Genomic DNA, 72,089 nt, shown 5'->3' with positions numbered 1-72,089 from the left:
AGCGCTTCTATTAGCCTGGAGTGTTTGGGGAGATACGTAAGCATTGCGCGGAATAACCAAAGTGCCAAATCTTTAACCCCTCTGCACACTGACTAGCCCATCTCCAACCCCTCCCTATCATAGACACCCCGTTCTCCAGAGTAGGGATGGATAATATCGTACCCCTCACACCATCAATAAGAGGACGACAATATGTTTTGGTATTGGTCGACTATGCCACCCGTTATCCGGAAGCAATCCCCATTCCCAGCATGCACACAAAAGCCATTGCACAAGCAATGATAGAATTCTTTTCCAGGGTGGGATTCCCTAAAGAAATCCTCACCGACCAAGGGACCCCATTTATGTCTAGACTAATGACAGAGGTGAGCCGAACACTTGATGTAAAACAAATCAGGACATCTGTTTATCATCCACAAACAGATAGATTAGTGGAGAGGTACAATAGGACGATTAAGTCCCTACTCCGAAAGAGCATTTCTGATGCGGGAAAAGATTGGGAAAAGAAATTACCTCTAATATTGTACGCCATACGCACCCACGTTCAGACCTCCACCGGGCGCAGCCCTTTCGAGTTGTTGTTCGGCAGACAACCCCGTACGCTGCTAGAAATGTTGGCTGAACAATGGGAAGAAACAGAGGAAGAAGTAAAAGACCTTATGACACATACACAGGAATTAAGAGAAAATCTCCATACAGTATGGGAAGAGGCCCACACCACCCTACGTGATGCCCAGATGAAACAAAAACAACTATATGACGCTAAAAGTGTTAATCGTAGTTTAAAGGTAGGAGACAAGGCGTTAGTCTTGCTTCCTAGTTCTGAAAACAAACTATTGGCCCGGTGGCAGGGACCTTATGAGGTTATTGAACAACTCAACCCCACCACCTATAAACTGGCCATACCACAAGGGTCAGGGAGAGAGCAAATATACCATATAAATCTACTTAAGAAGTGGCAGGAACCCTCGTGTGAGCAGCCGGTCAGGTATATCACCAGGACACATCAGAGGAGATCCCCTACCCCTCCTTTCCCTCAAAGCCCTTAAATGGGAATCATCCCCCTCAGATAAACCCCACACTCACAGAACCCTATCGTAGGCAACTCACAAAATTGATAGAAGAGAACCTAGACGTCTTCTCCAAGATTCCAGGTCGAACAAACTTGGTGCGGCATCCCATTCGGTTAAAACAGGACAAAGTATCCCGGCAGAGACCATATCGTATCCCAGAAGCCAAAAAGAAAATAATAGAACAGGAAGTCCAGTCCATGTTAGAGGCGGGCATAATTGAACCATCAGCAAGTCCCTGGTGTTCCCCTGTTGTACTTGTTCCCAAACCCGACGGAAGTACCCGTTTTTGTGTGGATTACCGACGGGTCAATGACCTGACACAGTTCGATGCGTACCTCATGCCCCGTATTGATGAACTCCTAGATAGACTAGGCCAAGCCCAGTACATGTCCACATTAGATCTGACAAAAGGATACTGGCAAATACCCTTGAGAATTGAGGACAAAGAAAAGACTGCCTTCGCAACCCCATCTGGACTCTATCAATTCACGGTCCTCCCGTTTGGGCTGCATGGGGCACCCTCCACTTTTCAGAGACTCATAGACAGGATCCTACGTCCCTATCATCAATATGCCGCAGCACACCTTGATGATATTGTGATATACAGCATGACCTGGGAGGACCACATGAAACATTTAGGTGATATTTTTCAAGCCTTGAGACTGGCTAATCTAACTGCAAATCCTGAGAAATGCAGGCTGGGACATACCAGAATCAAATATTTGGGCTATGTCTTAGAGGAAGGTCAGGCCAGACCACAAGTAGAGAAAATTGAGGACATCATGAAAATATCCTCTCCCCGTACAAAAAAAGACATAAGAGCCTTCCTAGAACTGGTGGGATATTATAGACGTTTCATTCCACAATTCTCCACATTAGCAGAACCACTTACCAACCTTCTAAAGAAATCATGTCCCAAAACCCTTCCACCTCCCTCTAAGTCCGAACGTCAGAGCTTTGAACAACTGAAGGCAACACTGACATCGGGTCTGGTGCTGTGTTGTCCAGACTTTCAGAAGCCCTTTATACTGCAAACTGACGCCTCCGATGTGGGTCTTGGGGCAGTACTTTCCCAGACACAAAACGATGGGACCCAGCACCCCATTGTCCACATCAGTCGGAAGCTCCTCCTGCGGGAAAGACACTATCACACAATAGAGAAGGACGGCTTGGCAATTAAATGGGCAGTGGAGTCTCTCAGATACTATCTAGCAGGCAGGACTTTTACCCTGGACACCGATCATGCTCCCCTCACCTGGCTCACTCACAACAAGGATAATAATTCCCGTATTCTGCGGTGGTTCCTCTCACTTCAGCCTTTCTCCTTTCAGATCCAACACTCCCCGGGTACCCAAATGGCGAATGCTGATTTTCTTTCCCGATATCCATCAGCCGAGCGTCTCTATCAGCCGCTCCCTAGGGGGAGTGTATGTGACGGGCCGGCCGGAACCAGCCCGCACACAAGGCTTACTTGTACTGACGCTGCCTATAGTGCCCAGGAACACCATGGGATGAGCACCAATGAGGAACGAGGATGGACAAAAGGGTCAAGATTGGCAGAGCAAGGAGAGGAGGATGACAACGAGGAGACGGACGGTGTTGAGGAACGAGGAGAAGGAGACTCAGAGGAACGCGAGGACGACGAGGAGGAGAACGGAGGCCGGGGAAAAGAGGAAGGCGACATGGCAGACGGACGTCGGAAGTCCGCGGTGTCCCTGGGAGGCCGAATGCAGGATCCCGCCACGCTTCTGGAGAAGCGTGGCATAACCAGGTGCGTGGACCCACCATACTGAGGGAAGGGAGGAGGGGAGGCGTGATACGGGGAAACAAGAGGGTTGCGGGCGGAGGGTGGTAAAGAGAAGGGACACAAGAGGCGAGCACTGGATTGGGTGTGGGTTGCTTTGAGATATCGCTGGAAGGGAAAGGGGCATTTGTAGTGAAAAGTACCTAGAAGGAGGCTCAGCGTGATAGAGACCAAGATAACAAAGAAAGGAAAATAGGAAGTACGGTCTATTGAAGGGCCACAAAATACGATAGAAGGAGAAAAGAGAGAGGCCAGAGGAAGAGAAGGGAATCAACGGACAGGAAGGGAAAGAAAAGAGGAAACCAACAGAGAACAGGAAAGAACAGAGTGTCAGAAAGATCAGAGACCAAAAGAGACAAAAGAAAAGCAGGGAGAAGAGTGGCACTAAGGGACAGATAGATAAGGAAGAAAAGGAAACCCCAGCAAGTGAACCTAAGCACTTACTGGTATGTTTCTTCTTCTGTCCACATGCACTTCCCGGGAGACCTAAGAGAAGGAAAGAACCACGAAGAAGCATAAGAGAAAGGGAACTGAGCATCAGCCCATCAGAGAAAGAGACAAGAATAGTAAAGGAGCATCAGCCCATCAGAGAGAGAGAGACAAGAAGAGCAAAGAGAAAATGCAAAGACAATTGAAAGATACATTTCAATAAACATCATTTATCTGTTGGACACCAGACCTCCGTGTGGTTATTGTCCCTTAGCCTACTACAGTGGGTGAAATCATTCCATGGAATAGCATTGTAAGTCAAAAATCCAGTGTACTCCTCCCATTCAAAATGGGAGGTGGTTAAAGGACAGTCAACAGAGTGAGTATGTGGCACACAAAAGAGTTCCTTCATGAAGAGGTCACTTGCTGGCAGTGGTTGGTGTCTGGCCATATACATCTCCTGAATTCTTAGCTGGACGCCCCCGCTTGCATGGCTGGGGAGCTGCTGATACAAAGGCAGGGGTGTCTGTGGCGGGATCTTCCCCTGACAGCTCCTCCCTTTCAGTGGCTGGTACCAATAAAGAAGGACCTAGTATTGCTGCGCCAAAAGAAGGGTAGGATGTCGCTGATGATCCCTGATCAGGGTGCTGCTAATGTCCCTCAACACCCCTGTTAGGGAGGCCAGGTTTGTACTGGTGGCCTCTCACTGTTGAAGCATATGCCTGTGGGTGTCACTCTGCAGCTGCTTGATCTCCTGGAATTCGATTACTACCTGGCCCGTCACACCTGGGACTTCTGTTAAACCCCTAAGATTTGGCCAGGAGCATCCCCAGTGGCCTCACCCCTGTGGCCCACAGCATCCCTCCAACGCACCCTACCCCCACAGGACCGTGCCCTTGCCACAGGGTGCCTCCTACTACTGGTTCCAAGACCATCATTGTCCAAGGTGTTATGCTGCGACTCAGGATCCTCGACTGGAGGGCAAGAGAAGGTTGCCACTGTCCTAGAAACACAGGTTGGGATGGGAATGGCTGCCTGTGAGATCAAGGCGACCAGGCTGGAAGGTCTTGATGTGGGCACACTGAGACTCACTGTAGGGGTCTGACCAAGTTGTCCAGATAGGCCAGAACTGTCCTCCACCTCCAGACATCCAGGAGTGTTGTCATCACCGAGGGCTTCATCCATGATGATAGTGACAGTCTCTTCTGTGGCCTCTTTTTGGCCAGTGGCAGCCTGAACTGTTGATGTGAAAGAAACAATGTTACTGGTGATATTGTGAAAGTTCACAGTGACATTTTGCAAAGCCGGTATGCATAGTTGATTTGCAGGTGATCCAATTATGACAGGTAACCATAGTATTGTTTGCATTGAGCTGACATTTGTGAAACATTTCAATTCCATTAAAGTCCAGCAGCTACTGAATTTAACAGTTAACTTGCACTTGGGATGATGGGCAGGGATTTACATCTTACTAGCAGTGTAGGCAAAACAATGTCTGGGCAGAATGTGACTTTGACCATTTTGAGACCTAGTTGAATGGTATGCAGGCGGACCCAGGAGTTTGTTGTAGATGTGCTTGGAGTTATCATGTGGTCAGTGCATTGTGAATGTGTCAGCAGCCACTACCATTCTGGTTTTGCATCTTGAGGCGTTCTTGATCATTTATGTTGCATACTGTATGAGCTGTCCTTCCTGTCCTCAATAGTTTTACCTTGGCTTAGCAGTTCAAGATAGAGCTAAGTGGGCAACCACATATCTGAGTTCAGCATGATCTGTATCTTTGTCCCTCCCATGTGAGTTAACAGGATTTGGGAGTGAACAGGCTAGGATTTCTGGACAAGTGACCACTGTTCTGCTATTTGAAGTCGCTTGAACAGTGCCTCCTGGGATGTTGCTTTCAGGTCACTCCCCTAGCCCTCTACACTACTCAAATGTGATTCTCCCAGGTGAGTAAACTTCCTTTGAGAGTTCACTATCAGATGCATTAGGGTAAGTGTACACTGGCCTGGTGATTGGAGTTAGCCAAATAGGACCCTTTGGGCTTGACATTCAGGCCAATCAAACTAGTTCCCAACATAGACAAATGTGCTCCTCCCAGGTGAGTACACTTCCAGTGTGAGTTAATAAACAAGTGTATTTAGACAGGTGTATACTTGGGTCTGTCTTTTGGGTTGGGGCGACAGAGCCTCCTGGCCTTACCAGTCATGTCACTCCCTCTACTATATACACTTGAGAAATGTCATCCCCCAGGTGAGTACACTTCTTTTGTGATTTCCCAAAGAAGAGTCTTTGAAGAAGGGAACTATGGACTGGTGTTTGAAGTGACAAGAAGTGAGTCTCCTGTGAGCTGCAGTCATGTAACTCCCTGTACTACACACATTGTACAAATGGTATCTTCCCAGGTGAGTACACTTCAATTGAGAGTTGAGACACGGGGTCCTTGGACAAGAGAACACTGTGTTGGTGTTTGGTTTTCAAGAAACACTGCCTTCTGGCATTGACAGTCTTGAAACTCCCTCTGCTACACACACTGTACAAATGGTATCCACCCATGTGAGTACACTTCAATAGACAGTCGAGACACAGGAGTCTTTTGAGGAGAGAACACTAGTTTGGTGTTTGGAGTTGGAGGAACATTGTCAGCTGTGAGGTACAGTCCTGTCACTCTCACTACTCCCCAGTACTTGGCAAATGTCATCACCTCAGGTGTGTAAGCTTTATTTGAGAATTGACAAACAATGGTCTTTGGAGAAGAGAACACTGTGCTAGTGTATGTAGGTTACAGATACAGCCCTGCTGTGAGTTGGACTCATGCCACTTACTCTAGTACACACTCTTGAACAATGTTATCCCCCTAGTGTGCACACTCCACTTGAGAGTTCAGTAACAGATGTTTTTGAGCAAGGGAGCACTGTTATGGTGTTTGGAGTTATAGAAACAGTGCTTGCTCAGAGCAGTAGTCATGTTTGTCCCTGTACTACACAGACTATACAAATGTTATCCTCCCAGGTGAGTCCACTTCAATTGGGAGTTGACAAACAAGGGTATTTTGAAAAGAGAAAACTGGGTTAGCTGCGTGAAGTGACAGTAACAGTGCCTGCTGTGAGTTGTAGTAATGTCTGTCCCTGCACTACACAGACTATACAAATGTTACCCTCCCAAGTGAGTCCACTTTAATTGGGAGTTGACAAACAATGGTATTTGGAGAAGAGGAAACTGGGATGGCTGAGTGGAGTGATACTAACAGTGCTTGCTGTGGGTTGTAGTCATGTCAGCCCCTGTACTACACAGACTATACAGATGTTATCCTCCCAGGTGAGTCCACTTCAATAGGGAGTTGACAGACAATGGTATTTCGAGATGAGGAAACTGGTCTGGCTGAGTGAAGTGATAGTGGTTGCTGGGAATATTATCATGTCAGTCCCTGTGCTACACAGACTATACAAATGTTAGCCTCCCAGGTGAGTCCACTTGAAATGGGAGTCCACAAACAGGGGTGACAGTGAGGGTGGCACAAGGTGAGCAGTGAGCATGCATGTAATAGCATTTTCCTGGCATTTTTAGTGTTGTGACTTACCAGACTCTACTCCCTCAGGTATTCCTGTCAAGCCCTCAGGATGCATCATGGCCAAGACCTTATCCTCTCGAGGATGGAGTTGTACTGGGGGAGTGGGAGTGCCACCGCCAGTCTTCTTAGCCTGCAGCTGGTGCCTGGAGACCAGGAAACTGACCTTTGCCCTGAGATCGTTCCACCTCTTCCTGATGTCTTCCCTTGTGCACAGGATGGTGCCTACAGCATTCACTCTCTTGACGATCCTGCCCCACATTTACATTTTCCGACTGAGAGCAGAGCGATGGACTTGTGCTCCGAACAATCTTGGCTCTACTCTTATGATTTCATCCACCATGAGTCTTAACTCTTCATTAGTGAAATGGGGATTTTTAATACGTGCCATTGTGGTAAAAAAATAAACTATATATTACGGTGACAGTGACTCACTGAAGTGGGTTGTGCCAAAGGGTATGACTGGACAAAAGTGTGTGTAAGGCATTATATAGGATGGTGTAAAGAAGAAAATGGTACCTAGTATCTGTGCAGTGTGGGAAAAAGTTTCTCTGTCCTGCTGTGTCTTACTGCGAAAATGCAGAGGACTGTGGTGTGTGAAGAGGTGTGTTTTATAGTGTGCTTTGCAGGAGTGCCAAGTGTGACATTGTGTGTCAGCTGTGTAGTTTTGAAATATATCCAATGTGCACTTGTGAATTACTTTGGTGAATGTGGACCGCTGTGGTTCGGATCGCCATTGGCTTACCACCATGGCTGCCCGCCCCTGTGACTTTGCATTTGTAATACTGTCAGGGATTGGTCACGGGGCTATCGGTGCTATAGTTTGGTCCGCCTATTTCCAGTCCTCCAGGCCATTGGCAGTCTGCTTTTTTTGGTTGGCAGTTGGCGGTCCTGCCTGTGTAACTCATAATAGGGTGGCCTGGGAGGCCGCAATATGGCGGTCTTTTTAGGATCGCCAAACTCGTAATGAGGCCCTTTGACCTGGGATATGGAGGTTTCTATAATACACCTTACTCCACTGATTCATGCGAAAAACAATCGAAACAGACTAACAATCGAAACTGACTAAAGGTAGAAACATCAAGATCAACTCCGGAAAATACATAAGTTATGTTTAGAGATCTACATTCAATTACACTCTTTCATCTTAGAAAGGACTCTGTTTACCCTCTTTGGTAAAGATGTTAAGCCTCAATCTGGGTTTGAGTTTCCAAGGAACGTTTCAGAAGGCCCCTATGTGCAGACCATGATGGTGAGGGTTAGCACTTCAGCCAGACATCAGCTGGTGCAGACCTGACACTTGGAAATCATTTTGAACTATCCCAGATAGTACACTGGCCAGCAAGGAGAAGGGGGAAACTGGCAGAGTCTTGCTAACATTGTCTCTTTTAGCCTCTACTGATATGTCAGTGGCCCACTTCATTGACAAGAACTCCTCTACCATCTCTTCCAATTGAAGTCAATTGCCAAATGGCTCCTACAAAATATAGATTGAAGAGATTGAGCGATTGAGAGCACCCGGTACTGCTAGGTGAATTAGTCCTGGAAAGGACATTTTGCCATGAATACTAAATTAACAATTGCAAGGTAATGGGAAAAAGAAAGTATAAGGCTTGGCCTTGCACTGTCATCTTCACCTTAAAAACTGGAGCTTCTGTCTACGAAAAAAATAATTCATTTGACAGCAATTTTCAGTCTTTTTTCACATTGTACAAAAATTGAAAACTCTTGAAAAACCATTCCCAAACAGTCATGTACGACCCCTCGCGGAGTGCACAACTTTATCTTGTCCTTTTGTCAACTCACAGAGAAAGGAGGATCTTCGCTATAGCAAGAGGAGGCTGGTTGTTTTTGGATATCTCGTGAACAAAAGCAACCCTGCTGCATCTTCAAATTGCAGATGAGAACCCCAAAAGCACATGAATACTAGTCCATTAGATTGAGTATAGTAAATAGCATACTGCTCTTGGAGCAGCTACGTTCAGACAATGATTACATATTATTCCTTCTCAGTGACCTCTCGAGCATTGCCACAAAACCAGCTGTATTATATCTCTGAAGGAGTTAGGGGCATATTTATACTCCCTCTGCGCCGATTGTGCGTCAATAATTTTGACGCACAATCAGCGTAAACGTTGCCCCGTATTTAAACTTTGACGCCCGAACCCGCGGACGACAAAATTCCACCGTGTGCATCATTTTTTGGATGCGGCAACCTGCCCTGCGTTAATTATATGCAATGTAGGCGTTCCCGTCCAAAAAATGGCTTAAAGGGCCGTGCGTCGCATTTATGCTTTTGAGCAAAAATGACGCATGGCCGGGAGGCGGAGCCAGAAAATGACGCACAGCCCGATTTGCGTCAAAAATTAACGCCTGGGTCAGGGCAGGTGTTAAAATGGGGCAAACACACCTGTATTTAATTAGAACACACAGAACAAACAGCAGAGCATCAGAGCAGCAACAGGGAGCCATGGAGGTGATTCTAATCCAGCGTGCACGCAGACTCAGAGCCCAGCAGCAACAACAGCAGCTACAACAACACCAGCAGGGACCCCAAAGGCAGCGCAGAAGGCAGGAGAGGATATTCCACCAAAGAACAACCCTTCAGGGCCTCAGGGAACACAACATCATACAGAGGTACCGGTTGAACTGGCAGGCCATTCAGCAGCTGCTGCGAAACATTGAACAGCAGTTGGCCCCCACTTTGGTGACACCCCGCACCATCCTAACAGAAACAAAGCTGCTTGCCGTACTTCATATGCTGGCAAGTGGCTCTATCCAAACAACTGGTGCCCTGGTTGGCGGAATATCACAACCATCATTCTCCACCTTTTTGCCCAAAGTACTGGACGCCATCTTTCAACTGACACCCGCCACATCTGCTTCCCAACACACTGCAGAAGCAGCAGGAAACTAAACAGGGGTTCTACCTCATCAGTGGCTTCCCACGCGTCCTTGGTGCAGTCAACTGCACACATGTACGCCTTGTGCCACCTGCTGCAACTGAACACCTCTACCGCAACAGGAAGCACACACATTCCATCAATGTGCAGACCATTGTCGATCGCCGGGGATTGATCACCAACATCGTGGCTAAATATCCTGGGAGTGTACATGACTCATACATCTTCCGTCACTGCACCATCAATTAACACTTCCAGGATGGACGGTATGGCAATGGACTACTTGTTGGTAAGTACAAAAACATACATATATATACACTGCACAGCAACCCTCTAGGACACACAACACATACACTACAACAGCAACATGTCGACAGGAACACACTGAGGTCATGACATCGCTAGCCATGTTTCTTAAGTCACCATTGAACCTGTCACACATCAGAATTTACTGTACAGCCTAATGTGAAGACGTCAATGAGTGTGGTTGCCTAAATGTCACCTTGCAAATTGTAAGTGTCCCAATGACCTTTACATTAATACATTGCCTAAGTCTAAAGGTATGGGATGTCCAGGGTACTTTGATATGAACGTGTTAACAACACTTTCAATTTTAACTGTGCATGGAACTATCATCTCACCCCCAGTGAAGACACACGGACACCTGTATCACAAGTCACAATGCTAGGGAGGGCACACTGTACTGCAAATTCCAAAACATACTGCTGACAAACGGTTAGCAGACAAACACTTGTTCAGCCAAGGAAACAACACAATGCAGATGGTATAGCCTACAAGCATAGGATGTCACATTAGTACACAAAAGAGTCACAGAAAACACAAGACAACTACTGCCATTATAGTTCTTTTCAATAGTGCCATCTACATCAACATGATCCCATTCATTTTCTCTTGCAGCTGCTCAGGGGTATGGCATCCAGCCATGGATTATGACACCATTTGGCAATCTGAGTACAGCTGCAGAGCGTGCATACAACAAGGCCCATAGGAGGACACGCAGCATTGTCGAGTGGACCTTCGGCATCCTCAAGTCAAGGTTCCGCTGCCTCGACATCACTGGTGGTAGCCTCCTATATTCCCCCGAGATGGTCTGTAGGATCATCCTCACATGTGCAATATTGCACCACATTTGCATCAGAAGAAACATTCCCCTCCTGGAACCAGAGCCACACATGCCTGAATAGGAGGAAGAAGAGGATGCTGGCCTGCAACAGGAGGGGGAACTACAGACCACAGCTGCTGGTATATGCAGGCGGCAACAGATTGTAAATAATTTCTTCTGAATATGATCACCATCACCACTTTAGTTAACTAATTTAAATAAACACCTATTATAATCACCATATCATGGTCTGGCTATTCCTTTTTACACACCTTCATCTCTACTTATCAGAATAAGAGTGTTGCTTCATGGAGCATTGCTGAGATACTGAGTAGGACACGGAACATCCCAGAGCTTATGTGATGCCTAACATACAATGGTCACATAATGACATATATCATGTACATATCTCCATTGAAGGCCTATAGCAGAGGACCACAGCTATTTCACTCATACATGTTGAAAGCAAGGTCCAACGCAGCATATGGCACACAACTATGACACCATCACTCAATAAGGGGAAAACAAGCCTCATACATGAGGCAGTCAATGTGCTTTGGCATCACTAACAGGAATATCTGACAAGACCCTTGACAGCAGTTAGTCCAACTGCATCCAATATTTGCAAGGAATATCTGTGACTAGAGTTCCATAGAAGCAGAACATAGACAGCACAAGTGCCAAACATATGACATGCTTTGCGCACATGACATTCCATGCACATGTCAGCCCATTTCCTAACTCCTGACACACCCATGCACCTGGTCACAACCCACCTGTCGGAAGAGGTCCCTGGAATACTAAGATGTGTACCCTGATAATACCTCCTCTACAAACACAGACCAACATTAGCAAACCAGTGTGCTACACCATTTCCTATGGTATGCCATTGTCATAGAACATCTGACTGCATGGACGTCAGGTCAATTTATACACTGTCTTCTAGTTTCAAAGCCCTGTTAGCACATGTAGATTGCTTCCCCTTGTGAAAATGTCTGTTGGCCCTTAGAATGCAAGTCTCACCTACAGGACTGGTGAGAAACAGATGCAGCCCACACCTGTGATCACCTCCATGCACAACACCCACTACAAAAAGCACTGCCCCTGATGATGCCTGGAACAGCATAGGAGTTGCCATTATGTCAAATACACCGTCAACCATTGATAGTAATTAGGCCGTGTAACACAGACCTTGGGTTCATTTGTCACCTTCAAAAACACAGGACGTACACATATTGACATGTCAACTGTCTAGTTTGTCCTCCAAACAGTCTCAGTCATACCACTGATTATGTAACTTGTCCAGTAGCTGGCTCCTGAATCATCTTGCATTCTGTCAGCCTGACTGGCAACTGTCTGTGCGTCACACTAAAGTATCCCTGTGTCTACATATGTACCACACTTGCGTTAGCAAACCTGCCATTCATCAGGGGGCATTGGGCATGGGCTTCTACCATGCATACACAAATACATTGTATAGCATCATCTGCCTTTTAACTGTACCATTTGAGTCAAATCCTCTTGGAAATGCAAAATTCATGGCCCATCCCTTGTCTGGGTTGCATTTATGCATGAATGACAAAGTGTGACAGTGTCCCAGGGTCATAGGCAGGGATTGGGTACAGGGCTTTCAGCACAACCAGCAACCTCTGATAATGTACATGACTAATACACAAATGTCAGAACCATGACAGTTCACACACAGCATCACAGTGCGCACAACATAGTGATGGGCCGTGTGTGGTGAATAGCTGCGAGAATAAACAGCACAGAGGCTATGATGTTCCCAGATGCAGTGGGAAGTGCAGAGGCCAACCTGTGCACAAATGTTGTAATGACACCTGCCGGAACATGACAATTGAGACATTATCTCACTCAGCACATCAAGGTTGCCCTGTTGACTGTCTCAATACACGTCTTTAGTGACAGGGTGGGACCATTCACATGTTGGTTCACATGTCCACATCTACTTTACTCACATTGATCAACAAAGGATACTCAGTAGATACAGGAATAGCTGCCACTGACTCATGATGAGTCCTGGTCCGAACTGTGACAAATTACACCCCAAAAAATCTACAGGATCATCATTGGACCACACACATGAAAAAGACACCTATGTGCAATTGATCACTGGAAATATGTGGACACGTGCTGTCTTGTATGCTGGTCCACCACAGCCACTTGATAGTTGGGGCTTACTTTTATGGCCTCAACTGTGGTGTCATCATACATATGAGATTGACCCTTGTCTGTCTGTGCAAACAACATGGTACCCACTTCCTCAATGCATGTGTGTGACTCACTGTGGGATTCATCAACTAGTGCCTAGGAAGCTGTTACCAATACTCTAGGACATAGGATGTAGAAATTGTGGGCCATTGACATGAACATGCGTCTGCCATCCATCTGGTGCATGCTATGTCACATGTGGTGTCTACGGGTGTTGTTACATGTATGACTAACACATGCCCTTGCTCATTCAAATTTTTACTTGCATCTTAGGGTTGGACACATGGACGTCACATTCATACAACCAAATGTACAATAATGCTTCATGTGATGTACACACACACTTGGTCAACCAACAAATTAGTTGTCAAAGCACACACTTTGAGCCAAAGGCAATTAGGTATTGTACATATGTGCGTCACATTGCTATCCTCTCACAATCTGTGCCACACATATATGTAGGGCACACTTATGACCATCTATGAAGTCAGCCAACTGTAAACATACTGTGAAGGGTGTAGTGGATGATGTTCCGCTGCAGTATGATGTCACACATGTGAACATACACCATCAACACAATACTGTCTTCAATTAGCCAATCTCTGATGTGTTCCAAATGTAAAATAACCAAAAAAGAAGTAAAAATGCCCCAAACCAGTTAATGCACTGTAATTGTGACGTCCCTAGCGGTGTGCGTCATTTTTTGTTTACCAAAACTGTATTTGCGTCATTTTTTTTGACGCACAGGAGTGAAATTTAGCCCGTATCCAGATATTTGTACAGTCCATGTATCATTATGTGGATGCGGGTTAATATTCACGTCTGTGCGTCAAAAAAAATGACGCAAATACAGTTTTGTGCAACAAAAAATGACGCATAGCGCGAAAAAGGCGGGACTTTTCATAAAGGAAGTGATGTAATAGGATATCCTGTTTACAGATCATGTACAGTGGGTGTACTTTCACTTTCACTTTGCAGTCTATGATCCTTCTAGACTGTGTGGCTGTGTAGAGAGTGTTGTCCAGAGATTTTGTGCTGTATTTGTCCTGTGTGCTATCTGTAAAGTCCTTTTGTGAAATACATTTTGTTTGTGTATACTGTAGTACTGTGTTTTGTCTACATTTGTCCATTTATCTTGTGTATTTCTTGTTTGTGGGAGTCTGTTGTGGGTAGTGTTAGTTTGGGGATAGTTTGGCTCTTTTAGTGATTAGGTTTACTTTTTTTCTGTCTTTTTACCCCTACTTTCACCCATTTCCCCTTTCTATTTCTTTTACCCCTATTCCTTCTCTTCAATTATAAGTATGTCTGGTAGGCCACGTCTTGGCAGGATGGGGGAAGAGGAGTTGGGGGGCTTCATCTGGCTGGTGACACATTTCTTGCCGCTCATGATCCAGGCAGGGGGCAGGGTTATACAGGGGTACCTGACAGAGGCGCGCAGAATCGGGTGGGGAAAGGTGCTGCATCACCTGCAGCGTGTGTATGCTAGCCAGAGGAGTGACCACCAGCTGAAGCACCGGTGGGCTGACCTCATCACCAGGGACCAGGATCTCTTGGACCACCTGGGAATCATGATTGGTGGCACTGTTGGTGAGTACGACTATTGTTATTGTGCACAATTAAATGCTCTGTAGTGACATCAGTGGATTAGTGCAATTTCTGCCAGCTAACTTGATGACTGTGTGTAATTTTGGGGAAATATAAGGGGATCATTGATGCACTATGGCAAGGATCACAATTGCTAGCTGTCAGGTAGCACGTGCTCAGCAAACTTACAGGTAACTTTACCATGAAGGAAATTGGTGCGGCCTTTTTGTCAGCACAGCTAACAAAATAGGAGCCAATCATCTCTATATAGGGTATTATTGACAGAGAAGTACAGATGTACCAACATTTGGGCCAACTATGTTGACGCAATTGCTAGACTGACTTTAGAATCACTACATGATGCTGAAAATGAGTGCTGCCTTCACGTCAATTTATAATAGCAAAGTGGCTCAAACATTGGTCTCATGTTAGTCTGGTGAGTGTGGAAGGAAAGCGTTCACAGAAGTACTATGAATGTGTTGGATTATTGTGTTTCTTGATCTTTTTGGATATATGTCAGTTCATGATTTGAAAACATCGTGAAAAGGTGTAAGGTGCCCTCAGCTAACATCTTAAGATGTTTGTTGGAATCGGTTGAGCCACAATCCAAATATGGATGGCAGTCCAAGTGTATGCACATGGCTTTACATCTCCATGGTTGGTGCAAATCACCATAGCTGGGCCACATCAATTGACTATACTGTAACAACAGGATGGCTTACAGGAGTCCCTGCCCCTCCCTCTGTACATTGGGCCTATGTGCACTAAATGTGTCATGGCCAAAAGGCATGTTTGACTGGTAATGCAGTCCTCAAGTAACCAGGCGTTGGATGTTTCTCTTGGATGCACATGATGAGACCATTACACTCCATATTTTTTAGTGCTCACCAATTATGGGGCAAGTTTGCAACCACATGATAGTTAGGGCCAATGTATGTGTGCAGATATGTGTGTAACTGTCACAGGAGACCCATGCTATGTACAAGTTGGCCGTGAAAAATCAGATGCAGTACCATCATGTCTGAATGGCTGCCATTTCCTTATTCAGCCTACACATTGTAAATGATACTGAAAATGTTGCACTGTGCACAGATTTTGAGCACATTTCTTCCTTCCATACCTTACAGGTGGACCGGCGCCCTACACTGTGGGAGAGGTGGCGACATTTGAGGACCCCGACCACTACAGTAAGTGTTGATATGTCTGTTATGTGTTGTGTTTGCTGGTTATGGACTCGTGTGAGTTGGACGCATAGCAAGGTGTGATACTGTGGGAAAGTTTTTCCACTTGTGCCATGAGTGGGAATGCCGTTTTCACATATTTTGAGTTAGCCAATGTGTATCCAATGGTATCATGTAGGGATTGTAGGACATCCCTGTAGGCCCCACTGTGAGTACAGGGGATAGTCATGTCTCTGACACTTGTATCACCAAGAGTCGCAATGGAAGTCAGCCCCTATTTAGTCAGCCTGTCAGACCCACATTCTCTAAGATTGGTGGAGCTAATAGCTTCCCAATAGACATCTGCTTCACTATTTACCTACGTAATTTTGAAACAGTAGGTAGAACCTCCCAGCAGCATGTACTTCCACATGTAGTGCATCAAGTCTGTGGAACCTGAATGTAATGGCCTAGGTGTGCATGCAATTCATGATCATGGGTGTTCTAGCAACTCTGTGTCTGATGTAAGTCAGGCCTCACTGGAAGTATATGTTGTGTACTAAGTTCTGCATTTCCTGACATGTCTGACCCTATGAGTGCTCTAGGGTTTGCTGACTCCAAATTGTAGATAGACCTTACCTGTGGTGTGTCTGTAGAGACAAACGTGTGGATTAGCCTATACACTCCTCGGTGTACATGTTGTTGGCAAATTATAGTTGTGTATCCACCGCCCCCCCCTCAAACACGGCCATGGGTTTGTGAATGGGGTACCTAGTATTGATGCTACCAGTATGTTACACATACTTGTGAATAAGTGACGGTTTGGTTGCATAGTAGTATACACACTCAGGTTTGGCACTTGATACCATACTGGAAAGTCCAGTTACAACTTGCAGACCATGTGGCTTTAGTTTTGCTTTCCGTACACTGACATTTGTAGCCCAGCTCTTGGTGGAGGATATGCAGCATGATTCTTAGATGTTAAATGTCAGAACTCAGATTGCAAGTCAAGGCCAGTTGTTACCCATCTTGTGGGTTATGAATGTGCTTTGTGTGATGTGACCTTTGTTGTCTGGCCTGCCATGTACTTCCTCAGGGACATTCAATGCTCTGTATCGTGATATGAGCTGTTAGAAGTACAGTAGATGTAATGTCTGATTAACTTGCTGTGCCGTTTCACACAATGCAGTTACTAATGTGGCATATCTGCATTTGTCTTCACAGCAGCTAACATGACTCCAGACCAGGTCCGTGAATTTCAGCGTCGGGCCATGCGATACCAGCACATCCTGCAGGTGGAGTCGGGGTTCCGGAGGATGGCCCGGCGATATCGCCATGAACGTGCCTCCAGGGCATGGCGAGCCTTCCCACACGGTGGGCCTACTGTGCCCACCACAGCCACCACAGAAACAACCACCAATCAGAGCCAGGTGGCCTCACCCACAGCTGCCTCTGTTGAATCTACATCTGCTGGACTTCCTGGCCCCAGCATTGCCACCGGTGCAGGACAGCCCACACAGACCTCCTCCACCGGTACCCAGACTGCCACTGCTCCAGCTGTTGACCCTGCAGCCTTCAATAGACTTGAACACAAGATGGACAAAGTGCTGCGCAAGGTGAGCCACCTGAGCCGGGACATGCGGCACATTAAACAGCGGGTCAAGGATATCAAGAGGACCCTCCGGAGGGCCAACCTCTAGACAGTTGAATAGCTGGACATGATACTCTCCCCTCCCTCCTCTTTCCTTGTTCTTATAGTTAGAGGGTTTATGGGGCTTAGTGTTAGGTTAGTATAGGCTGTTTGTTTAGTCAGTGTTAGTGGGTGGGGGGTAAGGGGTCCTGCTTGTTTCTTTTTAGACTTATTACATGTGTGGGTGGGTGGGGGGCTATGTTGGGGTTCTTGTGTGTAAAAAAAAAAACCAAAAAACCCAAAAAAGCAAAAAACATTAAAAAAACATATTACCAAAAATATATATATTTGTTTAGGATAGTATAGTATGTGTTTAGGTTAGTATGTGTTGTCCTCAATGTGTCCCGTCTCATAAGGGGGGTGGGGGGTAGATGTTTAGAATGTTTCGTTACATGTGATAAGTAAGTGTAGCTTAGGTTAGTTAGGGACAGTTGTGGGTAATGAGTAGTCAGGGTAGATTAGGGTAGGTAAGATTTTTCCTTCAGTTTCCTCATCTATGGTTAGCTTTTAATAAATATTTGGTTACCCCTTAATAGTATGTGTTGAATGGTACTTGATCATGGGTTTGGACTCCTTGTACATCTCTTTTGTACTATAACATCTGTGTCCAATGCTACAAACAAATCCCAACTGAGCTGTACGATTGGCAGCTAACCCAGAGCTACCTTGCAAAGTGTCTACCCTTTGTTGCAACCACCAATCACAGTTAATATGAATGACAATGTGTTTCTGTTGATAAGTGTGTTTTCAAAGTCACTAACAGTGCTTCCAGACTTGATATTGGGGAAACAGTTTTAGGTCTGACTGCAGTGTGATGATCATGCACACCCTTATAAGATGAGTTGTCATTGGCAATCTTGTATTCTTGTCTTCATGACCCACATACATCATTTGTGACACAGTTCGGCATGATTACCTATTTGTATGTTAACTCAGACACCTTCATTTGTGCAGTTTTTTTTTTGTATTTACTTAGATTAGTGTGGCATGTTTATTGTGTTATTTTTGCATGTTGACAACATTTAGCGGGCACTATTTGATGACTCAGTTATCCCCTGAGGAAGCATTCTTCTGTCCAACACAGCATGGTAGTGTATGGTTTCTCACTTCATCAGATTATTCCCTCAGGATGGGCAGAGTATGATGGAATCATGGTCACTGTGCAGATTTCTCTAACTACATAATATCTGGACAGTTGTATTGGCAAGCTACGTTATTTGACAGTAGGGACATTTCAATTATCTACTGCGCAGTTGATATGTCACATTACCCAGAGACAGATTTGTTGTGTAAGTGCTATTTATTGAAAAGTGCTGTAGTGCTATCTGTACATTGTCCATGATTGTGAGTCCATTACAGTGATATCTTCCAGTGTGATCCAACACAAGGATTTACCAAAATGCTTTTGTCATGCTGGGGTTGCTGTTTCAGACAGTGCAGAGGGACAGACTTAGCCAATGAGTAGGAGAGAGACAATCACTGGGCTGGGTGACAAGTTATACAGTGGTTAGCAGAACAGTGCTTGAGTACAGTTGTTGTAAGACTGCCATGTTTCAAAACGCAGGACTTTGGAAATAGTTAGCCATGTGGCAGGGACTAGTGCTTCCGGGTCATTTTCCTTGTGAATGTGATCTGTTCCATGTCTTCTTCTTCTGATATGTGTGTTGCCTGCTTTGTCCTTGTTGTTGTTGGTTGTGAAGGGGCAACACACACCTCAGTGTTAGAAGACATGAAGTCAGACATCCCGGTGGCTGCTCCCTGTGAAGGTCTCAAGGGCAGTACTGCTGCAAGGAGGGCCTGCTGGTTCTTGAGAATAGCAGCCACATCACGATGGTAGGCAGCCAGGTCGGCCCTGAGGGGTTCAATGTTGCATTCACGCACGCGTTGACAGGATTGCTGTTGTAGGTGTTGGGTCAACTGTATTACAGCTGTGCTGATTTCCTTCTGGATTTTCTGCAGTTCCTGCAAGATAGATGTTAGGGCTTGCATAGCTGCTGCCTGATCTGCAGATGACATCATGCACAAACGCACCCCCTCAAGGCTGGCTGCCATAGTTTGCATCCCCACCCGCACCTCCTTGGCCAGCTCCTGCTGTACTCCAAATACAGTTCTCTCAAAGCTGGTGCCAGTGTCGCCTGAGTCCTCAGCTGTATTGGAGCTGGCAGGTCTTACAATTGGGGTGGTGGGTGGTTCCTCTGCGATGGCTGCTTGTTCTGTGCTCCTCCTTGTGACTGAAGGTGGGGTCTGGAGGGTTTCAAGGACCTTTTGGATAGTCTCCTGGGGAATGTTTATCGGCTCGTCATCCATGTCATCAGGGAAATCTGGGACAGGCATATCAGCAGGAGATCCATCTTCCTCTGCAATGTAACAGGGTACAATTAGTGTGTCTGTGTTGTGACAATTTTGACGTGACGTGCCTGCCTTTTGATGAATTCACTTTGTGATCTTGTTTTGTATTAATATCTGCAGTCCTTCAGATGGGCATTGTTTCAGGCCTATGGCCCACCTGTGTGTCACATGTATGTTATTGAGTTATCAGACTTGTCAGCCTCATCGCCTCTAGGTGTTGCTTAATGCCAAATAGAGAATTGCCACCTTCTTGTCCTACTCGACCCTCCATGTATATCCATTCTCATGGTGAGACCTTTCACTGGCTGTGGGTGTTCTGATGGCCCTGGCAGCACACTTAACTATCAGGACCTGACCCAATCCCTGATCGTTCACATCGACTTAAATGTAATTGACATGTTGCATATCCTATGCATGGCAATGTTATGATCTGATATGGATGTTGACATTGTTAATGGGTCCTGCTGATGTTGGGTAATGTGTGTTACATTGGATTGCCCTGATAGTCGTATCAGTGTCCTATTTCGTCCTCTGACTGTGCAGGTGTATTTCGGTGACCAGTTACATGTGTACCCTCCTCAATGCTGTTGTCTGAGCAGTATAACATTTGTGATGTTGCCTTCTTACCCAGGCACAGGATGGACCCTGACATATGCAGCATGGGTGTGTCCTTAGTGCTGTGTCACTCCTATTGTTGTTTACTTTGGCTGATGTTTTTGACAACTATGGACATTGACATATGAGTGTACTGGGGCCTTTGTCTTGTTTCAGGGGATTGTTGCAGATGTCATCCTCACCCCCTAATTTAGGTGTGTATGTTCCATGGGGAGGTTACTGCCATTGGCTACTTGAGCTGCACACAGATCAGAGGTGGTAGTGGCAACTGTTGTCGCAGTTACATTGCAGTTGTCGGTTTGGCTAGAGGATTGCTAATAGGGCCCTAGTTAATGTAGGAGGTATGTTGGCTGACGAGTGCCAGGATGTCAGTTTGACGTAGTGGCCTTCCCTCCTGGCGTGGCTTTCCCTTTGCTCCATCGTTGGCATGACAGCATGCCCCCATGTGTAATGGTGTGCCCCAGGTCTTTTCAGAACAGGCCATACTCCCATGCCGTGCCCCTTTACCCATGCCACTCCATGTATTAGATGACTTCCATGCATTTAGTGGTCGGTATCCCCCCCCATGCTCACAGTTGACATTATTGCATTATAATTCCCCATGCGACTTACCCTGCATGTGCGTTGTGTCCTGGTAGTCTGCGCTGTCCTGTCCTTGAATCCCTGTGCCGATCTCCTCAGGGATGACGGCTGTGACCATCTCCTCCATGTGGTCCAGGGCCTCCTGGTGTGCTGGACTCCCCCCTACAGTCTGCAGTTCTGCCTTCCTGTTCCTGGCCATCTTTTCCTTGGTCCTGCGTTTGCAGTCATGCCAGCGTTTCTTGCACTCGATGAGTGTTCTGCGTACTTCTGCCACACCGTTTATCTTGTCAACAATTTGTTGCCATATAGCCTCTCTCCTACTGATTGGCAACTTTGATGTGACAAACAGTTGGTGCTGGTGTTCCGTCACCTCTTTAACCAGGATTTCCTGCTCCTCTGCACTGAAGCAACACTTTATTTTCTTCTTAAAAGTGTCCTGGTTCTTGTGTGGGTCCTCCTGGCTGGTTCCTGGTCTGCTGTCATCTTCCTGGGGTCTGTAGTGGCATCTGGGATCCATTTTGGCGCTCCTCTGGTGAAATGGCTGTGTTCGCTGCGTTTTTTTATGCTATTGCATCAAAAAAAAGGCGCATATCCGGTTTGCAGTGTCGTAAATCGACCCACACGTTTCCACCACGTTAACGTTGTTTTCCTTTACGACTTGACGACGCGGTGTGCATTAAAAATAATGACTCCCACTTGTTGTTTGCGCTGCCGTGCGTCAAAGTATAAATCTGATGCCCGCACGGCGCACCAAAATGGCGTTAGCCGGTGGTAATATTTTTTAAGCAAAACTGCGCCAGCGCAGTTTTGCGTCAAAAAGTATAAATATGGGCCTTAGTGTTTTAAATAGAGCTTTAAAAGTTAAAGCTACTGCTGGCCTGTCCCACAAATTAAACCCATATGTTAGGTCTTACATCCTTGGCATGGTGTCCCCTGACTTTTTGCCTTCAGACCTCCTCGTTTGCTGGCTTTAGGACTCTTGGCACATTGCAACTGCTAACCAGTGCTCACCTGTATATGATCTCTGCTTAAAACAGCAGATGTAGGAAGAGCAGCAAGGCAGGAGTCCTGCAAAGCAGCAGTCAAGCAGAGTGGCAGTCATTCAGGAGCACAGCAGTGCTTTTTCTTGGTAGAGTAGTCACTGGTCCAGAAGTTTACTGAAGTAGTGGTGCCAAAGGTCCAGTACATATTCCCAGTTGGACCTTTGCATTGGGGGAGACTTCAAAGACAGACCTTGGAAGTGCGCGGATGTCCTGTTCTTCCTACTCTGGCTCCAGACTCACCATAGGGGTTGTATGCAGCCCTTTATGTTGAGGTAGGACACAGCTATTCAGGTGCAAGTCAGCCTTGGTCCAGCTCTTCCTCCCATCATCCCAGGATGGCCCATCAAGTCACACCTATGCTCCCATTGAAGGGGGCTTTCTAAGGGGAATACACAAAACCCAGCTGTCACCCTCCCCAGGCAAGTTATCAGAGACAGGCAGTAGGCACCAAATGGCTAAAGTAGGAACATTTCAACTTTCAAAAAGTAGCATTTTTTGAATTAAAGTTTAAAATCTGAGTTACTTTCTTTTTCATAATGTTTAATGCTTATTTTTTCTTTTGTGTAAAACAAACATAATCTTGGATGTTATTACTGGCGAAACAGCATCAGATTTAACTTAGCAACTGAAACTTTTTTTGAACTGTATTTGGGTCTCATGTATCAGAAATGATTAACCAGGCTTGTTTTTATACACACCATGTTGGGGTACTCAGTAGCTAATGGTATGCTCAATCAGAGGTTTGCAGGCCGATCATCAGTCCGCCAGCCCCATTGAGAGGAGACCATTGCAAAGCTTGAGATCTCCCCAACATGCCAAGTTCAAGGTTTCCACTGGGCTGAGTGGCAGAAACCTCAGCAATTTGAGGTTTCCTGGGGTCACCCCAGTAGAAACTGTGCTGCAGGAATGGCCTGGGCTCCTCACAGAGCTGAGGCCACTGCCATTGCACAGAGGGTGCCCCCAGCACCCTGGCAATACATGCTGTATGCTGTTGCAGACAGTGTGCATTCCAAGGGTACTGGCAGGGGGGGGCCCTGTACTGCCCACAACATGGTTGGCCCCCGGCACTGGTTTTCCACCAGCCTTTTCATGGATGGGTCCTATGATCAGAATGGCAGTGCTGCTTTTAAGCATGACTTCAACCGCTGCCTACCCATCAATAACCTTCTTCGTGGTGGTGCCGGCGGTCCCCTGATGGTCTGACCGCCACGGTTGTAATTTGGCGTTTGGACAACCCGGAGCAAGGCAGTCCGACCCCCACCGAGAGTCTGGCAGTCTAAATACCACCACTCTTGTAATGAGGGCCAAAGTCTCATAGACAACTAATGTGTGGTATGAGCCCAACTTGTAAAACAGCAGTGTATTGCATTGGCACCACCTGAATAAACAAGATCTACAGAATTGCTTAATTGATGTCCTTGTGCTATAACTATAAAGGCTTAAACCTATCAATTAAACCGATGGCTAAAATGTTATTCCTGCATTATTCTTAGCCACATCAGTAATTACGTGGAAACCTGCCTATTATTTACAGACAGAGTAATGAAATCAAACATTCAAAATCAGTTTTTGTTATTATAGTTTTCTCAGATAAAAGTAAAACTAGTAAACAAGATTGGGACAGCAATGATCAGTTAGAAGAATCCATTATGGTTAATAACATCTCCCTGCCTGTTCCCATCTCATTCATTAATGGAAGTGTTCCATGACAGATTATCCTTAAAAACAATATTTACTCATCAAAATATTGCCAAAATAATATTGATTACAAAAATATTGATATCTGACAGTTAACCAAAAAAAGAACACAAATATCGATGGCAAAAAAGTCCCCGCCAAAATAATGAAATGTGATAGTTTTGAACACATGACATGTCTAATATTTAAATACACAGACAATATTAATAAAATCGCAACACACAATATTGAGTACAATAATGTCTCTAAAAATAAGGATAAACTAGCATTTTAAATTATTAACTCCTTTTCCAAATTAAATAAATAAAAAAAAATACACAAATTGCTCGAAAATATTATATTAAAACAACAAACATAAAATTATTCCTAAACATATGTACATGAATAAAGATATATATCTATATCTATTCTCAATCTTAATAAACTTACTATTACAAATAAAATTGACAAAAATGTTATTAGACGATAAAATATTACATTACAGACATTAAAAATAAATATAATGAATGTAATCCCATGAAGTCCCACAGTGCAACACAAACTACCAATAAACAACTTGAGCAAAGAAAAGAAACCCACACTAGCTAGACCGACCCACATTCCACCTACCCCAAAAGCCTAAATAAAAACTTTAAAAAGCCTTTCCTTGTTTGGTGACCAGCAACAGTGTACTGTGACTGGCACAATAAAAATCCACCTCAAAATAACATTAATAGAGTACAAAATATAGCTTGCGTTAAAAGATGGCAGCTAAATGAAAATGAAAAAAGATCATCTTCCTATAGAAATCAATAGAAATGTTCTAAAAAGTCATTAAAAAATGTTAAAACTGTGTGTAAATAATGTTAAACTATGTATAAAATGTTAAGCAATGTAATTAACAAATACAAATGAATATTAATCAATTACATAGCACCATAGAACTATAATTTTTATAATAAATAGTTCTACTTTATATATACTAATCAAAAATCATTATAAAAGTTTAAAAATACAAAGTACTATGTATAGAAAATACACAGAAAAAATCAGTTACATTCATTAGTGTTATCGAATGGTGTATACAAATATTTTTTGTCTAATATTTATTTCAAATATTGAATTGGTGTTGGTTTTTGTTCTATTTTAGTTTTGATTATATTGGGAGATAGGTGGTTTACAATACTGATTATCCCCAGAAGAGTAAAGAAAACTGAGGGGAACTTCTGCAGAGTCCATGGAGGGGACACCCTTCACACCAGGGCAGGTGGCTTAAGACACCCCCCTTGCAATCAGGAGCCTGGGAGCCTCTTGGATCATGGGGGATGAAGGGCCCCATGTTATACTCCTGCAGATCCTGCTATCTTCCACCTATAAGTGATGGACTAAGTAAATCCATCCTCCATCAAATGTTTTCTTTAACCTATAAAGAGGTTGTACAATTAGCAGTAATATTTCTAGATTGTTCTACAGGGAAGGAAAGAAGGCATTCAAATGTAACAAATATGTTCAAAAGGAAAGAACTCATTAATCGAAAGTCCGATCTCTACCATTCTATCCTTTTTTGATATCCCTAATTAAAGCCCTCATTATGAGATCGGCGTACAGGATAACCCATCCGCCGAACTCCGAGGGGGAGGCTGCTGCCATGCTGGCAACCTCCACGCTGGGCCCATTACGACTTACCCGCTGGGCTGACAGGCAGAAACCTTGGTTTCCTTCCGTCAGCTAGCGGAAAAGTGGTGGCAGCATTGTCACCGGCCTGTAATCAAGTCGGTGGCAGTACTGCCGCCACAGGGTGCCCCAGCACCCTTGCAATGGTCACTATCTGCACAGCAGACAGTGAGCATTGCACGGATGCTGGGCAAGGGGGCCCCTGCACTGCCAATGCCAAGTGCATGGGTAGTGCAGGGGCCACCTGTGGCCCCCTTCAACTGTTCTCCACCAGCATCTTCATGGTGGTGATACCAAATGCAAAGGGTGGCGGAGTAGCAGGTAGTAATCAGAAGGATGACGCTGCATGCAGCCCCGCCCTGGCTGATTCCAGCCTCCGCCAACCATCAGCCAGTCGGGATCATGGATCAAGGCGGAGGAGGCGGTACTCCGGTGCTCTGACCGCCAGCCTCGTAATTAGGCCCTAAGTCCTCACCTGGAAAGTTTTAGAGGCCTTAGCCCTAAAGTTTGAGTGGCCCAAACACTGGAACACCCAATTTTGCTTTATAATTGAATCACCTGGATGATGGAAGAGACAGCACTGGGTAACATAGACTTGTTACAGTGATCAGTTCCTGACGGTTGTGCCGCTAACCAGATTTCATTTCCTTATCTCAACAAACTTGGCAAATTGGACCATGCTGGCTTCATGTTCATTTTAGTATAAAATATAACATAAAGAAATCTCTTGAGGTGGAGGATATCTTTAAGGTATGCATCACCTTAATGTCAGCTACTCTATTATAAAATATATGACAAGGAGGTATCCTATGATACCAGGGACACCCCTTGAGAGAAAGCAAAGTCCTGCTAGTCAAGAAACATATAGCAGACTCTGTTTAAGTCACTTACCAAATGTTGCCACAGGTAGGTTATTTTGAAACATTTTGGCACCCAAATGTGGTGGTTGAGCTAGATGAGTTCATTGTCTTGTAGGCAATGGAATAGATATGTCATGTTATGTTATGTTATGTTACGTTACGTTATATTGTGTTCTGTTATGTGCATTGGTAAAGCCCACTCTCACATTGAGAGACTGCTGGTGCTGAGCAGTAACATGTTGGTTGGTTACTTGAAAAGCCAGATCTTCAGCTTCTACTGGAATTCAAGGAGAGGAGGAAGCTCTGATGTGGAGTGGGAGGCAGTTCCACTCTTTTTGAGTGATGTAAGAGTTTAGTTTAGTTTAGTTTAAAGGATTTATCAAGCGTGTAGTTACCCTAGGGCATCCCAGTGCTAAGAGGAATACCAGTCCTCCTGATCTGGTTATGTTTATGCATGGGATGTGTGTGAGTAGGAGTCCTGCAGAGGGGAGGTGTCTGGGTAGTTGTTGGAAGGAGATGCTCTTGTTCACGTAGGGAGGGCTTGTGTTGTGTAGTGCCTTGAATGTGTGCATGAGGAGTTTGAAATAAGCATGTGTGTGTACCAGGAGCAAGTGGAGCTCCCTGAGGTGTGATGGGATATAGGTTCTGTGTGGGAGGCAGAGGATGAGTCTGGCTGCCATGTTCTGGATGGCTTCTAGTCTTCAAATACGTTTCTTGACTGTTTCAAGTGTTGCTTGGGAGTCATTTGAAGATATTTCTCAGGATCTTCAGGGTATGAAACCAGGATGCAGTGACAGCATTTACTTGTTCGGTCATGTTCAGTTTGCTGTTGATGAGTCTGAGGAACCTGCAATAGTTTCAGGGTTTGGATCCGAGTTCAACTGGCCATCAGTTGGAGTCTCATGTTGAGGTGTTCTTGACAAAGAGCATTGCGTATGTCTTGTCCATCTTGAGCTTGAGACAGTTGGCTTTCATCCAGTTAGCGACTTATGTCATGCAGTCAGTGAACTTATTTTTTAGAGAGGGAGAGTATGAGTTGTGTGTTGTCAAAGAAAGAGAGGATGTTGATATTGTGTGTACAGATGATATTAGCCAGAGGGGTCATATATGCATTGGAGGGATCATATATGTATTCAAGAAACTGGGGCTTAGTGATGAACCTTGAGGCACTGCGCTGATGAGTTTGAGGGCTTCTCAGGAGTAGGGTGCGGGCCGGTCATGGAGTTGCACTGGCCCCAGACACAGTACCTTTGGTAACCAAGGAAACCAAGACGTAACACAAAGTCAGGGAGATGAGGTGTTGCTGGGGCCGGTGCAGATTCGGCTCCTGACTAGCTCCTTACTGCTACACAGGGGAGGTGAGGCTGAGGTTTCATCCGGTTGCAAGGGAGTTGATGCAATGTTGGTAGTGAGGCATCAGTTACTTGTGACCTGGTGGGGCTGATGAGTATAGCAGGTCAAGACGCGATGTGTCCACTACGCAGTCTCACAATCACACCTAGGGACTTCAGCAACGTTGCAGCGATGTCGGGCTTAGGTTGCAGGCTGCGGGCATTGCGTTCAGCAAGGACCATGGAGGTGGAGCAGACAGCAGCATATCGTTGGGGAGCAGCACTGGTTCTGGAGTCACTGAAGTCAGTGGACTAGCTAGGAGCCAGTAGATGAAGTCTTTGTTGACCCTGAGACCTCAGAACAGGAGACAACCTCAATCCAAGCCCTTGGTCAGCACTTGTGGAGGAAGGCAAATACCTTCCAACATAGTCAGGGAGCAGCAGGTAGCAGGGTAACAAGAAGGATAGCAGTCCTTCTAGAAAAGCAGACTAGATGAGTCCTTTGGACAGCTCAGCAGTCCTTCTGACAGAGTCCAGTTGTCGATCCAGAAATGTCGGATTTGGTAGGGTCAAAGACCCAGTATATATATATATATATATATATATATATATATATATATATACCCAAAAATGCCTTTGAAGTGGAGGAAACTTCAGAGAGTGGCTTTGAAGTGCACAAGTTCCCCTTTCAACCCAGCCCTGTCTGCCAGGGGTCCTGTGGGAGGTTATCAGTCCTTTGATTTACGGCATGCCACTGGCCTTTGAAGTGTAAGAGAGAGCCCCTCCACCATCCTGCCCAAGTAGACCCATCTGTATGCAGATGAATGCAGATGCGGCTGAGTGTCCTGTGTTTATGGCTGTCAGGGTGGAATGTACAAGGGCAGTAGTTAACCAGCACAGGTCAGACGTGGATTGGAGACAGGCTGTAAGGCACAGATGGTGTAAGTGCAGAAAAATGTCTACTTTCTAAGAGTGGCATTTCTGAAATAGTAATGTAGAATCCAGCTTCACCAGTAACTAGGATTCCTAACTACCCTTCCAAACATACCAAATGTTTTCTTCTCAGTTCAGAAATTACTACTTAAAAGCATAGAAGGGAATTTATAATGCTAGCTTGTGAGAGGAGCAGGCTCCATAGTAGTGAAAAATGTCTTTGGGAGTTTTTTATTACCAGGACATGTAAGACTTATAAACACATGTCCTGCCTTTTACTTAAATAGCACTCCGCTGTATCAGCTACCTAGGGCCTACCTTAGGGATGATGTGTATGCAATAAAAGGGAAGTCTGAGGCTTGGCAAGTAGTTTTAAATGCCAAGTCAGAGTGGCAGTGAAATTGCACACACAGGCTTGGCAATGATAAGCCAGAAACATAGTTGAGGGATTAGTTGTGGGGGTGGCACAATCAGTGCTGCAGGCTCACTAGTAGCATTTAATTTACAGGCCCTGGGCACATGTAGTTCACTTTACTAGGGACTTACACGTAAATTAAATATGCCAATTGGGGATGAGCCAATATTATCATGTTTTAGGGTGAGAGCACATGCACTTTAGCACTCGTTTGTCCGAAAGCCAAGAAAAATTAGAGGAGGAACACACAAAGTTTGGGATGAACCTTTATAACGCACCATTTTCTAACACTGCCAAAATCCATCATGTGATGGCAAAGGTCGCGCTTGCCTCAGGCTTCTTGCGAAAACTGGTGAAACTACACAACTGTGGTGTTGAGAATGTGGGACTGGCTCCTGCATACCTGGGCTTGAAGGCAAAAGAAGAGAGTAGTAGTGACACACCTAGGAGGCCTGTGAGCCAATGCTAGAAGCAAGTGAGCCCAGAGGGAGCGCACACGAGAAATCATCAGGTGTCTGTAAGAACAGAGAACCTTGATTGAGGGTTTCTGAGGAATTGACGCTGCACACTGCATGCTGTACATTGTGAGAGCCTCAGCAGAACATGGATCACGGTGCTCGTAGTTTACCTGCTACCCCCGGGCTATTCCACAACCTGCATCCTGAGTCCTGAGCCCAGTACATTCTTACAGGGCGGTGGGTGAGGACAAGGACAGGGTCAAGGAGGAGCCCCTTTTGAACTCAGGCCACCTTAGCTGGAGATCTTCAGTGGCAACCCGGCAGCTGAGTGAAAGAACCACCACAGGCTCCTCACCAACACAGAGACAAATGGTTTGGCGATTCAGCAGCTGCGGTGAGTGTAGTGAGCAAAGCCAGAGGTGGGAGAGAGGAGTAGGCTCAGAGCCATGGGACATCCAGGACCCTCAAATAGAGCATGCTCGTGGCCCCCTTGCCCATGGATTGCAGGACAGCGTAAGGGCTAAGGCGGCACTCCAGGGTCTAGGGTTTCATCCTGCAGCAGCATAAGTAAAAGGTACATTAAAGGCTGAAAACGCTCCTTGGGACCTTGGTTCCCCTACTTTGGTTTCCATTCAGCTTTGGTGCCCCTGTGGAGCCATATAACCCACTTCCCAAGGATTTTTAACTTAAGCATACTCGTGCCCCCTAGGCCAAAGGGCTGTAGGTTGGTGGAAGGGGCATGGTGGCACTTAACAGACTTGCACAGAAGTCACTTGCAGTACCATGATCTAAAGATATGATCCTTTGTGCTCTCAAGAATCCACCAGGGAGGGTGTATGCCACTCAAAGAGTCAGGGCAGATGCCAGGGCTGTTGAGTGGGCACCTATTGGCATCACCAAGTTAATGGGAACCACTTATCAAGTCACAAAAAGCACAGAGTCTCCTCAGTATAGGTGGAAAATTGGAATCTGGGCTATAGTGCCTTTGCGGTATGTAGAGATTAGATAAAAAAAACAGGAGCTGCCAAAGGCAGCGAAGCAGACCTATACATGGACTGAGAGTGCGGGCAATGCATTGACACCATCAAACACACGAAGCAGAAAAAGAAGAATGTCAGCCGATGTGTGAGAAGAGGACCATGCAAGGCACAGGGAAAATGGGATTCCATGACAAAACCGAGATTGACAGTCCGCAGGGGAAAAAACCCTGTAAGGCGGTCGAGGTGGGCCCCAGGGCAAAGGGCCCCAAGCACCGGGGTTGATGTCAGCAAAAAATCCGATCCACAACTACTTCATGAGAGCAAGGGCAGTTGTGGGTGAAGACACTGAAGCCCCTGGAAGTCCCAGGTGGGCAGGATACATCCATAGGCCCTGATAGCATATAATCAAACCAACTGGCAGAGCCCCTGCCAGACCCACTCTTGAGATAAGTCCATCAAATAGTGCTGCAAGCTGCAGTTTGGATGCATCCACTGTTGCAGACATGGTAGAGCTCACAAAGACTGCAATATTAAAAAGCAGAAGTAATTTCATTGCAAAGTCTTGAACAGCAAATATTTCTATGGTGGTGAACGATGACCTAAAGGTGACAGAGATCTCCTCAATAATGAATGCCGAAGCAACTGGTGCTGGTCCAGACATATTGCCCATGGATTTTTCCACAGAGGGGCCCGTTCAAATAGAACTTTAAGTTCGTCTGACAATATTTGGAGTGGCTCCCCAGTAGATAACCAGGCCTCAGTATCAAGAAAACAGAGAATATTATTAGTATAAGCAATGATACATCAGCCGGCCTTCTTTCAGCTAGATGCACCTTACAACAAGGACCTGCAGGGCTCAGCCAGATCTGCTCTATCCCCTTAGGAAAACCAAGAATGGGGCTGTTTTACTCAACCACTGTGCCACCACGAGAGCATAGAAACAAGGCCTACTTCGGTCAAGCAGAAACAGGGATCACGTCTAGCCCAGTTCATATAAAAGAACACTCGCCAAGTATGTTGGCAGTCAGTGGGGTAAATCCTGACTTCATCATAAACACCATTATCTCCTTGCTGTTAGCAGCAGTCAAAGCTTGAGATTTAATTGGGATTAACACATATATTTGCACAAAGTGTATTTATGATTGATAGGGAAAGTGATACGCTAAGCATAAAACTGGATAACTGGATTGATAAATGGAATGAAGGACGCATGGCAGCCAGCTGTGTAAACAATTAAATGATAGACAAACTAACCACCTTGCCTGATGTATTAGCCACACTATTGTAAAACGATCCATAAAAGGAGCAGGAAAAGTGGCAGCATGATGACCGATATAAAGTCAGGGGGAACAATAGCTATAGAGCCAACTTACAATGGGAGAATTGCCACAATAAAAGAGCCCAGTGAAGAGGGAAGGGGAATGGAAACTAATATCCCACCTCAAAATGAAGAACAAACAAGGTTGATGACCCTTCTGGGAGAGGCTGCTGTACAAACCTGTACAATGGACCAGGTACCAGAAGATCGCAATTATATGGTAGATGGGCAGGATATTCAAAGAAATCGCCAGACACAGTTATAGAGACATCCTAAGAAAAAGCTAAATAAATCACCCAAAAACTTCAAAGAAATAATAAAATGAGCCATAATGGCAAAAAAGAAAGCACCATGCAGCAACTTTTAGAAAAGCAGGGGTTCCACCGAAGAGGGGATAACTCAGTGTGGCTAGAAACCTATCCGATATTCCACCAAAATTTCCAGTACACAACTTTCTTAGCTGGCCCCCAGGCAGAAACATCAGATGAATAGGCCACTTCTGGAAGCTCCAAATCTTCTGGATCCCACATAGTGGGAGACAGCAAGGCGAAAATTAGCTACGATAGCCAGCTAACACTGTGCGTTGCACATAATGCTCAAACAACAACCTATGCACAGGTGGTGCACTCTAAGACCAAAGGGAGTGAGGTAAAACCTGGCTGCCTCTTGCAAATTAGGAATTAATCAGCGTCACAGATAGCAGATGTAGAGGAGGCATCTGCATCTGCTACAAACAGCAACTTTTTATCGAAGAAGCGCAATCTCAGCAGCTCAGACAGCGCAGAGTTATGACACACTACAAGCTGTACTACACAAAGAAAAACGCAACACAAATTTAATGACTGTTCAATCAATCGCACGGCATAAGGAGGTGGCCCTTGCAGAACGAAAAGTCACATGGTAGATACTCCTCCCAGGACGGCCATGATCTCACAGACTGCGCAGAGCCACGGCCTAGTGGAACAAAGAGTCTTGCTGCAAGTAACTCCTCCTAGAGCAGTTATGGCATCACAGAATGTGCAGCACCGGAGCTAGCTCACGGCATGAGCAATATGTAAGAACATGTCTTTCACTTAACTAGCTGCCAGATAGTACAGACAACTTGGAGTACCTGAGTATGCACAGAATTGGAAACAAAACATACTGGAGCACATTATAACTCTATTCTTTTACATCAAATTATAATAGTAGTTATAGCCATCTGGGTAGTTACATTGAATAAGTATATTAAATAGGAGAATTGATAAAAGAGTCAAATGCAAAGACAAATGGGTGTATACATTTCCTAGCTGTTATCATCTTTGATAATGTTTATTTTTTGTAAAAGAGCATTATATAAATTATTGCATCCATGATTTATAAAATTTTGTACATGATTTCTAAACATTTGGAAAGTAAATATTAGTTCATATAGAATTCCATTCAACAGTAGAACTCAGATATTCAATCTTTGTAGATTCTCAGCCAATGAATGTAAACTTCAGCCTGTAAAGTGTTTAGCCGACACGTGTTTCATCCCATTCCAGGACTTTATCAAGGCTTTGAAGGGGGTTTGGCAGTCCATTGTGTGAGGGCAGGCCAATAGCCTTTGAAATGTAAGAATCAGACCCTACACCCTTCCAGCCAAGGTGTGTCTGAGTATCCTATGTTTGTGGTTGTCTGGGTGAAATGCACAAGGGAGCTGTCAACGAGCCCAGCCAGACGTGGATTGGAGACAGGCTGTAAGGCACAGATGGATTTAAGTGTAGAGAAATGCTCACTTCTAAAAGTGGCATTTCTAAAATAGTAATATAAAATCCAACCTCACCAATAAGCAGGATTTTCTATTTCCTTTCTGGCCATACTAAACATAACCTGTTTACGTCTTTCTGATCAGAATATACCACTCACACAGTATGTGAGGCATGCCTAATGCTAGCCTATGAAAGGAGCAGGCCTCACAGTAGTGGAAAATGGATACAGGAGTTTTTCACTACCAGGACATATAAAAAACACTTGATAATGTCCTGCCTTTTACATACATAGCACCCTGCCCTATGGGTCACACTGACTTATATGTATAAAAATGGGAGTTTAAGGTTTGGGAGGTACTTTTAAATGCCAAGTGGAAGTGGAAGTGGACGTGGCAGTGTAATTGCACACACAGGCCTTGCAATGGCAGGCCTGAGGCATGGTTAAGGGGCTACTTATGTGGGTGGCACAATCAGTGCTGCAGGGACACTAGTAGTATTTAATTTACAGTCCCTGGGCACATGTAGTGCATTTTACTAGGGACTTACAACTAAATATGCCAATTGGGTATGAGCCAATGTTACCATGTTCTAGGGCGAGAGCACATGCACTTTAGCACTGGTTAGCAGGCAAAAGGTTTGGGGGTGACCCTGCAGAGGGGGCATTTCCAACAGTTTTGCACACAACACTTTAGATTCTCTCTAACTTGTAACCAGCAAAGTAAAAGACTGATTTACATGCTGTAGCCTTCCTGCCCCCTCGAGGTCGGCACCATTTTATACTGAATGGTATTGCACATAGTAAATGTGACCCTATGCTGTACGTTTTCTGTAAATGGCCCGTATATCTGAGTTAATACCATAGCACAAAGGGCGTCATACTTGCACATGTCATTGCTGACTTCAGTGTAGTCTGGCACACAAGCTGTTTAATAATCTTAGTTGGCGATCTGGTTATTGAAGCTGGTCAGCTTGCGGAATTAGTGTACATTACGTATCTTTAGCGTTTAAGTCATTTTTTACTGTGGATTTTATTTATCCCACTTTGTCATTTTAACCTAATGTTTTTATTCTACCTGTTTTATGATGTTTCCAATGATTTTAAGTAATTATTCAATAAGGTGATTTCGTACTGATACTATAATGCCAAAATCTCTCCGGGATATTAATCCCTTCTCTATAATGGTATAGATCTCTTTCATAACAATATATTTTGGAGTCCCATTAGCTTTGTGTAATATGAACACTGTTATTTTCACTTGTACTAGATTTCTCTCGCTTTATATAATAACCAAATTTCTGGCGAGGGTTTGAAGTTTTCTGCCATACCATTTGAGAGATGATTCATCATGAGACATGCATATTATACTATGCTGACAGACAATCACTGTCACCCCTGTGGCTAAAATGGCCACTGCTACTGCCTTCCCTGATACCCTCCACTTGTGCACAAAGATGAATATTCTTTCCCAATCCTTCAGGCTAAATGGAGGAAATATTGGAGGAGCTATATCAACATATACTGGCAGCAGGAAATCAGGAGGTGCATTGCCAGCCATACCACGTCTGAAAATACCGTATCAAGAAGAGAAAGGCATTGAGCACCATTGATCATTCCACTGCCTAAAAGATGTAAAACCCCTATGCAACTTCTGTATCTTTATTGAAAATAGGTTGGAAGAGGAGCTGATTCGAATGAACTTACACAAACAGACAATAAGAATGTCCTTTTTATGGAAGCCTGTACCCTCATAAGGCTGGTGTAAGGCCCAACAAATGTGTCAATTGTTTACACATGGGGATTGCAAGAAACATCACTTTCACCACTAAACTGGATTCCAGTGCTGACATTAACTCCTGATCTTGTGACAGGATAGGAGTTCTCAATTTGCTTCTTCCGGCATGCCCAGTGTGAAGGTTGGCAAATTGCCACCAGTTCCATTTTTGAGGGGAGGGGGATAACTATGGTAATTCTCGTCAACTGAGGAGACAATGACCGACTTTAAATTCTAGCCTAGGTCTTCCGTGGTAGTGAAAAAGGGGAGAAAACCATCAGAAATAGCTTCTTTCACTACTTCACTGAAGGCATCGCCAACTAGTTGAAACCATGGTGGTCATTACAACCCTGGCAGTCGGTGTTAAAGCGGCGGTAAAAGCGCCAACAGGCCGGCGGTAAAAAATTTGGAATTATGACCGTGGCGGAAACCGCCAACAAAGACAGCCACTTTAACACTCCGACCGCCACGGCGGTACAGACAAACAGCGCGGCAGTCACCGCCAACAGACAGGCGGAGGACAATGTACCGCCCACAGTAGCACAACAGGCCAATCCGCCACCTTTTCCGGGGCGGATTCACCGCGGATAAAAACACGGCGGAAACAGCCATTTCAAAGGGAAAACGCTCACCTCTACACACCCCACGAGGAACGACGACACCATGGAGCCGGAACTCCATATTCTCCCTGCAATAGTCTTCCTGCTCCTATACGAGGATCAACAACGCCGGCGGCGAAGACCATGGTGAGTACTGCACCTACGACATAGGGGAGGGGGAGGGAAAAACACAGGGACACACACAACCAACATCACAACCCTCACCCCGACCCTCACCCACTACAACACACACACCAATGCATATCCAAACATTACAGTAGCAACCCCCAACTCCCCGGAAGAATGCAAAGACAAAAGGAAACGAGTTGAACCATTGTAATATATCAAAATACAGTAACCAAATATATACATATATATATAGATATTAAACAAAATATACACCACGATTAGTAGTGCAGGTAATGCACCATTCATTGTCCGTGGAACACTGGGCCCAAAATGCATGGGCGAGGCCCACACTTGATACCTGATCAAAACGGAGAGAACACTGCAGGGGCATCAGATAGAAATACAACAGGCACCTCAGGGGGAAGGGAAGGGGGGCACCTCAGCCGGATGAGTGCACCACGCCAGATCCACGAGGGGGCTCCATGCCCATTGATGTATCCTGGGGAGTGCAAAGCCACAGTCTCTCAAGTCTCTACAGTGGGTGGGTTGCCCACTGTACCATCCTGGGGAGTGCAAAGCCACAGTCTCTCAAGTCTCTACAGTGGGTGGCTTGCCCATTGTACCATCCTGGGGAGTGCAAAGCCACAGTCTCTCAAGTCTCTACAGTGGGTGGTTTGCCCACTGTACCATCCTGGGGAGTGCAAAGCCACAGTCTCTCAATTGGATAACAGTCTCCACTGGTTCTGGAGGGGGACTGGTGCCTAGAGTGCTTCATCCTGTGCAGGGCAGACGGAATGGATGCATGTCTCCACTGGTTCTGGAGGGGGACTGGTGCCCAGAGTGCTTCATCCTGTGCAGGACAGACGGAGTGGATGCATGTCTCCACTGGTTCTGGAGGGGGACTGGTGCACAGAGTGCAGCACTCACCCCATGACGGTCCCAGTTGCGTCACTGACCCTGCCGCTGATGGGCTAGCGGTGCTCGCCTTGGCGGTCTTTGCCCTGTTCGGCGGTGCTTGAGTTGGCAGTTTCTGACCTGTTCAGCGGTGCATTCCATGGCGGTCTTTGCCCTGTTCAGCGGTGCTTGAGTTGGCAGTTTCTGACCTGTTCGGCGGTGCTTGCCCTGTTCAGCGGTGCATTCCATGGCGGTCTTTGCCCTGTTCAGCGGTGCTTGCCCTGTTCAGCGGTGCTTGCCATGGCGGTCTTTGCCTTGTTCAGCGGTGCTTGCCCTGTTCAGCGGTGCATTCCATGGCGGTCTTTGCCCTGTTCAGCGGTGCTTGAGTTGGCAGTTTCTGACCTGTTCGGCTGTGCTTGCCCTGTTCAGCGGTGCATTCCATGCCGGTCTTTGCCCTGTTCAACGGTGCTTGCCATGGCGGCCTTTCCCTTGTTCAGCGGTCCCTGGCCTGTTCAGCGGTGCTTGCCAAGGTGGTACTTCATTGCCCAGCAGGCCTGTGGCTGGCGGTCCTTCATGGGTCAGCTGGGCTGTGGCTTGCGGGGCCCTCCTGGCCAGTGACGATTGGGCTGGCCTCCTGGGCAGTGACTCTGGCGGTGGCCTCCTGGCCAGTGACGATTGGGCTGGCCTGCTGGGCAGTGACACTGGCGGTGGCCTCCTGGCCAGTGACGATTGGGCTGGCCTCCTGGGCAGTGACTCTGGCGGTGGCCTCCTGGCCATTGACGATTGAGCTGGCCTCCTGGGCAGTGACTCTGGCGGCTGGCGGTGGCCTCCTGGGCAGCAGGGATGATGGCGGTCTTCTCTGCCGTGCTGCTCCTCCCAGACTTTGGAGATTTCTTCTGCCCCTTCCCCAACTTGGGAGGAGTCACAGCTGAGTCGAAACTACCCCCGGACCCTTGTGAGCGGCTTTGCTGGCTGGAGTCTTCCCCCTCTCCCGCCGGGCACTGTCCAACTTCTGGTGCTTCACAGGGGGGGGACTGGCTGTGCTGTGGCTCCGTGGCACACTGGCTGGCCTGGTGGCCGGTGCACTCCACATACCTGTAACAGGCACCACTGGTCCCGGCGATTTTTTGGCTGAGGTGCTAGTAGAGGACCTATGAGTTGGAGGGGGGGTGGGAAAGAGGTCAATGTTGGCCAGGAAAAGTTTCTTAGGAACACTGGGATGGGTAGCTGGAGGGGGTTTGGGAGTGGAGGAAGAGGTAGTGGTTGTAGGAGGTGTACGTTTGGTGACTTTGGGTGAAGGTGCATGCGCTGGAGGCTGTTGTGAGGTGGATGGCTGTTGGGTGGGTGTGTGCCTGCGTTTGTGTATCTTCGGAGGGGGCGTCACAGACACACTGGGAGAGGACACAGGGGACGTGTAAATGGGAGTGGGGGTGGTGACTGTACGTAAGCGGGGTGTGGTGGTGGGTGTGCTGGTGCGGGACGTAGTGGCTGTAGTGGTAGTGCATGCAGGTGAGAGTGTAGACGAGACTGGGAGGGAGGAGGGAGACGACGACGAGGGGGACACAGTGGAGGCAGAGGATGATGGTGTGTCTGTATGTGTGTGATGCTTGCGTGAGTGCCTGTGGGATGTGTGGTGCTTATGTTTGTCTGGGCTTCCCTTGTGTGGTGAGGTGTGTGCAGGCTGGTCTGATGGTGTGCTTGGGATAGGCTGGGGTACAGGGGATTGGGTCTGGGTGGAGGAAGTTGGAGGGGGGAGGCTAGACACAGGGAAAATGGCTGCCATCAGTGCTGAGGCCAGAGTTTGCAGGGTTCGATGAAGGGCAGCCTGACCAGAATGAATGCCCTCCAGGAATGCATTTGTGTGTTGCAATTCCCTTTCTACAGCGTGGATGGCATTCAAAATGGTAGACTGCCCAACAGTGAGGGACCTGAGGAGGTCAATGGCCTCCTCACTGAGGGCAGCAGAGGTGACAGGGGCAGGGGCTGAGGTGCCTGGGGCGAAGGTGATGCCCACCCTCCTGGGTGAGCAGGCACGGGACGAAGGCTGAGGGGCTGCTGGGAGGGCGGTGCTGGTAGGGGGGGTGGCAGCTGTACCTGTAGAAGTGGGGGTCACAGATTTTGCCGCCACCACAAGGGAGCTCCCATCGGAGGATGAGTCCGTGTCGCTGGTTGCTGATCCTGTCCCCGCCGTGAAGCTCCCCTTGCCCTCCGTCCCACTGGTGTATTCCGAGTCCGTGGTGTGGCCCTCCATGGCCATGTGGGATGCAGCTCCCTCGTGCTCCGGTGCCACTGTACCTCCGCCTGATGATGCTGATGCACACAAGAACAGGGAAACCACAAAAAGGGGGAGGACGACAGAAGAAAGACAGGTTGAGTGCATGGCTTACCGCTACCGTTGGTGGACAATTCAGACACAGCAGCCCCCTGCACTACGTTGCGCTGTTGGCCTCTACAGATGCAATTCCTGGGATATGTCCTACATGGCTATGGTCGACATCTGCACACATAGATGACACAGGGGCATGTATACCTGTACTTGGCCCTCTACAGAGGTGGGGTGGGGTGCCACATGGACTGCATTACAGAGGGGCCTAGACTACGGAACTCGCCCTGGCCTAGGGAAACCCACAGCCCTCCTCCCCCACCCAGACACCTTCACTGCGTGCAAAGTCCGCTGAATGATGTTGTACTCACCCCCTTGTGTCTGCTGTGATGCCCTCAAGCGCCCATCCAACTCAGGGTAGGCCACCGCCAGGATCCGGAACATCAGGGGGGTCATGGTTCGACGGGCACCCCTCCCACGTTGGGAGGCCATCCCCAGCTGAGCCTCCGCCGTCTTCTTGCTCCAGCGGCGAATGTCCTCCCATCTTTTCCGGCAGTGGGTGCTCCGTCTGTGGTGGACCCCCAGGGTCCGGACGTCCTTGGCGATGGCACGCCAAATGTCCTTCTTCTGGTGGGCGCTGACCTACATGACATGTAAAGGGGAAGAAGAGAAGTCATTACCAACTGCACCGTCGAAGTGAGTGGCCCACATCCCTACCCTTGCCATGTGGCACATGCATTCACAGTCCTTCATGCACGCAGAACTGTGCCCCCTTCATTCTTACAACTAGCCCTCTCCACACAGGCATAGCCCATACAACGTGCTTCCTGTGTACTTACCTGTTGGTCTGGATGACCGTAGAGTAGCGTGTACTGGGGGAGGACCCCGTCCACGAGCTTCTCCAACTCCTCTGCAGTGAAGGCAGGGGCCCTTTCCCCAGACGCACGAGCCATTGTATCTTCCAGACCGAGGTCAAAGCAGCACTTGGAGTGTAGGTCCTCTCCTGTCGAAGATCAGGTATCGAGTGATTGAACAGACAGAAAATGGCGGTCACGTCCGCGGCGGTCACGTCCGCGGCGGTGCGTACCATCACCGCCGGAGTACATCGTCATTGGCTCCTGGGACCCATAGGGTCCAATGTTAACCAATGCAGCATTGCGCCGCGGTCTTCGACCGCCTACCGCGTCGGTGTACAACGCCAGCGCAGTTACCTCACATCCCATTGTCACATTTTAGAGGTCAGGCAGCCGCCATTTCAGGGGCCCACATGGTCTCATTACCAACTGCGTCACACAGACCTAGGCCTTGTCGCGCAACACAAATACAGGCCAGATTTTGTGTATGAATGGTGTTCTGTGTAGACTGTGGGTACATACCTCTGAGTTGTTTGACTCTGTGGTCGCTGTTGTCATTCCTAGGCACCCTCCGCTGGGACATGTGAGGAGATGGCGGAATCCTCTGGTGTACCGACTGCTGGTGGACCTGTTGACAATGTAGGAAAGACATTTGATCATCACCTACAGGTTTGACCGTGCCACAATCCAGGAACTGTGTGCCCAGTTGGAGCCAGACCTGATGTCAGCTATCCGCCATCCCACAGGGATCCCCCCTCAAGTGCAGGTGCTATCAGTGCTCCATTTCCTTGCAAGTGGGTCATTTCAAACAACAGTGGCCATGGCATCAGGGATGTCCCAGCCTATGTTTTCCAACGTGTTGTCCAGGGTGTTGTCTGCCCTGCTGAAACACATGCGGAGCTACATCGTTTTCCCTCAGGTGGAGGATTTGCCTACAGTTAAAGGTGACTTCTATGCCCTTGGACATATCCCCAACATCCTAGGAGCCATTGATGGGACCCATGTAGCTCTCGTCCCCCCCCACAGGAGTGAACAGGTGTACAGGAACCGGAAGAGTTATCATTCGGTGAATGTACAGATGGTATGATTGGCAGACCAGGACATCTCCCAGGTTAATGCTATGTTCCCTGGCTCTGTGCATGACGCCTACATCCTGCGGAATAGCAGCATCCCCTATGTGATGGGTCAACTCCAGAGCACCGGGTGTGGCTATTAGGGGACTCTGGTTTCCCCAACCTGTCATGGCTACTGACCCCAGTGAGGAATCCCAGGACCAGGGCAGAGGAACGCTACAATGAGGCCCATGGGCGGACTAGGAGGGTGATCGAACGCACCTTCGGCCTCCTGAAGGCCAGGTTCAGGTGCCTCCATATGACAGGTGGTTCCCTATTCTACTCACCAAGGAAGGTGTGCCAGATCATCGTGACCTGCTGTATGCTTCACAACTTGGCTTTGCGACGACAGGTGCCTTTTCTGCAGGAGGATGGTCCAGATGACGGTGTTGTGGCAGTTGTGGAGCCTGTGGACAGTGATGAGGAGGAAGCAGAGGAAGAAGACATTGGCAACAGGGACTCAGTTATCCAGCAATATTTCCAGTGACACACAGGTGAGAACACATTCCTGCCTACTACAAGTACTTTCACACTTCTACCTCTATCCTGTCTGTTGATTTCACCAAGTATATGGTAACTGAGTTGTACATTTCCCTTACGGTTTCACAGGTGTGGTTTACAACGTGTGTCATCTGCTTAGATTCCTCATGGACTTGAGATGTGTGACATAGGTATGTTGACATTACATTTGAAAACGCATTTTGTCACTGTCATTGCTAATACACATTTTCAAAGTCACAGACTGACTCCAGATTGTTTTGTGGTTCAAGGGGGTTTATTGAAGTGCTCAATATTGGAGGGGGGTTGTAAAATGGTGAGAGGTGATGGTGGAGGAATGTCCATGGCAGAGTCCAGTCTATTAGTCTCACAGGTGCATTGCCCATATGGGCATAGGAAGTGGAGCTGGGGCAGTTCCAATATGGACAGGGTTACAAAGTGGAACAGTACGATGACAATCAGGGTGGTCTCATTTCTTGGCGGGGGTCTTGGCATCGTGCTCTGTCTTGTTCCTGGATCTCAGGGACCGTTTGCGGGGTGATTCTCCGTCTGCAGGGGGTGAGGTGCTGGTGTGGTGGTCCTGTGGCAGGGCGTCCTGTCCATTACTGTCGGCGGAGGTGGTGGGCAGTTCATCGTCCAGGCTAGTGTCAGGGGCCCCTTGCAGTGCCACAGTGTCCCTCCTGGTGTTAGGTATCTCCTTCAGCACCCCTACGATGGTGCCCAGGGCAGAGCTGATAGTTCTGAGTTCCTCCCTGAAGTCCAAATACTGTTCCTCCTGCAGCCGCTGGGTCTCCTGAAACTTGGCCAGTACCGTTGCCATCGTCTCCTGGGAGTGGTGATATGCTCCCATGATGGAGGAGAGGGCCTCGTGGAGAGTGGGTTCCCTAGGACTGTCCACCCCATGTCGCACGGCAGCCCTCCCAGTTCCCCTGTGTTCCTGTGCCTCCGTCCCCTGGACCGTGTGCCCACTACCACTGCCCCCAGGTCCCTGTTGTTGTTGGGGTAGTGGGTTATTCTGGGTTCCCTGTAGTGGTGGACACACAGCTGATTGACGTGTCCTGGGGACTGAGGTATGGGCCCGCTGGGTGGGTGCTGTGCTGGTGTTACCAGAGGATGGAAGGTCTGTGGTGGCCTTTGACTTGATGTGGGGAACTGTGAGAAAGTAGCTTCTTTCTAGCCTAGTTACCCCCACTTTGGGCCTGTTTGTGAGTGTATGTCAGGGTGTTTTCACTGTCTCACTGGTATCCTGTTTGCCAGGGCCCAGTGCTCATAGTGAAAACCCTATGTTTCCAGTATGTTTGTTATGTGTCACTGGGACCCTGCTAGTCAGGACCCCAGTGCTCATAAGTTTGTGACCTATAGGTATGTGTTCCCTGTGTGATGCCTAACTGTCTCACTGAGGCTCTGCTAATCAGAACCTCAGTGGTTATGCTCTCTCTTTACAAATTGTCACTAACAGGCTAGTGACCAATCTTACCAATTTACATTGGCTTACTGGAACACCCTTATAATTCCCTAGTATATGGTACTGAGGTACCCAGGGTATTGGGGTTCCAGGAGATCCCTATGGGCTGCAGCATTTCTTTTGCCACCCATTGGGAGCTCTGACAATTCTTACACAGGCCTGCCACTGCAGCCTGAGTGAAATAACGTCCACGTTATTTCACAGCCATTTTACACTGCACTTAAGTAACTTATAAGTCACCTATATGTCTAACCTTTACCTGGTAAAGGTTAGGTGCAAAGTTACTTAGTGTGAGGGCACCCTGGCACTAGCCAAGGTGCCCACACATTGTTCAGGGCCAATTCCCCGGACTTTGTGAGTGCGGGGACACCATTACACGCGTGCACTACATATAGGTCACTACCTATATGTAGCTTCACAGTGGTAACTCCAAATATGGCCATGTAACATGTCTATGATCATGGAATTGCCCCCTCTATGCCATCCTGGCATAGTTGGCACAATCCCATGATCCCAGTGGTCTGTAGCACAGACCCTGGTACTGCCAAACTGCCTTTCCTGGGGTTTCACTGCAGCTGCTGCTGCTGCCAACCCCTCAGACAGGCAGCTGCCCTTCTGGGGTCCAGCCAGGCCTGGCCCAGGATGGCAGAACAAAGGACTTCCTCTGAGAGAGGGTGTTACACCCTCTCCCTTTGGAAAATGGTGTGAAGGCAGGGGAGGAGTAGTCTCCCCCAGCCTCTGGAAATGCTTTCTTGGGCACAGATGTGCCCAATTCTGCATAAGCCAGTCTACACCGGTTCAGGGGACCCCTTAGCCCTGCTCTGGCGCGAAACTGGACAAAGGAAAGGGGAGTGACCACTCCCCTGACCTGCACCTCCCCTGGGAGGTGTCCAGAGCTCCTCCAGTGTGCTCCAGACCTCTGCCATCTTGGAAACAGAGGTGCTGCTGGCACACTGGACTGCTCTGAGTGGCCAGTGCCACCAGGTGACGTCAGAGACTCCTTGTGATAGGCTCCTTCAGGTGTTGCTAGCCTATCCTCTCTCCTAAGTAGCCAAACCCTCTTTTCTGGCTATTTAGGGTCTCTGTCTCTGGGGAAACTTTAGATAACGAATGCAAGAGCTCATCCGAGTTCCTCTGCATCTCTCTCTTCACCTTCTGCCAAGGAATCGACTGCTGAAGCGCTCGAAGCCTGCAAACCTGCAACATAGTAGCAAAGACGACTACTGCAACTCTGTAACGCTGATCCTGCCGCCTTCTCGACTGTTTTCCTGGTGGTGCATGCTGTGGGGGTAGTCTGCCTCCTCTCTGCACTAGAAGCTCCAAAGAAATCTCCTGTGGGTTGACGGAATCTTCCCCCTGCAACCGCAGGCACCAAAAAGCTGCATTACCGGTCCCTTGGGTCTCCTCTCAGCACGACGAGCGAGGTCCCTCGAATCCAGCAACTCTGTCCAAGTGACTCCCACAGTCCAGTGACTCTTCAGTCCAAGTTTGGTGGAGGTAAGTCCTTGCCTCACCTCGCTAGACTGCATTGCTGGGAACCGCAACTTTTGCAGCTACTCCGGCCCCTGTGCACTTCCGGCGGAAATCCTTTGTGCACAGCCAAGCCTGGGTCCACGGCACTCTAACCTGCATTGCACGACTTTCTAAGTTGGTCTCCGGCGACGTGGGACTCCTTTGTGTAACTTCGGGTGAGCACTGTTTCAGGCATCCTTGTAGTGCCTGTTTCTGGCACTTCTCCGGGTGCTACTTGCTGGTAAGAGGGCTCCTTGTCTTGCTCGACGTCCCTTCTACCTCCTGGTCCAATTTGCGACCTCCTGGTCCCTCCTAGGCCACAGCAGCATCCAAAAACGCTAACCGCACGATTTGCCACTAGCAAGGCTTGTTGGCATTCTTTCGACGGGAAAACACTTCTGCACGACTCTACAAGGCAAGAGGGATCTGTCCTCCAAAGGGGAAGTCTCTAGCCCTTTGCGTTCCTGCAGAAACCGCAGCTTCTTCTGTCCAATAGAAGCTTCTTTGCACCCGCAGCTGGCATTTCCTGGGCAGCTGCCCATCTCCGACTTGCTTGTGACTTTTGGACTTGGTCCCCTTGTTCCACAGGTACCCCAGATTGGAAATCCAGCGTTGTTGCATTGTTGGTTTGTGTCTTTCCTGCATTATTCCTCTAACACGACTTCTTTGTCCTTAGGGGAACTTTAGTGCACTTTGCACTCACTTTTCAGGGTCTTGGAGAGGGTTATTTTTCTAACTCTCACTATTTTCTAATAGTCCCAGCGACCCTCTACAAGGTCACATAGGTTTGGGGTCCATTTGTGGTTCGCATTCCACTTTTGGAGTATATGGTTTGTGTTGCCCCTATCCCTATGTTTCCCCATTGCATCCTATTGTAACTATACATTGTTTGCACTGTTTTCTAAGACTATACTGCATATTTTTGCTATTGTGTATATATATCTTGTGTATATTTCCTATCCTCTCACTGAGGGTACACTATAAGATACTTTGGCATATTGTCATAAAAATAAAGTACCTTTATTTTTAGTATAACTGTGTATTGTGTTTTCTTATGATATTGTGCAAGTGACACTTGTGGTACTGTAGTAGCTTCACACGTCTCCTATTTCAGCCTAAGCTGCTCTGCTAAGCTACCATTATCTATCAGCCTAAGCTGCTAGACACCCTCTACACTAATAAGGGATAACTGGGCCTGGTGCAAGGTGCAAGTACCCCTTGGTACTCACTACAAGCCAGTCCAGCCTCCTACATTGGTTGTGCAGCGGTGGGATAAGTGCTTTGAGACTACTTACCACTCTTGTCATTGTACTTTTCATAAGAGAAAAATATACAAAACAAGGTCAGTGTATATACACATAGCCAAAAAGTTTTGCATTTACTCTTTTCACTCTTTTCTAAGTGCTGAAAAGTACTTCTAAACTTTCTAAAAAGTTCTAAAAAGTTTAAAAAGTTTTTTTTTCTCTGTCTTTCTAAAAGCTCTGACAAACTTTTTTCTCTTTTTCTATCACTTTAACTCTCTCTAAAAATGTCTGGCACAGGCCAAAATGTTGATCTGTCCAAACTTGCATTTGATCACCTTAGTTGGAAAAGAGCAAGGAGTCTCTGCATAGAGAGAGGTTTGAGTGTAGGGAAGAATCCTTCCTTGGAATTGTTACTTAACATGCTTAGAGAACAGGATAAGGCTAGAAGTGCCCCATCTGTTGAAAAAGTAGCTAATGGTTCCCAATATGATCCAGGGACTCCCCCAGGAAAAGATTCAGGAAAGAAACTTCCTAGCATGCCCATTACTAGACAGTCTAGCATAGTTGGTAATGATGAAGAGCCACACCATACAAATAGTGTTGTCTCACATCATAGCAAAAGCATTTATTCACACCACAGTGGTACTGATGTTTCTGTTAGCCAAGCTGTTAGGGTGCCCTCTGTAAGGGACAGGTCTCCTTCTGTCCATTCTCACCATACTTCTGTTTCAAGGCATGTCCCTCCCACCCACCCTGATGACAGATTATTAGAAAGGGAGCTCAATAGATTGAGAGTGGAACAAACCAGACTGAAGCTCAAGAAGCAACAGCTGGATTTGGATAGACAGACTTTAGAAGTAGAGAAGGAGAGACAGAAACTGGGTTTAGAAACCCATGGTGGCAGCAGCAGTATTCCCCATAGTCATCCTGCAAAAGAGCATGATTCCAGGAATCTGCACAAGATAGTTCCCCCTTATAAGGAGGGGGATGACATTAACAAGTGGTTTGCTGCACTTGAGAGGGCCTGTGCTGTACAGGATGTCCCTCAAAGGCAGTGGGCTGCTATCCTATGGCTATCATTTAGTGGAAAAGGTAGGGATAGGCTCCTTACTGTGAAAGAAAATGAAGCTAATGATTACAAAGTTCTTAAGAATGCACTCCTGGATGGTTATGGCTTAACCACTGAACAATACAGGATAAAGTTCAGAGAGACCAAAAAGGAGTCTTCACAAGACTGGGTTGATTTCATTGACCATTCAGTGAAGGCCTTGGAGGGGTGGTTACATGGCAGTATAGTTACTGATTATGACAGCCTGTATAACTTGATCCTGAGAGAGCATATTCTTAATAATTGTGTGTCTGATTTGTTGCACCAGTACTTGGTGGACTCTGATCTGACCTCTCCCCAAGAATTGGGAAAGAAGGCAGACAAACGGGTCAGAACAAGGGTGAACAGAAAAGTTCATACAGGTGGTGACAAAGATGGCAATAAGAAGAAAGATGGTGAAAAATCTCAAGATAAGCATGGGGATAAGGGTAAAACCAAAGATCCCACTTCAAATCTTAAACACTCTTCAGAGGGTGGGGATAAAACAAATTTGTCCTCTTCTTCTCAACCCACACACATTAAAAAGCCTTGGTGCTTTGTGTGTAAAAACAGAGGCCATAGGCCAGGGGATAAGTCCTGTCCAGGTAAACCCCCTGAGCCTACCACCACTAATACATCAAGCTCTAGTGCCCCTAGCAGTAGTGGTACTGGTGGTGGGACTGCTGGCAACAGTCAAGCAAAGGGTGTAGTTGGGTTCACTTATGGATCCATCATAGAAACTGGGGTAGTCAGTCCCAAGACAGTTTCTGTCACACCTAGTGGCATTGGCCTTGCCACACTGGCTGCTTGTCCCCTTACAATGGATAAGTACAGGCAGACAGTTTCAATAAATGGTGTTGAGGCCTTGGCCTACAGAGACACAGGTGCCAGTATCACTTTGGTGACTGAAAACCTAGTGCCTCCTGAACAACACATCATTGGACAACAGTATAAGATTATTGATGTCCATAACTCCACTAAGTTTCTTTCCTTAGCTATAATTCAGTTTAGTTGGGGTGGAGTTACTGGCCCTAAGCAGGTGGTGGTATCACCTAGCTTACCTGTAGACTGTCTCTTAGGTAATGACCTAGAGGCCTCAGGTTGGGCTGATGTAGAGTTTTATGCCCATGCAGCCGTGCTGGGCATCCCAGAGGAATTGTTCCCTCTCATTTCTACTGAAATGAAAAAGCAAAGGAGAGAAGGCCTGAAAACTCAGGATCCCTCTCCACCAACAGGTACAAAGGGTATCACAGTATCCCCTAACCACCCTGCCATTCAGGATACCATTCCTGTGGTGGGAGAAACCTCTCCTGGGGTGGCACCTGTTCCAAGGGAATCATCAGCTGGCGAAGCTGCACTCCCTGAGGTAGAAGTACCTCTCTGTAGGATAACTAACATTGGTGACAAAAAGAACACCATTTTTGTTAACATGTAGCATCCCTCCAACCCTCCCAGAGAAACTTTAGTGCAGAAACTCTGCACTGCCTCACAACACTTAGGACAGCATCCCTGCCCTAGTGTGGAGCTCATAGGACAGTATCCCTGCCCTGCTCCAACCCAAGAGAACCAGCATCCCTGTTCTCTCTTCCAGCCATATGGACAAAGTTTTTGCCCTGCTATGGCTTTTCTGAGACAGCATCCCTGTCTGGCATTTCCATCACTACAAATAGGTTCAGTGGACAATTCCCACTGCTCTAAACTAAAACTTACTGATAGAAACTCTGAAAATACATCTTCACATTGTTGCTTAGCTAAAAAACTTCAAACAGGGTGGTTTACATCCCCACAGGGAAGTAACCATATAGTGGATGATAAAGGGAGTAACCAGTCTATTGCAGAGCTACTCTCTACTTATCACCACTTAGACAATGAAGTCTCAACTGGCCAAGGTTAGCCTTATTGTCCTTCGTTTGGGGGGGGGGGTTGTGTGAGAAAGTAGCCTCTTTCTAGCCTAGTTACCCCCACTTTGGGCCTGTTTGTGAGTGTATGTCAGGGTGTTTTCACTGTCTCACTGGTATCCTGCTTGCCAGGGCCCAGTGCTCATAGTGAAAACCCTATGTTTCCAGTATGTTTGTTATGTGTCACTGGGACCCTGCTAGTCAGGACCCCAGTGCTCATAAGTTTGTGACCTATAGGTATGTGTTCCCTGTGTGATGCCTAACTGTCTCACTGAGGCTCTGCTAATCAGAACCTCAGTGGTTATGCTCTCTCTTTACAAATTGTCACTAACAGGCTAGTGACCAATCTTACCAATTTACATTGGCTTACTGGAACACCCTTATAATTCCCTAGTATATGGTACTGAGGTACCCAGGGTATTGGGGTTCCAGGAGATCCCTATGGGCTGCAGCATTTCTTTTGCCACCCATAGGGAGCTCTGACAATTCTTACACAGGCCTGCCACTGTAGCCTGAGTGAAATAACGTCCACGTTATTTCACAGCCATTTTACACTGCACTTAAGTAACTTATAAGTCACCTATATGTCTAACCTTTACCTGGTAAAGGTTAGGTGCAAAGTTACTTAGTGTGAGGGCACCCTGGCACTAGCCAAGGTGCCCCCACATTGTTCAGGGCCAATTCCCCGGACTTTGTGAGTGCGGGGACACCATTACACGCGTGCACTACATATAGGTCACTACCTATATGTAGCTTCACAGTGGTAACTCCGAATATGGCCATGTAACATGTCTATGATCATGGAATTGCCCCCTCTATGCCATCCTGGCATAGTTGGCACAATCCCATGATCCCAGTGGTCTGTAGCACAGACCCTGGTACTGCCAAACTGCCTTTCCTGGGGTTTCACTGCAGCTGCTGCTGCTGCCAACCCCTCAGACAGGCAGCTGCCCTCCTGGGGTCCAGCCAGGCCTGGCCCAGGATGGCAGAACAAAGGACTTCCTCTGAGAGAGGGTGTTACACCCTCTCCCTTTGGAAAATGGTGTGAAGGCAGGGGAGGAGTAGCCTTCCCTCAGCCTCTGGAAATGCTTTCTTGGGCACAGATGTGCCCAATTCTGCATAAGCCAGCCTACACCGGTTCAGGGGACCCCTTAGCCCTGCTCTGGCGCGAAACTGGACAAAGGAAAGGGGAGTGACCACTCCCCTGACCTGCACCTCCCCTGGGAGGTGTCCAGAGCTCCTCCAGTGTGCTCCAGACCTCTGCCATCTTGGAAACAGAGGTGCTGCTGGCACACTGGACTGCTCTGAGTGGCCAGTGCCACCAGGTGATGTCAGAGACTCCTTGTGAAAGGCTCCTTCAGGTGTTGCTAGCCTATCCTCTCTCCTAAGTAGCCAAACCCTCTTTTCTGGCTATTTAGGGTCTCTGTCTCTGGGGAAACTTTAGATAACGAATGCAAGAGCTCATCCGAGTTCCTCTGCATCTCTCTCTTCACCTTCTGCCAAGGAATCGACTGCTGACCGCGCTGGAAGCCTGCAAACCTGCAACATAGTAGCAAAGACGACTACTGCAACTCTGTAACGCTGATCCTGCCGCCTTCTCGACTGTTTTCCTGGTGGTGCATGCTGTGGGGGTAGTCTGCCTCCTCTCTGCACTAGAAGCTCCGGAGAAATCTCCCGTGGGTCGACGGAATCTTCCCCCTGCAACCGCAGGCACCAAAAAGCTGCATTACCGGTCCCTTGGGTCTCCTCTCAGCACGACGAGCGAGATCCCTCGAATCCAGCAACTCTGTCCAATTGACTCCCACAGTCCAGTGACTCTTCAGTTCAAGTTTGGTGGAGGTAAGTCCTTGCCTCACCTCGGTAGACTGCATTGCTGGGAACCGTGACTTTTGCAGCTACTCCGGCCCCTGTGCACTTCCGGCAGAAATCCTTTGTGCACAGCCAAGCCTGGGTCCACGGCACTCTAACCTGCATTGCACGACTTTCTAAGTTGGTCTCCGGCGACGTGGGACTCCTTTGTGTAACTTCGGGTGAGCACTGTTTCAGGCATCCTCGTAGTGCCTGTTTCTGGCACTTCTCTGGGTGCTACGTGCTGCTAAGAGGGCTCCTTGTCTTGCTCGACGTCCCTTCTACCTCCTGGTCCAATTTGCGACCTCCTGGTCCCTCCTGGGCCACAGCAGCGTCCAAAAATGCTAACAGCATGATTTGCAGCTAGCAAGGCTTGTTGGCATTCTTTCGGCGGGAAAATACTTCTGCACGACTCTACAAGGCAAGAGGGATCCGTCCTCCAAAGGGGAAGTCTCTAGCCCTTTGCGTTCCTGCAGAAACCGCAGCTTCTTCTGTCCAGTAGAAGCTTCTTTGCACCCGCAGCTGGCATTTCCTGGGCAGCTGCCCATCTCCGACTTGCTTGTGACTTTTGGACTTGGTCCCCTTGTTCCACAGGTACCCCAGATTGGAAATCCAGCGTTGTTGCATTGTTGGTTTGTGTCTTTCCTGCATTATTCCTCTAACACGACTTCTTTGTCCTTAGGGGAACTTTAGTGCACTTTGCACTCACTTTTCAGGGTCTTGGAGAGGGTTATTTTTCTAACTCTCACTATTTTCTAATAGTCCCAGCGACCCTCTACAAGGTCACATAGGTTTGGGGTCCATTTGTGGTTCGCATTCCACTTTTGGAGTATATGGTTTGTTTTTTGCTATTGTGTATATATATCTTGTGTATATTTCCTATCCTCTCACTGAGGGTACACTCTAAGATACTTTGGCATATTGTCATAAAAATAAAGTACCTTTATTTTTAGTATAACTGTGTATTGTGTTATCTTATGATATTGTGCAAGTGACACTTGTGGTACTGTAGTAGCTTCACACGTCTCCTAGTTCAGCCTAAGCTGCTCTGCTAGGCTACCATTATCTATCAGCCTAAGCTGCTAGACACCCTCTACACTAATAAGGGATAACTGGGCCTGGTGCAAGGTGCAAGTACCCCTTGGTACTCACTACAAGCCAGTCCAGCCTCCTACAGGAACCGACTGTCCCGAGGCCCACGATGGTCCGGGCTGGTCATCTGGATCCAGTTGGACAGAGCTGCTGTCATCGCTGTGGGCCTCTTCTGTGGGTGGGGTGGAGATGTCTGGACCCTCCTGTCTGCTGACATTGGGTAGTGGTCCTGCAGGGGTATAAAAGCATGATTATTGCATCTGTGTGTGTCATGGTGTGCAATGGGTGGGTGACCGTCTACCCCAGTGTAAGCATTCCTGTTTGGTTGCTTGTGTGATGATGGTTGAGGGGGGTGTTATGGGTATTTGCAGTGGGCATGCTTTAGTGATGGGTGTCCATGCTTTGTTGTGTCATGCAGGGCTTGGTGTTGGGATGGGTGGTTTGTGTTATTAGTACATTTGTGAGGAGTTGGAGTGATAGGGGAGGGGGCGAGGGTGGGGGTCTGTGATAGCATGCAGGTAGGGTAGGGGATATGATAGTTAAGATTTGACTTACCAGAGTCCATTCCTCCACCGACTCCTGCGAGGCCCTCACGATGCAGAATAGTCAAGACCTGCTCCTCCCATGTTGTTAGTTGTGGGGGAGGAGGTGGGGGTCCGCCGCCAGTCCGCTGTACCGCAATGTTGTTTCTTGAGACCACGGAATGCACCTTCCCCCGTAGGTCGTTCCACCTCTTCCTGATGTTGTCCCGATTTCTTGGGTGCTGTCCCACTGCGTTGACCCTGTCGACAATTCTTCGCCATAGGTCCATCTTCCTAGCTATGGAGGTGTGCTGCACCTGTGATCCAAATAGCTGTGGCTCTACCCGTACGATTTCCTCCACCATGACCCTGAGCTCCTTCTCAGAGAACCTGGGGTGTCTTTGCCGTGCCATGGGGTGGTGTAGGTGATATGTGGGGTGGTGTATGTGGTGATAAGTGTGGTGATATGTAGTGGTGTGTGGTGTTTTGTGCGTGGAAGTAGTGTGGGTGATGGTGTTGTGTGCCTGTGGCTGCTAGTTTGTGGATGGTGGTGTCTCTCTCTGGCCTTCTTTCTGAATTTTTGGTCGTAGGGGTTAGTGGGTGATGTGGGTGTGTGTTTTATATTGTATTGGGTGTGTGGAAGTGGTGTGTGTATGTGTATCAGGTGTGTGTATTTTGAATTGTCCAATGTGGCTGTGTTTTGTAAGAGTGTGTGTATTTTGAGCGCGGTTGAAAGACCGCCGCATGGATTCGTGGGTCGTGATAGCATGGGCGTATTTCTGTTGGCGTGACGGTGGAGGTTTTGTTTTCGCCAGTTTATCACTGACCTTTGGTGTGGTGGACTTGTATGGGTGTCTGAATTTTGTCGGATTTCGGGATGTGGGTCGTAATAGCTGTGGCGGAATTCCGCGGCCGCGGCGGTGTGTTGGCGGTCTTCTGCACGGCAGTAAGCGGCTTTTACCGCCAATGTTGTAATGACCTCCCATGTGTCTTGTAAAACTCACATGAGGACAGATGCCAAAGAGGTAATATGAATCCTATATTACATGTGAAGTCCTGTACATTCGACCTACTGAAATTAGCAAAGGACAGTTACAAGAGGCCATCACTCTGTGCTTGTATTTTTTCCTAGCCTCCTCCCTTGACCACCCACCGAAGGGGAGCATGCTGGGAAATTACAATCTTATCTGGGTTTTCTAGAAACTTCTGGTACTTTTCCAGCTCTCAATATAGCAGATAAAACAGAGCACAATTGTAGCCTACTGTCCTGCTATTTAATTACAAAAGTGATTATGTAATACTATGAATATTTTGTAATTATAAATAGAAAATATAACTTTTCTCTAAAAAGCATGGATAACAATTCAAGGTCCAGTAGCAGGTGATAATTTAGGGATAGTTTTGCCAACCTCAGCGGCAATAAATTTAGGAAGGCACATTTCTTAGATGTGGGAAACACCATCAAACAGCAGAAACACCTCATACAGTGATCCTGCGATAGAGACATTAAAAGCCAGATTCTGAGACCTGGTGGACAGTGAGAGCAAAGTTTTATAGCAACAACTCAGGAAAGAGGTCTGCCACAGGTGAAAGAACCAAAACACAAGTGTTGGGCACCCAGTAGGCACAGGTTCAATGTTTACGCCAGCATTAGCTTGTTTAATTTCCACCACTTGACATTACACTTGCTACACAAAATATTCAAAATTATGTCATTACACAACAGTACTTAATAGAACTTCAGGTAAAAATCTTATGGCAGGAGCGCAGGAAAAACAGAAATTAATAGAATGTGAGAGGGTGTTGTTCACACACACTCAAGATTTTGGTCTATTTCCTAGAGCAAAATTCACCCTTGTGTCCAAAAATTAATGCAAGAGAAAAAAGCTAGATTGACTTTTAGCATAATTTTGTAAAGAAAATTGACACGAAAACCATGGCAAAGTCAAAAGCTATGGCTGATAGAGATGGAGTGCATTTTGGATACACAAAATGGATTGCGTCTGGTTTCTGCTTACCTTCAGACTTAGAAGAAACCTACTGAAAAATATCTGAGAGGTAAAGTTCAACGGGTCAAGGTAGCCAGTGGTGTCGTTGTCATTAGGGAGCCAGAGGATGGCCTAAGCACTGCTTCCTTGCTCCGTGTCCTTCCTTTGCTTGAATTTTCAGAGCTACTTTTTAGGTTTCGTCTGCAGAGAGCACTTGTGCTGGTGCATGTGTGAAATATCTTGTAGATTAAAGGTTAAAGTGGGCTTAGAGCCTGCCCATTGCTTACCATTACTTACCATTGGTTGGCTTTGAAGTCACTCTTGTTTCTTTGCTACCTATTGGTCAGCACCTCCTTCTACCTCCTGGGGCTTTGAGTGTTTGTTCCTTCCATAGAGCATGGACCAAGTACAGCTTCCTGTCTGTGGTCAATGTCCTTCCAATGGCCATGCACTTCTGCAGATTTTTTTTTTACTTTTCTTCATGCACTCCTATATATAGAGTGCATAAGTCTACAGTCCTATCCCCTTCCCCTCGCTGCAGTGATATGACTTGATCCCTCTCTTTTCCCACTATCCGAGCTCTTGCCCCAACCTCCTCTGATGAGGCATGTCTTTATTCGAGAACAGCTGGGTAAATGGGAGAAAGAAGATTCACAATTAGTACTCTGTTCAGCGTACGCTAAGCAAACAAGCTTCCGGCCAAGGTGCAGGCCTCACACATAGGAAATGTAATGCACTGCACTGAACCGGAGCTCCACATTCAGCTGTGGTCCCTTTTGTGAGGAAGCTTCACTCCCCATTCTCAATTTACTCCAATTACCTGAGCCATGCAGATAAGGAAATGAATCCCAGTTATATACACTCAGCATCACACAAGGAAATTATGGTGTTGGGCCTTTTCAATTGAATGGAGTTTTTAATTGGGAATGAATAAACACATGGCGGCAAGAATGTATGTCTCAGTGCTGGCTGTATTTTCCACTGCAACACATTTAGCTGATGTGTGCTTAGTGATTGAAAACACAACAAATGTGTTGAACTTTAAACAGACATTTGAAGCCAGTGGCAGCTGCCACTCAATGGGGGTGGTGGGGTGGGACAGGGAATGGGTGACAAAAATGATGTATTAGTCTCCCCTCTGTCCTCGCCCTCTTCCTCTTCCTGGCTGCACACAGGCTCCCAGCCAATCACGATGCAGCGTTCTGATTGGTCTGAGTGGCCTGCTTCGCCGCTCTGACTGGAAGTGGGATCTTGTGCATGTTCTCCACTCAGATGTGCAATACAGCCGGGTAGAGAACATGCAAAATGCGCATGTCTGTTTCGCCAGCCCAACACGGCCGGCTGAACAGACATGTGCACTCCAAAACCCCTCTTACAGCCCTCCTCCGGACCCCTCCAGCCCAGCCCCCCGCCTCTTACTGCCAGGAAAAATAAAATGATAATAACATTGTGTTTTTATCATTTTATTTTTCCTTTCCCCACAATACAGTGGGGCGACACCCCTGTTTGAAGCATGTGTTGGAAATAAAACCCGGTATGCGTCCCTTAAATGATAAAGAGTTCAAGATGAAAATGGCCTGTAAATATTATGGAAGTATTAAAGAAGTTGAAGTGATGCAGAACGCTAGGCTCAGAAAATCGCGGAACAGCACACAATGTCAACAGTCATGTTGCTTTGTTTAAATGAATTGCTGTACTCTTTGACTGTGAGATAAATGATTGCTATTTATTCATTTAGCAGCGATCCATTGTGAAAATTCGTGTTGGCTCATAAAAAAGATGTGGGCAAGTGACTAAAGCTGACTTTGGGTCAGGTGTTGGAGTCCTGGCATTGGTTGAACATCCTTTGGTTCTGGGCAAATCACTTAAGGTCCCTGTGTAAAAAAAAGCACTGGCAAAGCCAATAGGTTTCACCTGTGCAAGATCTATTGGCTTCGTCATTTTTTTTTAGACATGTTGCACATTAGCATGGGTTACTGTGCAAGATAGCTTAAAGTAAAGGGAAAAAGTGCTATGATGCAGCCAGCATTGACCCCATCATAGGGCTTTTTTTCAGCAACATGACTAAAAAACATTGATGAAGCCAATAGATTTTGCAATAGACCTACTGGTCTTGCCAATGCTTGTTTATTTAAGTTACAGCATAAGTGTGCATTTATTTGCAGGCCGTCTCCCCTGAGAGTCCTGCTCCAGTCTTGTTGCTTGCCCAGTTCCCCTCCCTGTGCTGTTGCTTACCCAGTAGCCTTCCTGCGAAAAAACAAGCATTGGCAAAGCCAATAGGCCTCGCCTACACCACCTCTCACCTACACCACCTATTGGCTTTGTTAATGTATTAAGCATGTTTCACAGCAATCCAACTGCTGTCACCATGGCTGAATTTTATTCTGTGTAATAATTATTTTTTGTATTGCTTTTTTCTAAAAAAAAAAACTGCATTTTTTATTAGTGATACAAATATAGTTCATGAAATAGGAGCACCATCGCATTAATAACTCAAAATAGGATCTTGGATAAAAGAGAGACACCCCAAAGTATAACATAAGTTGTTGATTTCTCAATCAATATATTGTTTAAAAAATCATGAAAATGTACACAGTGTCCCCAGTGAACACAAACAGTGAACAAATAATATATATAAGACAAATAAAATAGAACAAAAAAAGGTTTCCAAATTCCAGCAAAATTACCTAAATCAGTAATATATCTGAATACTGGACCCAATTCAAATTCAAAGGGTCAGGCTACTAGCTTCGTTTTAGCAAAGTCAACAGCATTTTGGCCCTCTAATGAATGGGGGGATCAGGACCAAAAGATACAAGGGGCACCTAAGACAAGAACAGAAATAATAATGGCAATTAATTACACAGTGGGACTATGTGGCCAGATTATAGTAAACACAAATGGTGCAATGAAAGTGTGCTCTATGGGCTTCCCTAAAATAGTCTTCTTTTAATGAGCGGTTTTTGCATAGGCGCATCACTTGTCCAAAAGGCAAACCATTTCTAAGGGTCCTTGGATGACAGCTATTGTAGGAGAGCAAAGTATTCCTCTCCATAGGCTTTCTATATAGACTGGTGTAAAGTTTGCCTCCCTTATATTTCATCATGAGGTCTAGAAAGGCAATCTCAGTTTTATTAAAAGAGAAAGAAAAATGAAAATGTTCCCGAACCTGATGTAGGTAGTCTACAAATCCCTGCAGTTCTTGTTCTTGCCCTGAGCACATCAAAAAAAGTTGTCGGAAGTCTGTAATTAGTGGAAAAAACATGCTTCTGTTCAAAGTCATCCAAATATATTTTTGCCAGATTTGAGGCAAAAATTGCAGTCATTGAAGTGCCTGAGCACTGCTGAAAATATTGTTTGTCGTATATTAAATAATTGCACTGTAGTGAAATTCGTAAAAGTGAAATAAAGTCCGTTAGGACTCGCACGAGTTGTTGATGTATGTTCAACAAATTCCTGATGATGGTTATACTCACTTCCTGTGGGATGTTAGTATATAAAGAATTAATGTCTAATCTGACTAACCAATCGGTGTCTGTATTAAAAGGCATATCTTCAATCAAATTCACCATACAGGCGCTGTCCCTCACATAGGTTTCTTGCAAGGGCACTTCTTCCTGAATTAAAAAGTTAATTAATCTCTCTAATGGTTTCAAAATGCAACCACATCCAGATAGAATAGGTCTGCCGGGGAATTCTGAAGGTTTTTATGTACCTTAGATAAGGTATAGTGGACAGGTTTACGTGGATTGTCATTATTCAAAAACAAAAACTATTTTTCCGAGATATAACCTTGCTATTTCCCCCTCGATGTCACCTTCAAGATCTCAGTTCTGAACTTATCTAAGGGGCTGGTAGTTAGCTTTGTATAATAGTTTGTGTCAGAGATCTGTTCACTTAGTTCAGTGTTATAAGTATTGTAATCCTGTAGGACAATGCCACCCCCTTTGTCAGCTGGTTTGACAATAAGGGACGTGTCGTTCTCCAGTGCCTGCAATGTCTGCTTCTCAGCAAACCAACTGTTATTTGGAATAAAATATTTTGTGATCTTCATTTTATCAAGGCCTTTTAGAATTAGTTTCTCAAAAGTGAGCATCATGGAATTGGATGGATAAAAAACCGAGGGAGGTCTAAGACCAGTTACTGAGTCAGAAATGGGGTAATTTCTGTCTGTAAACCTTTTTTAAATGTTTGTATTGCTGGCAGGAAGGCAGGGCAAGAAGCATCAAATCCCTTTGTGTTGCGCAGACTCCCTCCCTCCAGGATGCCTCCAGACCCGCCCTTCCATCAGCAATATTTTAAAATAGTGCTATGATTCCTTCAGTGCTAGTTTAATTTCACACATTGCTGTTTCAGATCCCACATCTTGAACTTGACAGGTAATGCACTGTTCTTGTATGCAAATAATTTTTATTTGTCTTAATACATTACTACCTGATAGCTGACAGTCTGCTTGAGACAGTCAGACCCAAGGAACCATGCGCTTCTCTGCCACCCGCATTTGAACCTGATCTATACATGCCACAAGTCCTTTGAGGTTTCAAATGTCCCTTCTTCCAGGCTTCTACAGACTCATAGACCAAGCTGCAGCAAGATATTTCTTTCTTGATTGCCCACTTTCATGTTTACCATAGGATGTGGACATAGGATGGGGAAGTCTGCTCTGAAAATAATTTTATGTAAACGGGGTGTCTTGTGCTCATATGACGATTTCTCTGGGAACTGCCCTGAGCTTAATAGACGAGAAAAAGTAACAAAAGCTCTATTGGGAAAACACCAGGTAGGGAAATAAAATAAATAAACTTTTACTTGTATTCAAGATTGTAGCTAAAATAAAAATAAGAAAGAATGCAGCAATTTTGGACCACTTAACTTGCAAAGCCATGCACACAGAAAACGTAAGAATATTGTTGCCAAGTAAATTTCAAAATCTGCTGATGCTGTTTTTTCAAGTGGCTCAGATGCATTTGTTACACAATTGTAACAATTTAGGCAGATTCTCCCAGTAGGCAAGGGCTACTGTCTTCCAGGGTTCGTGTAACCCAGCGCAATTATGGAAGACTAATTTCTACACTGCCTCTGTGCAGGCCAGTCAGAGACAAAAGTGAGTTACAGAACACGGAAGAAATCAACCTCCAGCCTGCCTAGTGCTTCCAAGAGTGGTCATGGATGCTGCTCAGTTACAGAATGACTCCTGTTTCAGACTGGAACCCAGGTAAATAAAGGGGCATGTCAGGAAGGGACAAACTCAAGTCTACAAAACACTGGTATCTGTTACCCAGGTGTAGCTTGGAACCTCTGTGGTTTTATCCTGCATGGCCTCATTACAGGAGAGGGGTGCTCTTTAGGTGCAGATTGTCTTTTAAACCAGAGGTTCTCTACCAACCAGAGTTTTTTTTTACTAGAGGGGAATGATTTAATCAAGAGATAATTTACATAAAAGGTGGTTCACATGATGTGTGAAATACAGTAGATGTCTTAATGGGAGTGGAATGCATAACAAAAGAGTGGCATTTTCAGGAGGCAAGTGTGTTATAAGACAGAGATGCTTTACCAAAGGGAGGTAGGTGTTTTAGAGGAGACGCCTGCTTTACACAGGAAGCATTGTTTACAGGAACAGTACTTCTATACTAGAGCTGATCCATAAGAGGAAAGAGATATTTTAGAGAGGGGACTTACCAGCAAAGTCAGGTCACTGTATGGGCATTTTTTGGGGTCTTTGTGGGTCTGGTTTATGGTCTGCCCAATTTTCAAACATTGGCCACTTTTTCAGCTGTCCTGTTTGCTAACAGAGGTCACTTTATTTTGGTTCCCAAGCTTATTTTCTGTCCCAGTATGACCCTGAAGAGGGATGCTTCAGGGAGAGTGAGGTGCTTCAAACAAGGAGGGTACTTTATAGAAGAGGTGTGCTTTACAGGAAGAATCTGTATTTCATGAAAGACGTGTTTTACAAGAGTGAGGTTCTTTACTGCAGAAAGGTGGTTCAGATGAAAGAGGTGCTTTGCCAGAGTGAGAGAGAGAGAGAGAGAGAGATGGTTCACCTGAATGGGGTGCTTTACAGATGAGACATGCTATAAAGAGATGATGTACAATGAAGTAGGCAATGCTGTAAAGGAAAAAAGTGTTTAAAAAGACAGATTCTTTAAGCAAAAGACCTTTAAAAGGATGGCTAATGTTTTAAATAGTAGCAGTGAATGAGGGACAGTGTTTTGAAGATGTGCTTTAAAGAGGACTGAAAGCTGCTTAAGTGACTAAGAGCAGCTCTAAATGGATTCTGTGACGTAAAACATAAGTGTTAATAATTCACAGTACTGGGAATGAATATTTAACCCTAAAATCAAAACATGCATTCAGAGTGCACTAATCCACTTGTTACAATTTGAAGGTAGTGCTATCATATAGCAGACATGTTATAAAATTACCTTCATTGTTTCTTCTCCTGCTTTTAGAGTGATCCTATACATCCCCATTCACCCCTCACTATTTAAGGTTGGTTCTTCCTATATAATTCGTTATTCTTCTATCCTTAAAATGTTGATAGTATAATGTTCTCATTTGAAAATATGAGGACAGTCTGTAGAAAGGTTGTCAATGACTAGGGTACTTATATTACCTGTTGTCTTAATAACCATTTTTTACTTTTCATGGGCAAGTTTGACTTTACTATAAGGTAGCACAAAGGAATACACTTTCGCACCCACTTTGCAGAGCCTGTTGGAAAACAGAAAGCTAACTTGTTTGGTTTGTGGAGGCTCCATAGGAGAAATATCCTGAGTAAAGCCTATATGGAGGCTTGACCTACTACGTTATCTGCGGCTAAAAAAAGGAGTGGCTGTGTGACACTAAGTAGATAGTATGTGTTACTTACAGTCACCTTGCTTCTCATTTTGTTGGCTAGTGGCATATTGCAATCAAGACTGGATGCTTTGCAATACACAGTTAGTCTCTTAGCCTCATAGAGGCAGATTTACAAGCCCCTGCCACCTTCTTGCCGCACATTAGCATCATTCTTCATGCTAATTTGGTGTTAGGAAGGCATTTTTGCAGTGCCAGATTTACAAAGTGCTGCAGATGAGCTCCTGGTGCCAAGACTCCGGCTGCTGTAAATCCTCCCCACGCTCCACTGAAGGACCTTTCGCCTGCCACCACTGCCGCTTCTCCTGCCTCACAGGACCACCTTCCCACACTGGACCCAAAACCACCACCTCCCAGAAGACCACTATCAACCCAGAACCACTAAACTGCATCCTGCTCAACACCCCCCCATCAGCAAACATGCCACGGAAACCGTAGCACCATCACCATCCTCACCCTAGACGTCGACTTCAACACTAAAACATGGCTGAACCCCGCCTCCAACCCTGACATCGCCACTGGCACCCCCAACGGACACAAGATGATCGAGCAGGACTGCTCCAACAAGCACGGTGGAGGAATCGCCATAATATTGAAGAAAACCATCCAATGCTCTGCTACAAACGCCGACCCAATGCCTGTCACGGAGGAACTAAACTTCCTACTACACATCAACACCAAGACAGCCATAAGAGGTTCCCTCACATACAGACCACCAGGATCCCAGCTGGCTTTCTGTGACGCCATCAGCAATATCATCGCCCCCCTCACCATTGAGTCCCTCGTCTACATGCTGCTCAGTGACCTCAGCTTCCACATTGAGGACCCCAAGGATGCCAACTCCACATCCCTCCTAGAGAACCTCAACAACATCAGACTCACCCAACTAGTCTCCAAACCCACCCATAGAGCCAGACACACCCTCAACACCATCTCCACCTCTAGTGACAGATTCAAATTCACCCATACCATGGAACTCACCTGGACCGACCACACTATCATCCACTTCACCAACTCCAAGACTCAGCACACCATCACCAAGCACCATAGCGCCACCCACCGCAGCTTGGGAAAAGTAACTGAGAGCCAATGGACGCAGGCTCTCGGCATTACACCACCCGACACATCAGCCAATCTCAACCAAGCCGTCCACATCTTCTCTGCCTGGATGTGCAAATGCGCCAACAAAGTTGCCCCTCTGAAACTGGTAAAAGCCAACAGAACATCAAGACAAGCCAGGTGGTACACCCTAGAGCTCAGAACAACCAAGGGTTACTGTCTTCTACTCGAGAAGGGATGGGACACCTCCAAAGACCCCTCCGACAGAGCCGAACACAAAACAGCAATTTATGACTACCACCGGCGCATCAAGGAGACCAAAAAAACAGCCATCGTGGACAGCAATGACACCGCAGCCAACGATACCAAGGAACTCTTCAAGATCATCAAGGAATTCTCTAAACCAACTGCCACAGATAAAACAGCACATCCCTCCCAACAACTCTGTGACTCAAGATTGCCAATATCTACAATAACTTTGAACCTCATCCTACTTCGTTCAGCCTAGACAACCTCATCCATCCAGTGAACTCCAGCCCAGATATAACCACCTGGTCCCCACTCAACATCCAGACCACCGCTACCATCATGTCCTCCATCCATTCCTGGGCACTCACTGACCCCTGCCCCACTATCTCTTCAACCTTGGATCCAACGTAATCAGCACCGAACTCACCAACCTCATCAACACTTCCATCTTCACAGCATCCTTCCCAGACGGATGGAAGCATGCAGACACCAGACCCCCTCCTAAAGAAGCCCTTAGCTGACCCCAGTGGCCTCAAGAACTACCAGCCAATCTCCCTGCTCGCATACCCAGCCAAAGTACTTGAGGAGGCCATCAACCGACAGCTCACTGACTACCTAGAATGAAACCACCTACTCAACGCATCACAATCAGGTTTCTGGGCCAACCATAGCACCAAGACCACGCTCATTGCCACAACAGATGACATCAGAACCTTCCATGACCAAAGGGAAAGAGTGGCTTTGATTCTTCTTGACCTGAATGCAGCATTCGACACTGTCGCTCACCAAATCCTCATCAACAGACTCCACAACATCAGCATTCAACAACACGCCTTGAAGTGGATTAGCTCATTCCTCTCAGGATGCACCCAGAGCATCCACCTATATCATATGCAACATGCCCCATTGCTAAGCCCCATGCTGTTCAACATCAATATGACAGGCATCATCTTCTATGCCGACAACACTCAGCTCGTCCTCTTGCTCACCAAAGACCATTCTAAAACCAAAACCAACTTCCGCATCGCCATGACCGACGTAGCTGACTGGATGAGAGACAGTTGCCTCAAATTGAACTCCACTAAAACCAAGGTACTGATCTTTGGAAAGAACACCTCTGCTTGGGAACACAGCTGGTGGCCGGAAGAACTCAGATCCACTCACACACCAACTGACTACACTCGCAACCTCAGCAAAATCCTGGACAGCCAACTGACCATGAAACAACAAGTCAACACAGTCGCCTCCTCCTGTTTCCACACCCTCTGCATGCTCCACAAGATCTTCAGATGGATCCCAGTAAACACCAGAAAGATTGTTGCACAAGCTCTTGTCACCCACTACCTTGACTATGACAACATGCTCTACACCGGTATCTCCTCCCAGCTCCTCAGAAGACTCCAGACAATATAGAGTGCAGCTGCCAGACCTCCTCAAGCATGCCCATATCACTCCTCACCTCAGAAAACTCCACTGGCTTCTTGTTCAGATGCCAGGTCAAGATGCTCACACATGCCAACAAAGCCCTCCACAAACTAAGACAATCTTACATCAACCACTTGCTGAACTTCCATCGTCTTCGAGACACCTGCACTCCACTTCAGTCGCACATGTCCCCAGCATCCATTGCAACCACAGCGGGGGCAGCACATTCTCCTACATTGCCACCAAAGCCTGGAACGACCTCCCCCTTTACTTTCGAATGGCACCCTCACTGGTAGACTTCAGAAAGCACCTCAAGACCTGGCTTTTCGATGCAGACCCAATACCCAGATACCTCTAGGGGTGATAGTGTTGCACTTGACAAAAGATTGATGATTGATTGATTGATTAAATACCCATGCATTTTAAAGTTTGCAGGTAAATTGCACCTGATGCCACTTTCAGAATAATGGTGTCTGGTGGTTCAGATTATTTATCACAGTTGTACCAAGGCAAGGAGAAGAAAGTGAAAATGTGAATGAGAAATATTTTTGAAACAGTGGTGTTCCACCTGTGTTTTAGTACTTAACCAGTAGCAAAGCTTGACGTGAACCAAACACTAACATCTCAGTATTGAATGGTTTAGAAAGCTCTTGTGGTCACTACTTAATTTGAAGAAGAATAAGTGCAAGGGCCACAGTTTTGCTCAGAAGCCTGCGTCCTGCACTGTTGAATGCCAGGGTGCTGCATAGTTTGATTACATCTCATCCTTTTTATATGCTTCACCAGTCACTCCCTGCCCACCTATCTTAATCTTGCAGGTTCTTTTTCATTCTTGCACGTCCGTTTGTCACAGTTTTCCCATCTTTTTCTTCCTCCTTTTTTTCTCCTCTTTCTGTTTACTCTCTCTTGCTTTGGATCAAAATTTGTTAAAAGATAAGTGGCCCTCCCCAAAATGAGTGCAGGTGGACCACCTAAAGAAGCAGCTCAAATTGCCCACTGCTTTTGGTGCACGTATAAGGACCTGCATCAATCACTGAAATTCCATTACGAGGAGTTGAAGATAACTTGATAATAGCAAAACAACCTCTTCATGTTGTGAAGATCTGTTCTACTGCAGTTTACCAGATAAATTCCAGTTTAGTAGTTCAGGAAGTTGAGTATCTGGACAAAGAGATCTATGTGAAACTTGCATGCAAGAGGCATGCAGTAAGAGTAAAATTGATTGTGTAGTTGATGTGCTGAACTGTCCATGATCATAGAATACAAATGCATACACAAATAATTTTATGCACAATCGCATTAGCCCTTGCAGATGTCGTATTAGTATTACACACACAGTAGATATGTGCAATGGGAGAGTTATATGAATATAACATTACTGGCACATCCTGAAACCTGCAAGTTGATTTTGAAATGCTTTATACATGTTTTGTAATTCTGGGGTGTACTGCAAATCAAGACAGACATGTAAGACACATACTGTAAGAGCTCATTTGAGTTTTCTATACTGATGTATTTGTATAGGGTGTAAATCAGGATTGAGGTGCTCTTTAGGAGAAATCTGCTTGTTTTTGGTACTATGATTCCAGGGAGCAGTGCTGCACTGTGCAAGCTGTAATACTATATATCTTTGCCTTATTAGAAATAAGTACTTTGGGCCACAATACAGATGTTATAACTCATCGGGTGTCAATATTTTGATACCAACAAACAATGTAAATCCAGATGGATGGATTGCAAATGTTTTGTATATGTCTTGGGACTATTACTAGTGTGCTATACATGTCGAGATTAAGGTGCATTATAAGAACTTTCTTAATGCCTCAGTTGTAGAAAGGTTAAAATAGTTGTGCACAATAAGAACTCGATGAATGTCTCACATTATAGGAAAATTAATGCATGATGCAGGTCAGGTGTATTGGTTGTACCTGGGCATAGCACCTCTCTGCAGCTCTCTGTATAACGTTCAAGTGGCAACTTAACTACTCCTTTGTCTTAGTTGCATTTTTTATTAAATATTTAATTGATCTAGCATGTATTGTACTTGGACAAATATCACGTAATGTCATCAGGGTGAAATGATGTGTGGTGTCATATCCTATGATGCCACCGGGGTCAAATGGCATGTGATGTCACTTCCCCTACCCATGGCATTTTGATGAATTGACATCCATGTTTTATTTCCTTCCTTTCCACAAGCTGGCATTTCATTTCTTCTCTCCCCAGCATCCTGGTTCATGCAGCACATCTAATATTGTTTTTTTCCATCTTTTCACATTCAGATCTTTCCAGCTGTGCTTCAGCGTTTATCCTATTGGCTTTCCTTGGTTTATAAATCAATTTTTTCTTTTCAGAATGCAAAAGCACAAAACACACACACATGCACACACACAATTTTTGATTTTGTTTCTTCTAAGCATCATTGTGTCTTAGCATCTTTTGTTTCTGACGAGGGAATCGTCAGCAGTAGAAATATTGAATACAATATCCATGATCTTTCCGGTATTCAAATCTGTGAATTTCTCTGCTCAACTATGGAAAATCCCCCAATATTAACCCTTAAAAGGGACTGTTTGGTGATTCAGGCATTCTTTCTTTCAAGACAGGTCAATGAAAATACTTTCCTATGTTCCTATGTGACCTTTGTAAGATTCATTCAACCCCATATAAAGATGCTCATATGATTTCACTACAGCACCTGTTCCTTTCATCCCATAATCACAGTAAATAAAAGCTTGTTCCATTTTTCATAAAACTCCATCCACATCATACCAGATAGGTACCACTCAGATAGATGGAGTGCCATGCATCTAGTTGTGTTGCTATATACCACTCAGATAAACCAACCATGTCTGTAGGATTCAAAGCCTTGTGTATCAAAGACAAACCTCTCATAGGGGCCCATCTAATCAAGAGTCACCAAATCACAAACAATACTTTTCATTCCATTCTTAAGAACATAGAACTTCCCCTTCTCCCAGAGCTGCAGTGCATCCTTTCCATTTTTTCTCTATTTATAAAAGAATTTTATAAAGTATTGGGCACTGCCTTAAAAGCCCTCCTTGTTGACATGTACCTGCACTAGAACACAAGGCTGAAAGTACCTCTTCACAAGACTTCATCCAGTCATGCATCACTGCTCTCTTTTTTATATCTAACCCAACACTTGCTCTGGTTTGTCTTTCATCTCATTTGAACTAACTCCTTAAAGTTTGTTGCACAAGGACCCAAGACCAAATCCTGATGAGTCTACCAGTTTCAGGTAATTTCTTGCTATTTTGTAGGTCACTCACTCTCTATGCCAGTTCTGCCAGATTTCTGCATAATTTGAAATGTTGAACTGAAGAATGAGTCAAGCCTATTCTTTCAGAGATGTATGTGGACCTTTTTATTCCGGCATTCCACCATAAAATATGATGAAGGCATTAGGTCTTCTTCAACCCCTCTCTCCATCAGAACCAGAATATCTTTAAACAAGCGTTATACGTAGTAGTTATCTTATTTGTAAGTTAGAAGTAGACCAGGTCTTGTTCTACCTTCTGGTCCTCCCTCACATGCAAGTCTCCCTTTTTGATCAGAAATGTATGCTTTGTGAACTAGGTCCTTGTGTTGTAAAGGACTATTTTATCACAAAAGGCAAACAGTTTTAATCCCCAGCAGAAATCTTTATTTCTTGCCAATTAGTATGCATGAGTGGATGGAAGGATATTTTAGAGAAAGGGTTTGAAGAGAATTTTATTTAGGTTAAGACTCAAGAAACCCTTCCTACCACATCAATATCTTGACTTGAGTGTCAAAGTGTGCATTTACCTTAGTTATTAAGAATTAAGTATTGGTGTGGCATGATGCCCAAGGAAGATGGCGGCGTTGGTCTAGAGCTCCTCTGACCGGCGCTGGAGGAATGCAATGTAATGCTCATACCTTCACACAGAAATCTCCAGTCTTGCTACACACCTGCTTGATGTCGGTAGTGGAACATCCTATGCTTCATTTCAGACATTGGAGCATTCGGGAGCCGAGGTTCCCTTATCAACGCAGCTCATCTGAATGTAGCGGCTGTCATTTTACAACACAGACACTGAGGAAAATGAAGCATGCATCAACAGGTGGGCATTAATATGAGGGAAAAAAGTAATGAAAAACAAAAAATAATAATTAGACTACAGCTGCCATCAATTAAATGAAATGGAAAACATTGTTTAATACACAATAAGTGCATCAATTCAACCAGTTTTTCTTCAACTGTTGGAGGAATTATTTGTGTACTCTTAAAGTGAATGTCTTGAAGTAAATAAAATCTTACAGGAAGGAACTAAGGCCCTCATTTCTACCCTGGCGGACGGTGTTAAGTTGGCGTTAGCACCATCAACAGGCTGGCGGCAATTACCGCCAAATTATGACATTGGCAGTTTGGCACATGCCAAACCTCCAATGCACCACACCGTCCGCCACAGCTGTAATGACCGCCAGGCTGGAGACAACGGTCTCCAGCCTGGCGGCCGTCACTAGTCTGCCTGCGGTATAATGACCCTGCATACTGCCATGGTTTTCGTGGTTTTTGTACCACCACGAAAACCAAGGCGGTAGGCACTAGCAGTGCCAGGGAATTCCTTCCCTGGCACTGATAGGGGTCTCCCGCACCCCTCTCCCCCTCCTCAGAGTCCTCCCCCAACAGCAATGACCCCCCTACCACCTCCCAAAGGTAACAAGGCCCCCTTCCCTCCACCGCCCCCCCCAAACTCCATGGGCCCACCAGACATACCCCCCACTCACGCATGCACACACCACTCAAACACATACACGGGCACACACATGCAAACATGCACACACACATACACAATACATCCCCTGACACACATCACGCCCCCACATACATATACGCACTCACACACCCCCTCTAAACACTAACAGTCACACCCCCATTCATGCACACACCACACCACACAACACCCCTCCACCCCTCCCTCTGTCAGACGATCATCTTACCTGGCTCGGTGGACATCCGGGAGGGAACGGGTTCCATGGGGCCTGCTCCGCCGCCAGCATTTCATCACCAGAACACTGCCACGCCGAATACTGAAACATAATTCGTTGGGCGGTGTTCTGATGACGTGGCGGTGACAGAGAAGCAACCTCCACTGCACTGCCGACCGCCAGTATGGCTGCTGGCAGCTCTCCACCCAAAATATGGCGGAGGGTCGCCAGCAGTCATAATTTGGTTGGCGGAAGGCTGCCAACACTGGCGGTCTTCGTCTAGCGGGACCTCAGCGGTTTTCTCTGAAGACCGCAGAGGTCATAATGAGGGCCTAAGTCTTTGATGAACAGTGTATTACAACAAAAAACACATAAGCCAGCTTTAACAATTTCCTCACACAAGTTTATTAAAAACTCCTCTATTTTTCCCCAGTTTGCCAGAATGTAGGATTTTATTACTGCTGCTCATAAAGGAACTCCAGTTGACATGCCATCTACTGCAACACCTATGTCAATGGCGTCTGGGAAGGCTTCTGCGAAACCTCTTAAGAAAAATACACCTTCTCCAACTAAGTCCTTGCCCTGCTACTGGAAGAGATTTGCACCTTATCTCCATATATGGAGGAAACAAATGCTAAACTTCAACTCCTCAATGACAGATGGCCTCAAATGGATGAAAGACTTGTCACAGTTGAGCAAAATGCCATATCCTTTGAAACTACTAAAATTCATGTAATTACTCTACAGTCTCAATTCTCATTCCTTCAAAAACAAGTTGGAAACCTTGAAATTCCAAACAGTAATAATCTGTGCATTTACGGTCTACAGGAACTGAAGGGATGGAGCTGATTACTTTCTTTAACTCCTTTCTTCCCAAGGTGTTACATATGCCAGAAGCAACTTCACTTAATATCCAACCTGCTCACCAAGTAGGTTATCAGCCAGCTGTTAAATCCACCTCTAGATGACTGCAAGGAATTATTCTACTTTTTATAGACTACACAGACGTACTCAATGTACCCTTGGTGGCCAGATCAATCAAACTTGCCTCTTGGGCAGAAAATACGTTTTATTTCTCTCAAGACTATGCTAGAAGTACTGCAGCCAGATATAGAGATTTTCGCTCCTTTGGTGCCTGTTTTGGTCTTTTCCACCCTTGCCTATTTAGCTACAGGAATAAGGCAGTAACCTATGATGATCCTGTCAAACTGAAAACTTTCATTGAGACATGCAAGACGGAGGATATGGATACATCTGAATCAGCTGAATTCTAATTTTCTAGTCTCTGCCTCTTCTTATAGTTGATCATTGATGATTAAACATAACGTTTTTTTCAATATGTCTTATATTTTTCTCAATTTTAACTTGTTCATGAAAGTAGAAAATGTTTTCCTAATCACTTTATTTTCTTATCACAGGTGTCTCACCATTTGTGCCTCTTCTCGTTATTTGTTCCATATGCCTTGGGCCTCCCAATGCACATCTCCCTGAAGTCTAGAAGCATCATCTATTCCAGGTGGTATCACCCTCCCCACCTCATGTTTGGACACTTTGGTATGTCATACTTTCTTTTCATTCTCTTATCAATGTTCTCTCTTTTCCACATTTCACGAATATATTGCTCCTCTTTTATTCTTCTTTATTCTTTTTCTTACTCTCCTTGTTTAAATCCCGACTTTTTCTTTTTACTGTCCCTTTTTACTCTATTTGAATGCAATTTCTCCTATTCAGTCTATGGTTCATATTATTATATATAATATATAATAATATGTCTCGTTTAATATCCTGCATTGAACTTTTTTCAGGTCTGTGATAATCGTTTCTTGGAACATCAAGGGATTAAATTTCCCAATTAAGAGACAAAGGACCATATGTACAAACACATTTTCCCGTAGACACAGAATGGGCAAAACTGCTTGCTAAATCTGGCCCAAAGAGTCATAATGCATTTATCAAATCTAGGAGTCATGACAGCACTTTATTAAAGAGTCACATCTAACAGAAAATGAATCCATGAAATTGAACAGGGGATGGGTGAATGAAATATTATTTTTCTCCAGGAAATGGGAAGAAAAATGGCTTTATAACACTATGCCATAAATTGCTGACATTAAACAACTGTCCCAAGAATCCGATAATAATAATAGATGGCTATATACAAAACTATTAATTGATAAAAATCCCACTCTCCTTCTTATTTTTGCTGGTGACTGCAATCAAATCATTGACACATTTATTGACCGACACTCCACTACCATCTATATATCTAACAAATTACAAAAACTATTCATTCAAGCAAAGAAGATTAATGGATGCTTGGAGACTATGTAATCCTACTTTGAGTGATTACACTTATTTCTCCCCTGTTCATCACACACAATCACCTATAGATTCCATTTTTCTCACCCATAATCTTTCCCAAACTACACATTCAGCTGACATTGGTCCTATTTTGATATATGATCATGGTTTCCATACTTTTGGACATACCCATGTAAATCCCAACTTACTCAAACAATGGTGTTTTAACAACTCCCTCCTTTTGAACCCTAATTTCACCTCACGTTTCATTCCTTTTTTCATGACTACTTTCAATTTAATAACACAGACAATTTGCCTTTTGATATCATATGGGATGCCTTCAAAACCTAGACTCATGATTTCTTCATTAGCTATGTTTCCAAAAAAAAGAAAGAAATCCCATACTCATGCTGCAGGAAGTTTTAATAAAAAATACAAATATAGAACATATTTATTATACCTCTAAACCAAAAGAATGTTTACCAGGCCTTATTAATGCCAAATTTCAAATTAATAAATTATCCACAGATCAAACGTCTACCTATTTGCTGGGGGTAAAACGACTCTGGCAAATTATTAGTGAATTACCTTAAAATAAAAAGTAATAAACACAAAATTGAATCAATTAAATACTCACAGCAAATATCAAAGCACTCTGAAATTTTAAATGAATGCCAATTTTTATAAGAAATTTTACACCCCAGAACAAGATCCCTCTGAATCTGATAATAATAAATACTTATCCAACATAAAAAAACTTCTGAATCTCAATCTGATCTCATGCTACTAGAATATGATATTACATAAACAGAACTTCATTCCACCCTAAATATCCCTAAAAAGCAAAGTTCCAGGGCCA

Source organism: Pleurodeles waltl, chromosome 1_2 (assembly GCF_031143425.1).
Source record: "Pleurodeles waltl isolate 20211129_DDA chromosome 1_2, aPleWal1.hap1.20221129, whole genome shotgun sequence".
Taxonomy (NCBI): Eukaryota; Metazoa; Chordata; class Amphibia; order Caudata; family Salamandridae; genus Pleurodeles; species Pleurodeles waltl.
Note: the sequence above shows the minus strand (reverse complement) of the source record.